Below are 72,089 nucleotides of genomic sequence, written 5' to 3'. Positions count from 1 at the left end.
AGTAGGGGGCTTATTGTGATGGGGTTAACACACAAGTGTAGGTGTTTTTTAACATTGCTGCTCCATTTAATTCAATGGAGTTACTGTGATAACAAAAAGATAACTTCTAGCAATGTTAATGCATGAGTGGGAGTGGTAATAACCACTCCACTTGTAATATAGCCCATAATCCTTTAATGTTCCAAACAAATACAGGCACATGTCACTGGTTGTTTGTGTGAGGAGTAGGCAGTGGCAGAGATTAATCTGTGTAACTCTCTCCTAGTACCTTGGACCATGGCATAATCAACTAATAACACTGAACATTATATTAACAGTATATATATATATATATATATAGATATGTGTGTGTAGGTTTTCTTTTGTTCAGATAAATAGCATTCAGTTTCCATTTCATTTTTCCATTATATTTGAGGATAAAGGCGTTCTTCAGACCCCCAATTTTTTTATTCTGGTTTTCGTGGCCCCTAAAATAATGTGGGAAATAGGCAATGTGACAGTTTGGTCTTTTATAATTGTCAACAAGTCCCTAGCTCCCAAGACTATAGAGATGTCAATATAATTCTTAACCAGTTAAACAGCAAAATTATGTGCTATGATGGACATTATGATAATGTGAAGGTCTCAAGTAAAGAATGGCAGGTGTGCCATTATCCTTTATTTATTAATTGGGAGAATAAATTAAGTAATAGGCAATATGGTGCACATGACCCCTAAAATATAGTTTGTTAAGAATAGTCAACAATGATGTATGAAGAAATGTGTGTTACTGAATTAACCATTGGGAATAAAAAAAAAATAAGGATCTTTTTGATTGGTTAACAGAATATTTACATATTTGGTTAATATGGAATGTTTTGTAAGGCTTGTCAGAGGAATGGGTAAATTGGGTGTATATTAGTGCACCCGCTTGAGTGATAATTGCGCTAGAAGGAAGATTTTTGGGCTCATCCTGTTGCACTTGTATTATGAGTTGAAAGTAAACTGTTTTCCATCTAGCAATAACTCGACTAGCACAAATATCCAAAGCAAAGTGTTCACATATTCCCCCATGGGAGTCAATAGTGAAAAAAGTGGAAAAAAAACCCACTCTTGCGCAAACACATATTCTTATTTGTGCTAACCCAACATGAAAATAGGAATATTTCACATTCCAATGTTCTGCACAATTCATAAATAAATATTTCTAAATATATCTGATGGTATTTTGGTACAATATATATCTATACCTTTTTCTCCCTTTTCTCTCTCCTTATTGTAAACAATCAGGTATACGGAGCAAGAACGTTTTTATTCAGAAATAAAAATTAAATACACAAGAGTTAATATTTTAAATTTGCCTAAGGCCTCACTAACTCTAGAGCCGCTTCTCTTTACGAGATTGTAAAATTTTTGTGATTTTAATTTTACCCATCAATCTATATTGATATAATCATCTGTCATTAAAAACAAATGTTTTAATGTGTTTTGTACATATATTGTATGTATTTTCTGCATCATAATTGTGATGTCTAGTAGGAAATGTGTTTTGTATGGGTAAGTACTGATCTGGAAAAAGTACATTAAAGGGACAATAAACCCCAATTTTTTATTTCGTGATTCAGATAGAGCATGGAATTTTAAGCAACTTTCTAATTTACTCCTATTATCAAATTGTCTTCATTCTCTTGGTATCTTTATTTGAAATGCAAGAATGTAAGTTTAGATGCCAGCTCATTTTTGGTGAACAACCTGGCTTGTCCTTGCTGATTGGTGGATAAATTCATCCACCAATAAAAAAGTGCTGTCCAGGGTCTGAACCAAAAAAGCTTAGATGTCCCTTTAAACATTTTCCTTGCACTATGCACAAACTTTCCTCCCAACTATCCCTTGTGTTGTTACTGGTTGAGATCTATGTACCTCTCACATCTTCCCCTTCATGATAAGTGTTCCCGTTTTCTCTATACTATCACATTCCCAAACTCTGCCTGGACCCACTTAAACAGTGGGGTAACTTTGCAAATATGTAGATCAAAAACGTTTGTTAACTCCCAATGGACATTATATTGTATTACCTGTATTTATCTAGTAGCTGTTGACAATGAAAACTATTAGAAATTGTAATCTGTAAATATATAAGAGATTTTATTCACATTTCCTCCATTATTGTGATGTCAATTTAGAAGATAATGTATAAAAATTACAATAGTTCTCATTAGGATACTTTTAACTGGTTCACTCATTGGGGTAGATTTATCATAGTGTGAGCAGACATGATACGATGTAGCGTATCATGTCCGCTGCACATCGATAAATACTGGTGCAATGCCACCCCATGTAGATTTGCGGCCAATCGGCCGCTAGTAGGGGGTGTCAATCAACCCGATCGTATTAGATTGGGTTGATTTCTGTCCGCGGCCTCAGAGCAGGCAAACAAGTTATGGAGCAGCGGTCTTCTGTTTACGGTGAGTCTGAAGGCTCGCGCGGAAACAGGGGCATCAAGCTCCATATGATAATGTGAGCCCAAATCAGCATAAATTTATTTTAGAAAAGTACTTTCATAGTCAATGCTATGTTTGTCTCATGTACAAGATGACCTTTTAATATCACATTTTAAATTAACAGATAAACACATTTTATTTTTAGACTTTTATTATAATTATTTTTTATTTATAAAGCTCCAAACGAATTCTGCAGCACTGTCCATAAGTACTAAAGATAAAAGTACAATGATGATACAATCGCCTAGATTACGAGTTCTGTGTTAGCTTTAAAAAGCAGAGTTAAGGGGTCCTAACGCTGCTTTTTAATGCCCGCTGGTATTACGAGTCAGTTAGGTACAGGTGTACTGCTCACTTTTATTCCGCAACTTTTAGCAACCGCAAATCCCCTTACGTCAATTGCGTATCCTATGTTTTTAATGGGATTTGCCTAACGCTGGTATTACGAGTCTTGGAAAAAGTGAGCGGTACAGCCTCTGCCTCCAAGACTCCTACCGCATCAAAAAGTCAGTAGTTAAGAGTTTTATGGGCTAACGCCGGAAACATAAAGCTCTTAACTACAGTGCTACAAAGTACACTAACACCCATAAACTACCTATGAACCCCTAAACCGAGGCCCCCCCACATCGCAAACACTATAATAAAATTATTTAACCCCTAATCTGCCGACCACACATCGCCGCCACCTACTTTATACCTATGAACCCCTAATCTGCTGTCCCTAACATCGCCGACACCTATATTATATTTATTACCCCTAATCTGCCGCCCCCAATGTCGCCGCTACCTAAACTGCAATTATTAATCCCTAATCTGCCGACCGGGACATCGCCGCCACTATAATAAATGTGTTAACCCCTAAACCGCCGCGCCTCACCGCCCCCCTCGCAAACACTATAATACATTTTATTAACCCCTAATCTGCCCCCCCAACGTCGCCGCCACCTACCTACAATTATTAAAACCCTAATCTCCCGCCCCCAACGTCGCCGCTACTATAATAAAGTTATTAACCCCTAAACCTAAGTCTAACCCTAACACCCCCCTAAGTTAAATATAATTTAAATAAAACAAAATAAAATTACTATAATTAAATAAATTATTCATATTTAAAACTAAATACTTACCTATCAAATAAACCCTAATATAGCTACAATATAACTAATAGTTACATTGTAGCTATTTTAGGATTTATATTTATTTTACAGGCAACTTTGTATTTATTTTAACTAGGTACAATAGCTATTAAATAGTTAATAACTAGTTAAAATAATTACAAAATGACCTGTAAAATAAATCCTAACCTAAGTTACAAATACACCTACCACTACACTATCAATAAATTAATTAAATAAATTACCTACAATTATCTAAACTAAAATACAATTAAATAAACTAAACTATAGTACAAAAACAAACAAACACTAAATTTCAAAAAATAAAAAAAAATTACAAGAATTTTAATCTAATTACACCTAATCTAAGCGCCCCAAAATAAGAAAATTATCTACCCTATACTAAATTACAAAAGTAATCAGCTCTTTTACCTGTAAAAAGAAATACAAGACCCCCCCCAACATTAAAACCCACACACCCCTACTCTAAAACCCACCCGATCCCCCCTTAAAAAAACCTAACACTACCCCATTGAAGATCACCCTACCTTGAGCCGTGTTCACCCAGCCGGGCACCGATGGTCATCCGATGGGGCAGAAGAGCACATTCGGACCGGCATAAATCTTCATCCTATCCAGGCAGAAGAGGACATCCGGACCGGCAGACATCTTCATCCAGGCTGCATCTACTATCTTCATCCTTCCTGAGCGGAGAGGAGCCATCTTCTATCCAGCCGATGCGGAGCCATCCTCTTCAAAGTCCTAACGAAGAATAAAGGTTCCTTTAAATGACGTCATCCAAGATGGCGTCCCTCAAATTCCGATTGGCTGATAGGATTCTATCAGCCAATCGGAATTAAGGTAGGAAAAATGCGATTGGTTGATTTAATCAGCCAATCAGATTGAAGTTCAATCCGATTGGCTGATTGGATCAGCCAATAGAATGCAAGGTCATTTAAAGGAACCTTCATTCTTCGTTCAGACTTCGATTGAAGAGGATAACTCTGCGTCGGCTGGATAGAAGATGACTCCGCTCTGCTCCGGAAGGATGAAGATAGAAGATGCCGCCTGGATGAAGATGTCTGCCGGTCCGGATGTCCTCTTCTGCCCGGATAGGATGAAGACTTCTGCCGGTCCGGATGTCCTCTTCTGCCCCATCGGATGACCATCGATACCCGGCTGGGTGAACACGGCTCAAGGATGGTAAAAGATGCAAGGAGCAGGTCATTGTTGAAACTTAATAGGTGGTGTCATGAGATGCAAGACACAGCAAAGAGGGTACAACACTATTTTATTGAAGAGCATGGAAATATACATCTGGTAGCATTGATCTCACTTAGTATCTGTGACATAGACTAACGGACCTAAGCCCCACCCCATCTGGTGACGTCACTTCTCATCACATCTTCCCCCTTTTCAAAGGACAAAGCATACAATTTTTTTTCCATTTGGAATCAACAAATAACAAGGTATACAAGAAGCATACAACAACAGTTTCGTATAGTATATAACAAATAACAGGTTAAAGAGAATATCTGCATAAATAACATGAATTACATCCTGACTTGAACATCAGGGTAGACTACCCTAGTCCACAGTGACCATGGAATTATTCTGCTTATACTTCCGGTCACTGTTCTAACTAATGTTAATCCCGATATCGGGCTGGAAGTTTCACCACTCTTCCGCTTGATGTAACTCTACATGAACTGTCCTCTGATACAGAAGAAGGTGATTGAGAGTCTGCCGGAGGTAAAGACATATCCCCGCTGTGATTCTGCTGAGGGGAAGGCACCCCTTTTAAAACAGGGGATCCCACCGGCGGTGGTACTGAGGCATACAGTTCCAAAATTTCAGGTACAGGCTGAAGATGTTCGACGTGTAACTGTCCCTCCATCAGTAAGGACTACATAAGACCTTGGTTCTGGAGAGCGTCCACGTGGTCTCTTAGGAGAGAAATCATTTCTCTTTGAAAGATTTCCGGAGCAGAGGATATCCCAAAGGGGAGTCTGCAGTTTGTTCTCATTCAACTGCAGGAGGGCGGCCCCTAACCCATAACTGCTCGCATCAGCACTAACCACAATTTTTTTGGAAGGGTCGTAGAATCCCAACACTGGGGCAGACCCAAGCAGGGACTTGACCTGCATAAAATATTCTTCCTGTGAATGTCCCCAGACCCAGCCAACATCTTTCTTTAGCAACTGTGATAGGGTGTAGTATTATGGATAAATCTGGAAGGAACCTGCCCACATAATTTACAAGGCCCAATATTTGTCTCAGCTCATGAACATCAGAAGGACTTTTCATCTGTTCAATAGCACAACTTTTATCTGGGTCTGGCTTGATGCCATCCCCATTGATATGTCCAAAGTAACATAACTCAGCTTTCCTAAAATGGCATTTCTCTTTATTTAGCTTCAGCCCAGACTCTCTAATAGTCTGCAGCGCCCAGCTCAATCGCTGATCATGTTCCTCCAATGTAGACCCATACACTAAGATGTCGTCCATGACGACTGCCATGCCCACGTGGTCTCTTAGGAGAGAAATAATTTCTCTTTGAAAGATTTCCGGAGCAGAGGATATCCCGAAGGGGAGTCTGCAGAAGCAAAACTGACCTACTGGTGTAATAAAGGTAGTCAGTTTGCGACACTTTGGATCTAGGGGTATCTGCCAGAAGCCGCTGGAAGCATCCAGTGTTGAGAAGAACTTCGCCCCAGCCAATTTCTGAGCTATGTCTTCAAGGGTCGGCAGCACATATCTCTATCTCTTCACCGCCTCTTTCAGCCTTTTCAAGTCTACGCAGATGCGTACTTTCCCATTTTTCTTCGCAACAGGCACAATGGGTGCACACCAGTCAGTTGCTTCAACAACCTCTTCAATAACTCCCATATTCTTCATACGCAGAAGCTCCTTCTCCACTTGAGGCATGAGCGGGAATGGAATTATACGTGGAGTGGAAATGCTGTATGGGACTGCGTCACTTTTAAGTGATATTCGGACTGGGTTGCAATTCAGTATGCCCAATTCACCAAACATATCTTCTGAAATCTCATTCACTCTGGCGACTAGGCCCAAACCACAGGCTGCTTTTCTGCTAAATAGGTTGTTAACACACTGACCTCTAATCACATGCATCCATATGGTGAATTTCCTCTGCTTGTATTCGCAGCTGGCAAGAAATTTCCCCACACAATCAATGTGGTCACCAGGACTATGGACTTTTGTTGTAACTTTCACCAGCTGAGGCTGTCGAGACAGTTTTATGAACGCTGCAAGGTATATAACAGTGATTTCTGCTCCTGTGTCAATCTTAAAGGCAACTTTGGCTCCCATTACAATAAGAGTAACCATCCAATCTTCATCTGAACCAGGCCGTTCAACAACAGACCCTACAAAGGACACTTCTTGACCCTCCTGGTCGCTATCCACCTGCATCTTCTTAATATATTCAGTTTTACACACCACTTCAAAATGGCCCATTTGGTTAAATTTTCTACATCTTTTGTCTTTAGCAGGACATATGACACTCTGATCATGGGTACGGTTGCACTATGTGCAGCGGGCATGCTGCACCCATCCGCTTCTGGAACTATCTGTTGCCCTTGGTCTACCGCTCACACTGTGCCTTTCACTAGCAGCCCTCCTAAACTGCTGCACTTAATCCACAATACTCTCAGACCTCAGATCAGCACTTTGTTTTTTCACCAGTTCACTCTGGCAGGCCATCCTAATAGCCCCATCCAATGTTAAATCATCCTCCAACTGTAGCTTCAGTGAGACTTCAGCATCTGCAATTCCTATAACTATTCTGTGTCTGATTTGCTCCTCTTTAGCAACACCAAACTCACAGAATTCAGCTAGTTCATACAGGCTGTGCACAAGTGACTCAACAGATTCTCCCCCACGCTGGGCACGTTTGTAAAAACAAGCCCTCTCATGAATCACATTTCTTTTGGGCACAAAGTGGGCACTGAGTTTTTTCATAACTATTTCAAAGTCAAATTCTTCCCCTTCTTGGAAAGTAAAGGCATTGAAAACTGGCTCCACATCTTTCCCCATAGAGTATAAAAGAGAATTAACTTGTACTTCACCACTTTCCTTGTCCAGCTTGGAAGCAATCCTGAAGCGCTGAAACCGCTGACACCATGTGGGCCAAGCTGCAGGCTGAGAGAAATCAAAAGGCTCAGGTGGGGTAAATTTCGACATCGTCATCAATCAGGAAACAGAAGCAAAGGCCAGGACTTCTGACACCATGTCATGAGATGCAGGACACAGCAAAGAGGGTACAACACTATTTTATTGAAGAGCATGGAAATATACATCTGGTAGCATTGATCTCATTTAGTAACTGTGACATAGATTAACTGACCTAAGCCCCGCCCCATTCGGTGATGTCACTTTCCACTCTCATCACGGGCGGGCTGGAGTATATTTGTTGATTAGCGAGGACAGACAGTGGGGAGCAGCATTTGTAAGGGCTTTGCAGGTCAGGGTGAGAATTTTGAATTTAATTCTGCTGTGAATGGGGAGCCAGTAAAGGGACTTGCAGAGAGGTGCAGCAGATACAGAGCATCAGGAAAGGTGTATTAACTGGAATCTGTGATGTTATAAAACAAACACACAGAAGGGCGCCTCCTAGTGTAATAAAGTACAGATGGTGTACACATATGTGATAAAAGATGTTCAGGTACTCACAAGTGCCTGAGGAAACAGCAAGCTAGCTGAGAAACTAGTTGCATTTTAATACACAATGATATATGTATACACTGTGCCTTTAAAGACCATTGTTTTAATAAAAGTGATTTTAAAACTTATCACTTGACTGAGAGCCTGTCCATGTTTGTTTGAGGTTGGAGACTACAGCCTAGACTGAGACCTGTGGGGAAAAGAACAGTGAGCTGGGACACTGTGAGATTCCAGTATGCACTACTAAGCACGAGTGAGTGCTGCCACACTTGTGAGTACCTGAACATCTGTTATCACATATTTGTACACCATCTGTACTTTATTACAATAGGAGGCGCCCTTCTTTGTATTTGTTTTTTACCATCACAGATTCCAGTTAACCTCTTCTATTTGGGAAGGAGCTGCCGTGAACTCAAGAATAAAAGACCATTGGAAGCAAGTCCAAATGGACAACACTTTTTTCAGTGATTGATTCACCTATGGACTGATAAATTATATAATTTTGTATATTTTATCACACTATATATACACTATATTTTTGTTGTATTTTGTAATCTGTTGACATTATAGGAGTGATCTAGCACTATATATATATTCTGTGTATATTAGCGCCCCCTTGAGTGGTGACAGAGTATTGTCATCAGGTTGGTTACAAGGAAAGGTGTATTATCCTGGCAGAGGTATTTAGGATGGATTGAAAGAGGGAAAGGCAGGAGAGAGAAATGCCCGTTAGTAGGCTATTACAGTAGTCAAGTCAGGAAATTAACATTGAGGGGATTAGCTGCTTGTGTGAAGGAACGTCCCCCTTCACCACTGATACAACAAAAATATTCCCCATTAGCCAGTGACAAGTAAATTACATTTTATGGAGTTTTCAGTTGAAATAAACACAACTTTGGCTTACTTTTTTTTTTTTTAAATAGTTTTTATTGAGGTTGTAAGAAATGATACAAACAAGAATCATCCATAAACAATAATAACATTGTATTATAGTATTAAGCCATAAAGATAGCAGAGGATCTGAGGGGTAACAGCACTGGACATAGATTCTGAGCATTCCTGGAGGGACTTAAGCACTATAACCATGAAGTATATAGCCATGTCTAGCGTTCCAACTGCCTGTGCGGAAATAAAGAAATCTGCAACATAAAGATGGAAATGATATTTCAAAACATGGTTAACTAGTATGTCAATAAGAAGCTGATTCAAATTATAATGAAACCTCGGTTTTGTATTATATAAATAGGAAAAATGACCCCCACATTGCCAGAGAGAGCTTTCATGAAATTATCTATGCTAATAAGATTGGGGCAATAGGGGAGTTAGCTTTTTGATTTTGGACACTCTTGGACCAAAATATACAAGGAAGGGGAGGGGAAGTTCAACGGGCAGAAGCCGCTCTGAATGAAGTAAGGGGGTGGGGTGGGGGGCGGAGCTATTTAGAATGCCAGAGTGGTAAAGTGGAGGGAATAAATGCAAATCATATTACATGGCTAGAAAAGTGGACCCCAGAAAGGGTACTTTACTATGTATATGGCTGAAAAAGGAAGGACAGAGTTAACATAAACAATATAATAGAGCTTATTTGTTACGTATGAAAGGGATAGAAGGGCCCAAGTCATAGTAGTGGAATTCTATCTTCAATTAGGTATTGTGAGTAATGCTCTATGCAATATGCAGCGATTAAAACATTCCACTGTTAATGGTGTCTAACATCAAATTATATATGATAGATAATATTACTCCGGGGTCCCGGCCGCAGACCCAGCAGTATATCACTGTGAATGTTGGGTATGACAAATATAAGGAATTATCTGTTACAGTAAAAGATGTCTTGAGCATATATAACACTTTATACTACTGTCACGGTAGATCACACCACCTATAGTTTCATTCTAGAGCCCAACTTCCTGCAGGTAGGGGGAGTATGCCTATCTGACCAAGCAAATCCTATAAAGATTAGAACAAGAAGATGCATATGTCTATGTACCTCAATACCAGTGACGTGTACTCATAGAAGGCAGGTGAGGCACTGCAGTACCTGCCATTTGGGGCAAATTGAAATTAAAAATAAAATATTATTAAAAAAAAAGTCCCCTCTCTCTCTCTCCCCCTCTGTCTCTCTCTCTTCCCTCTGTCTCTCTCCCCCCTCTCTCTCTCTCACCCCTCTCTCTCTACCTTTCTACCTCCCCCTCTGTCTCTCTCTCTCTCTCTCCTCTGTCTCTCTCTCTCTCTCCCCTCTGTCTCTCTCTCTCTCCCTCCCCCTCTGTCTCTCTCTCTCCCTCCCCCTCTGTCTCTCCCTTTCTCCCTCCCCCCCTCTGTCTCTCCCTTTCTCCCTCCCCCTCTGTCTCTCTCTCTTTCTCTCCCCTCTGTCTGTCTCTCCTCTCTCTCCCCTCTGTGTCTCTCTTTTTCTCTCTCTCTCTCCCCTCTGTCTATCTCTCCTCTCTCTCCCCTCTGTGTCTCTCTTTCTCTCTCTCTCTCTCCCCCCTCTGTCTCTCTCTCCCCCCTCTGTCTCTCTCTCTGTCCATTGCTCTCTCCCTGTCTCTCCCACCCCCTCTGTCTCTCTCCTTACGTGTCTCATTATTCCCCATGGTCTCTTTCTCTGTCTCTCTCCCCTCTGTCTCTCTTTGTCTCTCTCTGCCCCTCTGTCTCTCTATCTCTCTCCCTGTCTCTCCCACCCCCTCTGTCCAATTTACATCCAATATCGAATTTCCTTCATTCTCTTGATATCCTTTGTTGAAAATCATATCTAAATATGCTCATTAGCTGCTGATTGGTTGCTGCACAATAGATACCTCATATGATTGGCTCACCAATGTACATTGCTATTTCTTCAACAAAGAATAAAGAATGAAGGCATAGCCTAGCCAGTGTTCCCAATGTAAAGAAATAGAGGCACCTCCACGATTATGCAGTTTAAAAGTCTTTTATTCAGCAGATGGTAAATACTGTTGTTACAGATCAAACAGCTTGGGTTGAAAGATCATGGGTGATTCCCAGGGACCCACTGACGCGTTTCGGCTCGCTGGCCGTAATCGTAGTGTGGTCATTTAGCCTACCTCGGCTCATTTTAAATGTACAGGCTGTCGCCCATTGGTTAAAACCAAAACCTGGGAATTAACCCTTGACTCTCAATGTGCTTAACTTATTATTATTGTGCTTATCATATCAATTGTTCTGCACCGAGCAATACTTCCTATTATTCCCTTCATAGGACCAAGTTATGTTACATGATATATACATTTATAATATACATTCGTGTTTACCATTGTTCATGACAATTATTTAGGTTAAATTCCTATTTGTCTATTAAAGGATTCCTCATATAAAGGACACTTTCGCAAACTAATTCCCAAAATTATAGCAAATAATAAAGAAAAAAGAGATGATATTAACTTATATAAGACCTTTTATCAAGTTCGTTTTTATATATATAGTTGACCACTAAATATTTTATGTGTGAATTATAGCTGTATTGATATCATTGTATACAGAATTTATTTCTTAACAACAATATATTTCCCAAAAAGGTTTTCTCATTCTATAGACATAGGTACCTTTCTGGATGCACAGACCCAGGACTACTGCCAAAAATTGATTAAATCATATTCAGAATTGAGTCCTTGTGGCATCCTGGTCCTTAGTCTGTGCATCCAGAAAACCTCTCTCTTTTCTAAGATTGAATCTCTATCACCTCCTCGTGTACCTGTTTTTACAGATTCAATGATGGTCCATCTTAAGGTGTTACTACTCTTATTGTGATGGTTTTTAAAATGAAGTACCAATGGTGTCGTTAATTTCCCTAACTTAATGTTAGATAAGTGTTCTCTTATTCTGTATCTTACTTCACGTGTAGTGAGCCCAGTGTATTGTACCTCACATTCAATACACGTTAATAGATATATAGAGTACGTAGCCCTACAATTAGTGCAGCCTCTAAATTCAAAAGTTTCTCCTGTTACACTACTTCTAAAACCTTGTCTCCTCTCCAATTTCTCACATGCCTTACAGTGTAGATTACTACATCTAAAAACTCCTGTGTGTTCTAACCAATAACTTCTTCTGTTGGATTCTGATTTTATTTGGGTGGGGGCTAATCGATTCCCTATTGATAGTCCTTTTCTGAAGGAAAATCTACACTTTTTTGGGTTTATATCCTCCAGGCCATCATCTGCCTTAAGTAAAAAAAGATTGTCTCTTATAATCTGACAAATCTGTTCATATTGATTGCTATATTGAGTAACAAATGTTACTATTTTGTCTTTTCCTTCTTTTTCAATCTTTTTACTATAGTTCAGGAATTTTGACCTATCTTGATCATCAATTGATTTTCTTACCAAATCTATATCACTTTGATTATAACCTCTAGATCTCAACCTTTTACTGAGTTCCTCAGCTTGTTTGAGATAATTTTCCTTTTGTGTACAATTCCTCTTTAATCTTATGTACTGACCTCTTATTACTGACTTAAAAACCCTTTGCGGGTGACTGCTATGGGCATGTAGAATAGTGTTGCCCGATATGGGCTTTCTATATATTTCTACATCAATTTTGCCCAAATTTCCCCCCTTAAGGGTGACATCCAAATAATTTATATTTCTATTACCTATCTCAAAGGTGAATTTAATACCTGCATTATTGATATTTAGTCTTTCTACAAAATCCTCTGCCTCTTTGATACTGCCACACCAGATCAATATCAAATCATCTATGAAACGTCTGTAATAGATTATGTGGCCTCTATTTGTATTTTCTCCTCCAAAGATGTGGGACAACTCCCACCATCCCATGAATAAATTTGCATAGGATGGTGCAAATTTGGCTCCCATGGCCGTCCCACATCTTTGGAGGAAAAAATCTCCTTCAAAGGAGAAAAAGTTATGGGTTAGTAGAAACTGGGTTACTCGTAGAATATATTTACAAAAATCTTCACTGAAATTTTTATTCCTGTATAGAAAGAATTTAAGTGCCTCCAGTCCTCTGTTATGTTTAATGGAAGAATACAGAGAGACTACATCTATGGTTAGCCACACATAGTGATCTTTCCACTCAATAGATTCTACTTCCAATAATAACTGCTTTGTGTCTTTTAAGAAACTTGGTAATTGTTTCACTAGTGGTTGGAGTATTTCATCCAACCACTGTGAAAGATGCTCAAATACAGAATTAATGCCACTTATTATGGGTCTGCCTACTACATTTTCAAGCGATTTGTGAACTTTAGGCAAAAAGTTGAAGATGGGGGTCACAGGATGGTCTATCAACAAAAAATCTTTAGTATCATTATCTAGGAAACCTCCTTCCACACCATCGTCAACTAAGTGCCTAAGTTCTTTTTGAAAACGTATAGTCGGATTAAATGACAATTTCGTGTACTGATTTGGGTCATCTAATTGTCTATGGGCTTCATTGACAAAAAAGGATCTGTCCATCACCACGACCGATCCCCCCTTGTCTGCCCCTCTGATCACCAAATCTCTTCTTTCACTCAAATTATTTAAAGCTATAGTTTCTTCCTTTGTCAAATTTCTTCTTTTGTTTCTTTCCACACTATACGCTAATTGTGTAAGGTCTCTTTCAACTCTTTTTTGGAATTTCTCCAATATTTCTCCCCTTGATTGTATCGGATAGAAAGAGGAGGATTTCTTTAGAACTGGACCTTTGTTTACTTGTCTAATATTCTGTTCAGTATTACTCTCTTCATGTAATTGTTCTAATATTTCTAAGTCACACTCTTCCTGATAATTTAAATTTCTCTCTTTAGGATGTTCTCCTCTTTCAGACCTCAAAATATTATCAAACTCCAAATTATCTTCATTCTTGAAATGTTTTTTTAAAGTTAAATTTCTAATCAGTTTATTGGTGTCTATTAAGGTCTGAAAGAGGTTAAAATCCTCACTAGGGACAAAGTTTAGGCCTAAACTTAACACATTAATTTCTGTTTGACTCAGATCTACTGAAGAAAGATTTATAACTGTATTTATTTGTATTTCGTTTGGGACCTCCCCCTTCGCGGTGGGAGTTGATCTTCTCTTCTTTTTTTGCCATCCCTTCCCCCCCCCTTCTGATTCTCTTGTTTCTATCTGAAAAACCTGGGCTGCCTCTCTTCTTTCAGTCTCTCTTGATAGATCAGACCCTAATGCCCCTGATGTTATTGGTTCATCTGACTGATATTTTGAAGACTCTTGGGGTTTGAGGATGGAGCTTATCTTAGGCTTTGCTCCCATGTCTATGCTTTGTGTAACATTTTGTATACTTTCATCTCCTGAGTTTGACCCTTCTGATGTATGGCCCTCTTCCTGTGAATCCCCCTCACTATCAGAAAAAGTGACTTTTTTGTGTCTTCTATTCTTATTTTTATTTTTGTTTTTATTTTTTCTTTGCATTCTATCTTTATTATAGGCATCATTTTCTCTCCTATAATTAAACCTTTGTTTCCTGTTCCATATATAAACCTTATTTGTCTCATAATCTGCGGTATCCCTTATAAATTTGTCATGCTTAATTTCCATAATTATACGTTTTGTATCAGCAATAGTATCATGTAAAATTTTATCAAATTTTGAAAATTGTGGTTCCTCCTTTCTGTAACTACATTCAATTTGTAAAGCATCAATTTCACTAGAGACATTCTTTAAGGCTTTCCGTTTAAACTCTAATAACATATTCATCAATTTTATGGAACATTCTGACAATATTTCATTCCAATTTTTCACAAAATCCACATCCTCCACCACAAAAGTGGGGAATTTATTGATTCGTAAACCTCTTGGTATTAAACCTGTACTCAAGTATTTTTCTAATGTCCATATGTCCCATTTTAGCCTGGTCTCTTTGCTTAACAAATCTTCCAACGTATCAAATAATTTACTTAAAGAGAACATAGAACAGTCTGTAGAAAAAACACATTCCAAATCAGTTATGTCTCTATCTCTGTCCACTGTCGGTTTCAAAGAATAGTATTGCAAACTTCCTTCGCTGTTATCATGTAATTCCATCTTTTGTATGTATTTCTTTTTCACAATGCTGTTAAATACTCGTACTTCAGACCACCACTTTCGCCGCCACCTCTTTCAGGCAAATCTCAGTGCTCTGGCTAAACGCGGGTAATCCTCCGCTTATTAAATCACAAACATACAATGCCCTGCACCTGTAGAGTCCTGCAAATATGTTGCGACCTTTCAAACTCTCCCCACTGTTCAGTGACCCTTGTTATAATCATCAATACATTCGCCTTTAAACACTTCGTTTACTTAAGTTCGTAAATTTTGGGATAAACACACAACTGAGCTTACCATCTGGGACCCATCCCCATCGCTAGACAACCTGAATATCACCTGTGGTTTGTCTCGGGGACTCCACTCACTCGTGGATGCCCAGCTCTCTCAGCGTCCTGTGTCTCGAATCCCTCTTCCGTGTCGGCGGTTGCGTCCCAGTGCGTGCTTCAGTCACATGGCTAACAGTGGGGGCGTGGTGGCCAGGTATCCTTGCTCTCCGTGAGTGCTCTCTTCCGATCACTTCCTGTGATCACTCAGGAAGTGATCGGAAGAGAGCACTCACGGAGAGCAAGGATACCTGGCCACCACGCCCCCACTGTTAGCCATGTGACTGAAGCACGCACTGGGACGCAACCGCCGACACGGAAGAGGGATTCGAGACACAGGACGCTGAGAGAGCTGGGCATCCGCGAGTGAGTGGAGTCCCCGAGACAAACCACAGGTGATATTCAGGTTGTCTAGCGATGGGGATGGGTCCCAGATGGTAAGCTCAGTTGTGTGTTTATCCCAAAATTTACGAACTTAAGTAAACGAAGTGTTTAAAGGCAAATGTATTGATGATTATAACAAGGGTCACTGAACAGTGGGGAGAGTTTGAAAGGTCGCAACATATTTGCAGGACTCTACAGGTGCAGGGCATTGTATGTTTGTGATAGCCTAGCCAGTGCCTCACCTGCCTCTGACCTCACTGCACGTCACTGCTCAATACGTATGGGAACATGTGGGAGGGACAGGTCAATCCCTGGAGTAGCAGTAGGGGTCCTCCAGTATAAACAGTCTTATGAATATTATCCTTAGGAAAACCCTGAACAGTGGTAACCAAACCAATAGTGGGGTATTTAACCCTCCTAGTACAGGAGATATATTATGTGGGGAGTAAGTTGGGATTCGGGTATGTTAGGAATCTGATATTTAGTCTCAGGAGTAAAAGAGGGAAGATTATATTACAAGGATACTGTAGTGAGAATCCCACCTATCTTACAAGTATATATAAATCCTTTAGTGCCATCTCTAGCTCTAACATGTACAACTTTGGCTTACTTTAATGTTTAATATTCATGACAGAAGTTTTTACCTGCAATGTTCTTTGAGAATTTATATTATGCACTTGGTATACTGCTATAATATCAGACCTATTATAGTAAAACCTCATTTAAATCAGAGTCAATTGATGAAACTACATCTGCTCAAATTAAGTTTTATGCAGTGAAAATTAAAGTTTACACAAACAGTATATTTTATTTTCAAGTTTTAATTGTAACTCTATGAAAATCCCATAAACAACTATTCTTGCATCTGTCATTGATTAAATTACACTATATATGAAAAGAAAGATGAATCGAACCATTTTTGTTGCTGTCAAAAACAATTTCATTGTCATAAAATGCTTAATTTTTCACATTGTTTTTTTTTTTAAAACGATTTAAAAGCATTTAGAATCCATTTAATCGAGAACTTCAAAGAAGAAGATACAAATTTCAAATTGCTCTAAAATACCAGGTTTAATATCTAATCGGTCTGATGTGTCTAAAAGCAAAATCATTCTAAATAATGAAGTGAGTGAGTAATGCAAAAAGGAAAACATATGAAACAAAAATATTTTGTCTTCATATTGTCTACAGATTCCAGGTGTGAACATATTGTACATAGAAACTTAAATACAAAAACAATAGTTTAAATACAGGGGCATAATTTACACTAGTACAATAAGGTATGTGCCTAGGGAAGCAGTATTTGGGGAGGGAAGAAAATCTATGATTGTCTAGTTGGGGTGCATGACCCCTCCATGCATCATAGTCTTCTGGTTTTGTGAAATATGAATAAAAATGAATAGAATTTGTAGCCTATGACAGAATGAGCATTCAGTAAGCCACTAATGTAATGCATTTGTTAGAAATTTTATTTCAAATGTTTGCTCTGTATAATGTGCTGTTTTGGGGGGCATTAATGCAGCCCTAGGCACTGATGAATGTGCTGCCCTCCCCAGCATTACTTAAATTGTATTTTATATTTGCCTCATATGTTTTTCATAAGTATACTGAGCAGTTAATGTTTGGTTACTTCCTGCTAAGCACACAGAAATAGTGATGTTGCGAACCTAAAATTTTGCGTTCGTGAATGGCGGACGCGAACTTCCACAACTGTTCGCGAACGGGCGAACCGGGCGAACCGCCATAGACTTCAATAGGCAGGCGAATTTTAAAACCCACAGGGACTCTTTCTGGCCACAATAGTGATGGAAAAGTTGTTTCAAGAGGACTAACACCTGGACTGTGGCATGCCGGAGGGGGATCCATGGCAAAACTCCCATGGAAAATTACATAGTTGATGCAGAGTCTGGTTTTAATACATAAAGAGCATAAATCACCTAACATTCCTAAATTGTTTGGAATAACGTGCTTTAAAACATCAGGTATGATGTTGTATCGATCAGGTAGTGTAAGGGTTACGCCCACTTCACAGTAACAGACCAAACTCCCGGTTTAAAGGGACAGTCTACACCAGAATTTTTATTGTTTTAAAAGATAGATAATCCCTTTATTACCCATTTCCCAGTTTTGCATAACTAACACATTTATAATATGTTTTTTTTAAATGTACACTACTGTTACACCACATATGAGTTGCACTGAGGTGACACTGTGCCCTGGCAGGCACTGAAACGCACATGTGTGAAGGAAACTGACTGCTATTATTTAACACAGTCAAAAAAGTGTTTTGTTTTTTTAAATCTACACTACTGTTACACCAGATATGAGTTGCACTGGGGTGACACTGTGCCCTGGCAGGCCCTAAAACGCACACGTGTGAAGGAAACTGACTGCTATTATTTAACACAGTCAAAAAAGTGTTGTTTTTTTTTAAATCTACACTACTGTTACACCAGATATGAGTTGCACTGGGGTGACACTGTGCCCTGGCAGGCACTTAAACGGACACGTGTGAAGGAAACTGACTGCTATTATTTAACACAGTCAAAAAAGTGTTGGTTTTTTTTTTAAATATACACTACTGTTATACCAGATATGAGTTGCACTGGGGTGACACTGTGCCCTGGCAGGCACTTAAATGGACACGTGTGAAGGAAACTGACTGCTATTATTTAACACAGTCAAAAAAGTGTTTTTTTTTTTAAATCTACACTACTGTTACACCAGATATGAGTGATGGCACTGGGCAAGTGGGCACAGTATACGCTGTGAGCCTGACACACGCTGGCAGGCAGACAACTGCAATTAGATTACACAGGGAAAAAAAAAAGCAGCCCTAAAAAGGGCTTTTTGGGGTGCTGTCCTTACAGCAGAGATCAGATGAGTCCTTCAGGACTGTAGTGGACACTGAATACACTAGCCTAGCTATCGATTTCCCTATTAAATCAGCAGCAGCTACACTGTCCCTCCTCTCACTAACAATGCAGCTTCCGAATGAATCTAAAATGGATGCTGTCCTGGAGGTAGGAGAGTCTGGGAGGGAGGGTCTGCTGCTGATTGGCTGGAATGTGCCTGCTGACTGTGAGGTACAGGGTCAAAGTATTACTCAATGATGACGAATAGGGGGCGGATCGAACATTGCATATGTTCGCCTGCCGCGGCGAACGCGAACATGCTATGTTCGCCGGGAACTATTCGCCGGCGAACAATTCGCAACATCACTACACAGAAACACTAACAAAAGTGATTATGACCTTCTGTAGAGTCCTAGTTGGGCTAGGTTAAAATTCATCCCTGTTTAATTTGGTATGTTTACTATACAATGAACCAATGACAATGATGAATGTACTCACCCTTCTCAATAGGAGGTGATCCAATGTGGGTTCAGTCCTCCATACTCTGCTTTAAATGGTCCCTTTTATTAAAACATTTTCTAAATATTTTTTAAAGTCATATTACACAAACAGGGAGTATCTGCAGCATTTTAATACATTCTTACATATGCTCACTTTCTTCATCACAGACAAAGTCGTAAATGTCTGAGAGGAAAAATTGTAAAAATTTAAGTTTTATTATTACTTGGTTAAAAACATAAAAAACCCTCTTGAATTCAATATACTATGTCATTGCACTTTCTCAAAGATAGTAAGTGACTAGTTCTTACACTTTAATTTAAAAGTCATTCAAAGTTGATGCCAATCTATTAGCCAATCAAAATTGGGCTCCTCACTCCTTAACCAGCTGATGTTAAATTACTCTTCAGTCCAAGGTGAGGATTCGATCTTCACCACAGTGTCCCATAATTTAGTATGTTCGTCTTCTTTTTTTTATGATGTCCACTGCAGGCAATCAAGAGAAGCAGATGACATTCCTGGAAGTTAACAAAGTGAAAATTCTGTTTTATACAGATTAACTGTAAAACTTTTAATATAACTTAGGTCCAGTGAGCTGTTTTCAACACAAGGACAGTAAAGACTATGGGGCCGATTTATCATTGCCTGAATCAGCCCCAATGCAGCTGTTTCCGCCCGAGCCTTCAGGCCCGCCGGAAACATGAGTTAAGAAGCAGCAGTCTTAAGACTCCTCTGAGACTGAGGTCTGCAATCTGCCTAATAGTGTATGGTCGGGTTGATTGACACCCCCTGCTAGCTGCCGATTGGCCGCACAATCTGCAGGGGGCAGCATTGCACAAGCAGTTCACCAGAACTGCTAGTGCAATGTTAAATGCCAACAGCGTATGCTGTCGGCATTCAGCGATGTCTAGTGGACATGATCAACTACAGAGGATCATGTTCGCCAGACATTGATAAATGGGCACCTATAAGTAATTGCTGCTGTGTTACCTCAGGTGCCAGATGTTTGCTATAGCAATGGTTAATCTATCGCACTGGTATTACTGCAGGGAGGTAAAGACCCTAGAGAGTTTTATCTGAAAGCCTAACAACTGCAATAAGTGCATTCATAGACCTATATTGCCATGATCATAATAGTAATACTAATCAATCGGAATAAACCACTTTTGGTTTCTTTTAAAAATCATCACAGATCAAGACATCCTTTTATTGTGATATTATACCTTCAAATGCACATCCAATAAGTCCACTTTGGATATCCTTGGGAAAAATTTTTGGTATTCTGTAATAAATATCATTTTTCTATGTCATATATTAAATGATATAACAAAATATTTATAACCATCTTCAGATAAAGCTTGTATACACATGTAGTGACACTTAAGCTACCTCCCAATTACTTTAACTAGTTTACCGTAATTCCAGGCTACAACAAGTTAACAGAAAATCCATTGTTTTACCAGGGGCAGAGATTTTATAATATTTACTTACCAATCTGTCTAAGGCCCAAATTGCAAGTGTTGCATTAATGTTCACATATGTGAGTTATAATCTTTCTGTTCTTTAAATTTGGTTAAAATTATATTACATTAAAACAGTGTTCCTTCTAGTTAGGGCTAGATTACAAGTGGAGCGCTTGTATTACGAGTGAGGTGCAATGCAAAAGTGGTCTTGCGTTCGCATTACATGGAAGCTTAGTGCTCACAAGAGTGCGCTTCCATGGCATGAGAACTAGTGCAGCGATGGGCATCTAATATATATATATATATATAAAAGCATAAAAATATATATTTACAGGGAAAACTTAGTCCTTATAGACCAAAATGTAAAGGAACCTTTCAGTGGCGTATTTTTTCTAACACCTCACAGCCGCCAACTTTAGCCCTTTATAACTGCTTTTAGCAGTTCATTTAAAAAAAAAAAAAATTAAGATGCTTATTTTTTTTTTGTTTTATTGAAAAACACACCACTTTATTTGGAGGAAATTGGGGGACATTTAGAAAATTAACCAGAGATCTAATTAATTTTCTGAGCGCTAATTGCTACCATGAGCTCACGGTAGCAATAACCAGCAACTTGTAATTGCTGGCTATTTATTGCATGCCCGCAAACGGGGGAATTCGCCAGTTTGCGGATGCGCAATAAATTAGCACTCCAATTAATAAGGTAACCCCACCTTGCAGTCTGCATTGTATAGTGTTTGCTAATTGCTCTAATTAACTGTTTCACTGCAGGGCAGCTCACGAAACTGGCCACATTGCTTATAAGGTGTCTTTTGTCTTGCTTTCATTTGCAGATTATACTTTTTGGTGAGACACCTACCACTACTAGGAGAAAAGACCAGCAAGTTTATAGACCACCATTTGCACGTTTTTTTGTAGACTGAATTTGCAATACATAATTATCTTCTAAACATATTATTTTTAACAGCAGTTAATAAACATTTTGGCTAGATTACAAGTTTTTTTTCGGTAATGGTGTGTGGTGCTAACGAGCCTTTTTTTCTCCCCGCTCACTTAAGACAACGCTGGTATTACGAGCTTTCTGCAAGCCGGCGTTAGCGTCAGAAAAGTGAGCGTTGAGCAAAATTTAGCTCTACATCTCACCTCAATACCAGCGTTGCTTAAGTCAGCGGTGAGCTGGCTGAACGTGCTCGTGCACGATTTCCCCCTAGGAAACAATGGGGCTGAGCTAGCTGAAAAAAAAACCTAACACCTGCAAAAAAGCAGCGTTCAGCTCCTAACGCAGCCCCATTGTTTCCTATGGGGAAATAAAAGTTATGTCTACACCGAACACCCTAATATGAACCCCGAGTCTAAACACCCCTAATCTTACTCTTATTCACCCCTAATCTGCCGCCCCGACATCGTCGCCACCTACATAATATTATTAACCCCTAATCTGCCGCTCCAGACACCGCCGCCACCTATATTATACTTATGAACCCCTAATCTGATGCCCCCAACATTGCCGAACCCTACATTATATTTATTAACCCCTAATCTGCCCCCAACGTCGCTGCAACTATATTAAATTTATTAACCCCTAATCTGCCGCCGCCAATGTCGCCGCCACTATAATAAATTTATTAACCCCTAAACCTAAGTCTAACCCTAAACCTAACACCCCCCTAACTTAAATATAATTTAAATAAATCTAAATAACTATAATTAACTAAATTAACTAAAGTATTTAAAACTAAATACTTACCTGTAAAATAAACCCTAAGCTAGCTACAATATAACTAATAGTTACATTTGTATCTAGCTTAGGATTTATATTTATTTTACAGGCAACTTTGTAATTACTTTAACTAGGTAGAATAGTTATTAAATAGTTATTAACTATTTAATAACTACCTAGCTAAAATAAGGACAGGTGGCCCTCGGTTTACATCGGATCAATTTGCGCCGTTTCAGAATAACAACCTTTTTTTTTAGTCATGTGACTGCTATTCAAAAGCATTGAGAAAGCAGTGCATTGATTAAAATAGCCAGTAGGTGGAGCTGCCCGCTTGTGTTGCAGCAAAGATACACACAAGCAGACTGAAATGAATCAGTGTAGCTAGCTAGACATGAGCTATCGAGCAGTTTTTATAGGAAAAAGATCTTCCTGTCTATAAATCAGTCCAGATTGGAATACATAAAAGGAACTGTTTGCAGTTGTGTTGTGTGATTATTTCATTAGGTTTATAATGCATGTTTTTGTTCATTTAACTTAGTTTCATTATATATTCTGTGTTATGTGATTATTTGATACTGTTTATAATGCTGTTTAGCATTTAAAGTCTTCATTTCAAAGCTTTAAAAATAATGTATTAGGTGTTATTTATGACAATTTTGAGAGGGGCCTGGAATCTAACTCCCTCACTTCCCATTGACTTCTATTATAAACTGGGTTTCCCATTACAACGGTTTCGATTTACAACCATTCCTTCTGGAACCTAACCCCGGCGTAAACTGAGGGCTACCTGTACAAATTTACCTGTAAAATAAACCCTAACCTAAGTTACAATTACACCTAAAACTACACTATAATTAAATTAATTACCTAAACTTACTACAAATAATTACAATTAAATTAAATAAACTACATTACGAAAACCCTCCACTAAATTACAGAAAATATAAAAGAAATTACAAATGTTTAAACTAATTACACCTAATCTAATCCCCTAATAAAATAAAAAAGCCTCCCAAAATAAAAAAATTCCCTACCCTATACTAAATTACAAATAGCCCTTACAAAAGGGCTTTCTGCGGGGCATTGCCTCAAAGTAATCAGCTCTTTTACCTGTAAAAAAATACAATACCCCCCAACATTAAAACCCACCACCCACATACGCAACCCTACTCTAAAACCCACCCAATCCCCCCTTAAAAAACCTAACACTACCCCCTTGAAGATCACCCTACCTTGAGAGGTCTTCACCCAGCCGAGCACAAGTAGACCTCCAGAGGGGCAGAAGTCTTCATCCGATACGGCCAGGCGGCATCTTCTATCTTCTTCCATCCGGAGCGGAGCGGGTCCATCTTGAAGACATCCGACGTGGAGCATCCTCTTCCATCCGACGGCGACTGAAGAATGAAGGTTCCTTTAAGTGATGTCATCCAAGATGGTGTCCCTTCAATTCCGATTGGCTGATAGAATCCTATAAGCCAATCGCAATTAAGGTAGGAAAAATCATATTGGCTGATGCAATCAGTCAATAGAATTGAGCTTGCATTCTATTGGCTGATTGGAACAGCCAATAGAATGCAAGCTCAATCCTATTGGCTGATTGGATCAGCCAATAGGATTGAACTTCAATTCTGTTGGCTGATTGCATCAGCCAATAGGATTTTTCCTACCTTAATTCAGATTGGCTGATAGGATTCTATCAGTCAATTGGAATTGAAGGGACCCCATCTTGGATGACGTCACTTAAAGGAACCTTCATTCTTCAGTCGCCGTCGGATGGAAGAGGATGCTCCACGTCGGATGTCTTCAAGATGGACCCGCTCCGCTCCGGATGGAAGAAGATAGAAGATGCTTCCTGGATGAAGACTTCTGTCTGTCTGGATGTCCTCTTCTGGCCGGATCGGATGAAGACTTCTGTCCCTCTGGAGGTCCACTTGTCGCCGGCTGGGTGAAGACGTCTCAAGGTAGGGTGATCTTCAAGGGGGTAGTGTTAGGTTTTTTTAAGGGGGGATTGGGTGGGTTTTAGAGTAGGGTTGGGTGTGTGGGTGGTGGGTTTTAATGTTGGGGGGTATTTTATTTTTTTTTACAGGTAAAAGAGCTGATTACTTTGGGGCAATGCCCCGCAAAAGGCCCTTTTAAGGGCTATTTGTAATTTAATATAGGGTAGGGAATTTTGTTATTTTCGGGGTCTTTTTTATTTTATTAGAGGTATTAGATTAGGTGTAATTAGTTAAAAAATTTGTAATTTCTTTTTTATTTTCTGTAATTTAGTGTTTTTTTTTCGTAATGTAGTTTATTTAATTTAATTGTAATTAATTGTAGTTAGTTTAGGTAATTAATTTGATTATAGTGTAGTGTTAGGTGTAATTGTAACTTAGGTTAGGATTTATTTTACAGGTAAATTTGTATTTATTTTAACTAGGTAGTTATTAAATAGTTAATAACTATTTAATAACTATTCTACCTAGTTAAAATAAATACAAAGTTGCCTGTAAAATAAATATAAACCCTAAGCTAGATGCAATGTAACTATTAGTTATATTGTAGCTATCTTAGGGTTTATTTTATAGGTAAGTATTTAGTTTTAAATAGGATTAATGTATTTAATTGTAGTAATTTTATTTATATTTTTTTTAAATTATATTTAAGTTAGGGGGGTGTTAGGGTTATGGTTGGATTTAGATTTAGGGGTTAATACATTTAATATAGTAGCGGCGACATTGGGGGAAGCAGATTAGGAGTTAATAAATGTAGGTAGGTGTCGGCTATGTTAGGGATGGAAGTTTAGGTGTTAATAAAATTTAACTAGTGTTTGTGAGGCGGTAGTGCGGCAGATTAGGGGTTAAACATTTTAGTTAAGTGTTTGTGATGGGGGGCTCGGTTTAGGGGTTAATAGGTAGTTTATGGGTGTTAGTGTACTTTTAGCACTTTAGTTAATAGTTTCATGTTACGGCGTTAGCCCATAAAACTCTTAACTACTGAATTTTAAATGCGGTAGGAGTCTTGACAGGAGAGGGTGTGCCGCTCACTTTTTCCAGCAATCGTAGTACCGGCATTAGGAAAATCCCATTAAAAAGATAGGATACGCAATTGATGTTTAAGGGGATTTGCGGTATGCTAAAATCGCGGAAAAAAGTGAGCGGTACACCTGTACCTGCCTGACTCGTAAAACCAGCGGGCGTTAAAAAACAGCATTGGGACCCCTCAACGCTGTTTTTTAAGGCTAACGCAAGACTCGTAATCTTGCCGTTTGTATCTACTGTGTCCCCTTCACATCATCTTAAGTTTTATTTTAATGTTTGTGTAGATTTATGTGTTTGTCAGTTCAGGGGTCTTAAGTGTGAGAAAGTGTGTATACTTAATACTAGTTATTCTGAGGTGTAATCGCTACATTCTGTTAAAGGGACAGTTTACTCAAAAATGTTCTCCTCTTTAATTTGTTCCCAATGATCCACTTTACCTACTGGAGTGTATTAAATTGTTTACAATTAGCTCCTTTACCCTTATATTGGCATTTGAAATAGTTGCTTTAGCATGTGGTATCCTCACCTATTTTGAATGTATGTGGCTGCAGGTCCAAGCTATAGATAAGCTTTGTAAACACAGCCAGCAGAAGAAATTACACTCCCAGTAGGATATAGCAGAGATAAGGTAATAAAATGTTGATTTTCCATTGTTCTCTCCAAGTACTGGTGATTGTTTTATGGACAGATATAAGATAAAGAAACATGTATATGTACACATGGTGATAAAGTAATGGGATCTGATTATACATACAAGCTCAACCCATTTCATTAGGTTGTGGCTTCAAAACACAAAATCAGAGCTTTAATATACGCAAATAAACCTTAAAGGAACCCTAAACACCTTCTGTCTCCATGTAATTAACATTTTTTTAAACTTTTTTTTTAGATTTTAAAGTTATTTGTTTTTTCATGTTTTTATCTAGCCTCTGCTCAAATATTTTTAGCTCTCAATGTTACCCCTAAACTACCGCCTACTGAATGTGGTGGTAGCCGCCATGTTGTAACGCACGTTGCATGCGATAACATATAGACTTGATGTGCACTCCCTTCTTCACTTCCGCGCATGCGCATACTAAGTAAAGTCTTTGCCGCATCTATGAAGCTCATTCTCAGTAACTTCGTGAACGAGCTTCATAGATTTAGTGGTTTCAGTTTTAGCCATTTTCACTGAATGACAGCTGTGTGAGACGACCGGCTTGTCAGTGCTCAGCGATTATTGTTAGCCAATTGGTCTCTCTGGATGTAAGTTAGCTCTCTCTGGATGTCTTAGATTTTGTACTAATAAGTATTCATATGCTATTTTCCTGTATAGCTTGAGCGGGACTTCGGGAGCTTGGAGAGAAAGGAGAGGGGTAGAAGGGTGACACAGCTTAGTGTTGAAGATAACAGAATATATTTATGAGAGTAAATATTATATTTTTTTTAATTGATAACAAATGATTAGCTTACAAGGGTATTAGCTATATAGCAAACAGTAGAAGAGGCCAGTTCAAAAGATATTCTTTAGCAAAAAATAAAGATAATCCCTGCAAACTTTATAGCAGCAGTAGTGTTTTAGTTATGCTGTGAGCACAATGTCTACATGCATGCGCGCTCACAGCAATAAGCACAGACTTCCGGTTTTGCCAACATAACTTTCAGCCATGTTGGAACGGAACGGTCAGAAAGCAAATGTTAAAAAAAAAGTAACACCTATAATAAAAAGAAAAAGGGATTTGCATTTAAAAAAAAAAAAAAAAAAAAAAAATTTTGAATAAAAAACAAACAAAACCCTAATGACAAGTGTTTAAAGTCCCTTTAAAAAGCTAATATTCATACATTTTTTACTCTGCAGTTGTAAAAAAAGCAATTGTAAACACATTAAGAAAACAACTATTTTACAGTATACTGTCCCTTTAAGAGTATTCATTTTGAATACTGACTCCATTTTGCAATTCCAGTGAGATTTAGGCTTACCTGTTTTGCAAGGAGAGGAGCAACCTCACCTTGGATTTCATACAATTTCTCTTCTATTCATTAGGAATAGTAATGTCGCAAATAGTTCGCCGGCAAATAGTTCCCGGCGAACATAGCTTGTTCGCTTTCGCCGCGGCGGGCGAACATATGCGATGTTCGATCCGCCCCCTATTCGTCATCATTGAGTAAACTTTGACCCTGTACCTCACAGTCAGCGGACACATTCTAGCCAATCAGCAGCAGACCCTCCCTCCCAGACCCGCCCACCTCCTGGACAGCATCCATTTTAGATTCATTCGGAAGCTGCATTCTTAGTGAGAGGAGGGACAGTGTAGCTGCTGCTGATTTAATAGGGAAATCAATAGCTAGGCTAGTGTATTCAGTGTCCACTACAGTCCTGAAGGACTCATCTGATTTCTGCTGTAAGGACAGCACCCCAAAAAGCCCTTTTTAGGGCTAGAACATCAGTCTGCTTTTTTTTTTTTTTTCCTGTGTAATCTAATTGCAGTTGTCTGCCTGCCAGGGTGTGTGTCAGGCTCACAGCGTATACTGTGCCCACTTGCCCAGTGCCACCACTCATATCTGGTGTGGCAGGTGGTGGGGGTTGGTCTGTGGGGGGGGGGGGAAGCTACACTACAGAAAAAAAAAAAAACTGAAAAAAATACTTTTTTTTGCAAACTGGGTACTGGCAGACAGCCGCCAGTACCCAAGATGGCCACCAATAAGGCAGTTGGGGAGGGTTAGAGAGCTGTTTTAGGGGGGATCAGGGAGGCCGGGGGCTAAGGGGGGATGCTACACCACAGCATATGTAAATATGCTAAAAAAATAAAATATTTTTTTTTAAAAAAACCTTTTATTTTAGTACTGGCAGACTTTCTGCCAGTACTTAACATGGCGGGGACAATTGTGGGGTGGGTGAGGGAAGCGAGCTGTTTGGGAGGGATCAGGGGGTCTGATGTGTCAGGTGGGAGGCTGATCTCTACACTAAAGCTAAAATTATCCCTGCAAGCTCCCTACAAACTACCTAATTAACCCCTTCACTGCTAGCCATAATACACGTGTGATGCGCAGCAGCATTTAGCGGCCTTCTAATTACCAGAAAGCAATGCCAAAGTCATATATGTCTGCTATTTCTGAACAAAGGGGATCCCAGAGAAGCATTTACAACTATTTGTGCCATAATTGCACAAGCTGTTTGTAAATAATTTTAAATTTGATCGCATTTGGCGGTGAAATGGTGGCATGAAATACACCAAAATGGGCCTAGATCAATACTTTGGGTTGTCTACTACACTACACTTAAGCTAAAATTAACTCTACAAGCTCCCTACATGCTCCCTAATTAACCCCTTCACTGCTGGGCATAAAACACGTGTGGTGCGCAGTGGCATTTAGCAGCCTTCTAATTACCAAAAAGCAACGCCAAAGCCATATAAGTCTGCTATTTCTGAACAAAGGGGATCCCAGAGAAGCATTTACAACCATTTATGCCATAATTGCATAAGTTGTTTGTAAATAATTTCTGTGAGAAACCTAAAGTTTGTGAAAAAGTGAACAATTTTTTTTTATTTGATTGCATTTGGCGGTGAAATGGTGGCATGAAATATACCAAAATGGGCCTAGATCAATACTTTGGGATGTCTTCTAAAAAAAATATATATATACATGTCAAGGGATATTCAGGTATTCCTGACAGATATCAGGGTTCCTATGTAACTAGCGCTCATTTTGAAAAAAAGTGGTTTTGAAATAGCAAAGTGCTTCTTGTATTTATTTCCATATAACTTGCAAAAAAAGCAAAGAACATGTTAATATTGGGTATTTCTAAACTCAGGACAAAATTTAGAAACTATTTAGATGTTGTACCCGCTGCGGGAATTTGGTCTGTCACTGTGAAGCGGGCGTAACCCTTACACTACCTGATCGATACAACATCATACCTGATGTTTTAAAGCACGTTATTCCAAACAATTTGGGAATGTTAGGTGATTTATGCACTTTATGGCTTAAAACCAGACTCTGCATCAACTATGTAATTTTCCATGGGAGTTTTGCCATTGATCCCCCTCCGGCACGCCACAGTCCAGGTGTTAGTCCCCTTGAAACAACTTTTCCATCACTATTGTGGTCAGAAAGAGTCCCTGTGGGTTTTAAAATTCGCCTGCCTATTGAAGTCTATGGCGGTTCGCCCGGTTCGCGAACATTTGCGGAAGTTTGCGTTCGCCGTTCGCGAACCGAAAATTTTATGTTCGCGACATCACTAATTAGGAACCAAAAAATGGAAACTCCCAGCTCAGTTATCCTCAAAATTGACAAGTCACTTCTGACTTCTTATATTTTCTGGCTCCCATTGTGCATCATGGCTGAGTGACTGAGAATTTATGGTTCACTGAACAGCCTATGTTCATTCCCAGTATGCAGAACCACATACTTCTAAACTCATCAAGTGCTCCATGTTGAATTCACACAGTGTCCCAGCTGGAAAGCAAGTAAATGTAAAACACAAAGTCAAATTTAAAACTGAAATTTGTATTTCATTTTGTAGTAACATTTCAGATTCTCCACTGTGTAAGCAGCCACTGACATATTTCACATGTTTAATGTATGCCTCATTACAGAAGCTTTTTTAAGCTATATTGTATATAACTCAGTTTATGAGTTAATTGATCCCCAGTGGTAATTACAATGTCAACGTCAAATCCTAACACTAAACCCCAAAGTTGTGTCAAATGCATTCAGATAAGAGCCGACCTTTAAGGGCTTAGAGATTAGCATATGAGCCTAACTAGGTTTACCGTTCAACTAAGACTACCAAGAGAGCAAAGCAAATTTGATAATAAATGTAAAATGGAAAGCTGTTTAAAATTGCAAGCCCTACCTGAATCATGAAAGTTTAATTTTGACTTGACTGTCCTTTTAAATAATAACAATAACTATCAAATATTAGTTGACACAGGTTTATTAATTAATCATAAATACTAATAAGTATAAACACATAAGGCCAGATTACAAGTGGAGCATTATTTAACGCTCTCACACAAGCGTTAACTGCACTAGATGTAATCTTTTTGGGAATATTAGGTTGTGCTCATATTACAAGTTGAAAGCAAAAAGTTTTCGCTTGCACACTAACCCAACAAGCATAAGAAGCTAAACTTACAATATTGTGCGCTCCATAGAAGTTAATGGAGCTAAAAACACCCAACTAGCGTGCAAACACAATTGCATATTCTCAAGTGCGTAAACCTGACATAGAACCTTCACATAGAAGAATATGTTCTATTAATTAATAAATACATATATATATATTCTCAAAGATAAACACAAAAATAGCCTGGATGGTGCTCACATATAAATGTAATGTGCAGATAGATGAAAAAGGTAGCAACTTCAATGCATATGTAAAAACCTGAAAGCATATATACAAGTAGTATTATAGCAACAAAATGAACAATTACATATAAAAGAGGAATCAGAATAGAGGCAAATAATAAAAGTTCATAAATAATCTTTGATAATGTTGGCTGATATAGGATCTCTTCATATAACACTCCCACTCAGATGTGCACTTACTTCAAAAACCCTCAATCATATGAGGTAAGGATGATTCGTGTCAGTAAACTGCTTGGCACCTCCCAGAGTATGGAACCGGACCACCGTAACTGTATATCCCCTTGATATCAGTTGTGATGATCCCTGTTTGACACTCAGTCGTTTGTATTAATTTGAACTTGCACACTTGTTCCCATGAAACTCCCAATCACAAATCTGCAATGCAGACAAGGGAGGAAAAGAGCAATAACCCTGTGAGTTTCATAGTCTCTACCTTTTTCATCTATCTGCACATTACATTTATATGTGAGCGCCATCCAGGCTATTTTTGTGTTTATCTTTGAGAATAAGTTTGAGGGACTTGTTTGTTCTTTATTTTTTGGAGTGGCAGCTATATATAAGTATTGTACCACCTTTTAGGGAGAAATCTGTGAGAGTGTTCATTTCAGGTGGTTTGTGGTTTCTTCCTTTTGAGATAGAGCTGGTAGGTCTTTCAGTTGATTCTTTTCTCTGATTGACCATAAACACATATTTTTGTATATATATATATATATATATATATATATATATATATATATATAATTTCTTTTGTAAAGTAGCGGATTCACCTTTAAATGTGTCAGTGTGATTAAAAATTGGGGGTAAGAGGAACCCACATTGTTTTCTTGTGTTTTGTATTTTACCCTTAAGTGATCTAGGCGCCTATTTACTATGAAGCGAGCGGATATGATCCGATATTACGGATCATGTCCGCTGCACATTGATAAATGCCGACATCATACGCTCTTGGCATTTATCATTGCACCAGCAGTTCTGGTGAAATAGTGGTGCAATACTGCCCCCTGCAGATTTGCGGCCAATCGGCCGCTAACAGGAGGTGTCAATCAACCCGATTGTATCGAGTTGATTTTCAGCGATGTCTGTCCGCAACCTCAGAGTAGGCGGACAGGTTATGGAGCAGCGGTCTTTAGGCTCACCAGAAACACGGGGCATAGATAGGCCCCTAGTGTTTTACATTTTAAATGAAGTATGTGACCTTTATTAGGTTCTTATTACCTTCTTTAATGAATAAGTATAAAACTAAAATGTATAAATCAGTGATTTTTAAGATAAGAATACCATACCACTATCTTTTGTACATAGGTATCTATTTTATCTTGTTTAAGTAGTATATTTCTTCTAAATGTAACAAAACTGTTACTCTGTTTCCACATTTCCCTAGTTATTGGCTCTTTAGTTTTCCAGTTTTTGGCTTTCAAAAACTTTTTACTGTTAGACATAATATAAAATAGTTTGGAAAATGGTTTATATTTTATGTTCAGAGGTTTGTTTAATAACCAAATCAATGAGTCTAGTGGGATCTAAGATTCCAATATACCCTCTATTTAATTTATAATAGATCTCCATAGGTTTTGAAATGAGGTACACCACCACCACATGTGAGCCATACCACTATTTTCATGACCACTTCGCCAACATATGTTTTTCACATTATGAAATAATCTGTGTAAATTGCGGAGTGTAATACCATCTGTAAAGAATCTTTAGATTTATTTCTAGAGCAGCGGTTGATATAGAAATTTTAAGAGTAGATTGTATAAGTTTTGTCCTTGTTTGTAGTAGAATAATTATCCCTAGGTCTTTTTGCAGCTCTCCATATAAAAGAGGGTGTGTCCTGTTTATTGAGTATTGAGCATTTTAAAGACAAGTTACAATATGTGACGTATTGGAGGAGATCTAGCACATAGCTGTTCAAATTTTGTGAGTGGTCTGATCATATTTCTGGCCTGTGGGTGTCTCTTTATGTAATCATATACTATTCTATAAAAGTTATTAAAACAATTAAAACCCTGTTGAACTAAATTTTTCCTGTGTTTTTATTTGTTCATTGTCTATAAGCCCAACAATTGGAAAATCCATGGGACATATGTTGTGTTGTGGGACATAGCCCTATTTTTAATTCATCGTTTGAGATCAAAGATGTTTATGGGGCGGTCTAGAGGTGAGGTGCGGATGATAAATCATTACTTTATCCCAAGTCTTAAAAGTTTCTAGTAGCATTGGATTTTTAGTAAGTGTTTGATAATTTGTTTTTTAATGGTCCAGCACAATTTACTTAGGTTTATAAATTGAGAAATGTTGTGTTCTAAAATTACCCATCGTTTGAACTGTCCATGGGCGTTCCAGTCTATGATCCAGTGGAGAAATATTGCATGTCACTTGTCAGTACATGGTTAAATCGGGTAGACCTAGTCCTCCCTGTGTTTTAGGTATAGTCATAATTTTTTTATTTATTCTAGGATGTTTTTTATTCCAAGTTAAGTCACTTAGTGCCTGTTGTAGTGTAGGTAGGAATTTGTCTGGCAGTACTATTGGTAGAGTGTGAAGGATATACAAAATTCTTGGGAGTATGTTCATATTAATTAAATTTATGCGCCCTTACCAGGATAGTTTTTTAGATTTGCTTTGAAATGTTAATGGGTGGGTAGCCTTTGCTGCCATCCATATATTTTCTCTGACCTTAAAGTGACGTTATCTAACAACGACATCCCTTGGCAAGGCTGCTGAGTTTGGGCGAGGTCTTAGCACTCTCACCTAGAGTACGAGTTTTGCGTTCCGGTGTTAACGCTGAAAAAATTGTAATTTCAGCATAAAAAATGAAACACAGCCATTACGATTCTTGTCGCTATAGCTATACCGCAAGCATTTTAGCTTGTAACGCAACGTCAATCCCGCACTCAAAAAATGATCGACTAGATTCCGAGTTTTCGTCGGTAAGGTTTGCGGTGCTAACGCTTAGTTTCTGCTCACCGCTCACCTACAAGCAACGCTGGTATTACAGGTTTTTTTAAACCTGGCGTTAGCCGCAAAAAAGTGAGCGGACAGCAAAATTTAGCTCCACATCTCACCTCAATACCAGCGCTGCTTACGGTAGTGGTGAGCTGGCTAAACGTGCTTGTGCACGATTTCCCCATAGGAATCAATGGGGCAGAAAAAAAACTAACACCTGCAAAAAAGCAGCGTTCAGCTCCTAACGCAGCCCCATTGATTCCTATGGGGAAATACATTTTACGTTTACACCCTAACATGAACCCCGAGTCTAAACACCCCTAATCTTACACTTATTAACCCCTAATCTGCCGTCCCCAACATCGTCGCCACCTGCATAATATTATTAACCCCTAATCTGCCGATCCGGACACCACCGCCACCTACATTATACTAATAAACCCCTAATCTGCTGCCCCCAACATCGTCGAACCCTACATTATATTTATTAACCCCTAATCTGCCACCCCCAATGTCACCGCCACCTAATTACACTTATTAACCTAATCTGCTGCCCCACGTCGCTGCCACTATGATAAATATATTAACCCCTAAACCTAAGTCTAACCCTAACCCCCCTAACTTAAATATAATTTTAAATAATCTAAATAAAATTACTACAATTAACTAACGCCTAGATTTAGAGTTTTGTCGGTAACGACCCGCGTAGCTAACGCATGCTTTTTTTCCCCCGCACCTTTTAAATACCGCTGGTATTTAGAGTTCACAGAATGGCTGCGTTAGGCTCCAAAAAGGGAGCGTAGAGCATAATTTACCGCCACTGCAACTCTCAATACCAGCGGGTGCTTACGGACGCGGCCAGCTTCAAAAACGTGCTCGTGCACGATTCCCCCATAGAAAACAATGGGACAGTTTAAGCTGAAAAAAAACCTAACACCTGCAAAAAGCAGCGTTAAGCTCCTAACGCAGCCCCATTGTTTCCTATGGGGAAACACTTCCTAAGTCTGCACCTAACACTCTAACATGTACCCTGAGTCTAAACACCCCTAGCATTACACTTATTAACCCCTAATCTGCCGCCCCCGCTATCGCTGACACCTGCATATTTTTTTTAACCCCTAATCTTCTGCCCCTAACACCGCCGACCCCTATATTATATTTATTAACCCCTAATCTGCCGCCCCCAACGTCGCCTCCACCTACCTACAATAATTAACCCCTAATCTGCCGACCGGACCTCACCGCTACTATAATAAATGTATTAACCCCTAAAGCTAAGTCTAACCCTAACACTAACACCCCCCTAAGTTAAATATAATTTAAATCTAACGAAATAAATTAACTCTTATTAAATAAATTATTCCTATTTAAAGCTAAATACTTACCTGTAAAATAAACCCTAATATAGCTACAATATAAATTATAATTATATTGTAGCTATTTTAGGATTAATATTTATTTTACAGGCAACTTTGTAATTTTAACCAGGTACAATAGCTATTAAATAGTTAATAACTATTTAATAGTTACCTAGTTAAAATAATTACAAAATTGGGGGGGGCGGAGCCAACTTCCAAAGCGGCAGGTCGCGTCTAAGTGAAGCTCCTGATCTTAAACTTGTTTAGTTCAAGAAGTGATATATCTGTTCGACCATTTGTGTTCTTTTTCACTGAAGGATATTGGTGGTTTTATCCTGGTAAGATTCCTGAGCTGATTTCCGACCACAACCCTGACCTATGTTCTTTGGAAAGCCACATGGCCCTACATCTGCCTAGTGACTAGAGAATTGAACTCTGCCTACAGACTACCGCGTGGCTGGGGCTACCGCATCTATACCCCCCCAGATTCTGGGTTACAAGGTAGTTCATAACTACCACATTTGAGATTCCTGTGCTGGGCGTAATTTCTACATACATATACATTTGAGCCTAACCGGGTGGAGGAGATTGTAATGGAGACGGTCGAAAAATGGGAGGCATCAATGACGGAGGCTGTGACCAGACATTTCAGAGTACTGGAGTGTAGTTTAATGGCTCTTTTATCACGGCATGGGACCACAGCCATTCCACCCCCTGGAGGGATGATAAAAGGGACCGAGATAGCCACTGACCCTGCAATGGACTGTAACAATAAGACTGATCCATGCACGCGATCGTCTTCGCAACCAAGGGCAGCATGCATTTGCGCCATTGCTTCTATCCCCACTGATGTTACGGAGGGTCACACTTATAAACAACATGCCTTCCATCAAGGCACCTCAGTAATAGAGGCAGGCTGTCCATGGGGTGAGTGTCTTTTTCCGGACGTTAGTAATGGAACTCAGACTTGTGACGATCCTGCAGTGTTGTCTGACCAAGATCATCAGATTGGAGATACAGGGATGATGGGGACTGTTTTGCTGACTAAGTGGAGCTTATTTGGTGACAGGCTATTATCTACACAATGCGACCATGCTGGAATCCTTGCCGGTCTCTCTCAAGATGGGAACTTTCACGGATCTGATCTACAAGGATCGCACTTGCTAGTTTTGGATAGCGAGCCAGATTGTGTTTACATTTCTTCAGATACAGTCAAATTGAGAATCGGCGTGGGCTAAATGTGAGACTGTTAGAGATGTCCTGACAGTTCTTTTTTTTGTTTTTTCTTTCTCTTGCTTCAGGAGACCTAAGTATATTACGCAGATTCACTTTTCTTGCTCTTAATCTGTATTGAACCGTTTATGCTTATGTTTACATAATAATAGACTCTATAGTGGCACCCCATGGGACGTTGAATATCTATTTACATAGAAGAGACTGTGTGAAGTAATAGGTGCTGGCGATCTCCTATGAGTGTAAATGGCTGAGTGCTACACTTATATGTTAAGTGCCCATTTCTTTATTTATTAATAGTAATAAGCAGACAACATGTACTTTTGTGGTCCACTGAATGATTGTTTGTGAGTGTATTATGCACCCTATATATCGGTATCCTTTAAAGTTATTATATCATAGTCATTACACTATTTAATATAGTTAGAACAGTATGAGATACTCAGAGATGTCCTAGGCAGCTGACTTTTCAGACTATTAGGTTATAGTGCAGATAACTCATATATAGTCAATACATTAGCCACAATGCTCCTGTTTTAAACTGGTACTGCAATGTTTATGCTTATTTTTGACCATACTAATAGCTTATGTTCATTTAGTTGCGATTCACAGCAATTTTTTCCCCATGGAAATGTTCTCTAATTGTAGACTTCTCTTACATAATAATTTATACCAGACGTTACTATACTAAATGCTAAAATTCCCAACAGTTCTAGTTTTAGTAGATTATACCCCAAATTTCATAACATTCTCCAGGAGACTAGCGATTAAGGTCTGAAGATCAGCCGTGCGGTCTGCGGCCGGGAAAGCATGACTCATTCTCTATATATTTTATATATATAACAGACCCCCCTGTATAACAGTTATTTATGAATATTTAAGGGAAGAAAAAAGAGAGGAAAAGGGAATAAAAAGAGGGGAAAAAAGGGGAGTCTTGAGAGTTATTATTATGAATACCTATATGTCCTACCAATGAGTCATTCTAAAAGCCAAAAGATACTCACAAACCTTTAAGCTAATTTTTTGTGTCAGATCCACTGCTACTACCTGAGAAAATATATAAGCTACTCATAAATAGTTAACTAGATCTTAGCTTACCACTATTACTGATTCTTCAGCTCCCTTCATAGTCACTAAATAACAATAGTATCTGAATATCTATTCTTCTTGTAAACATGTTTTATTGGAGCTGCAGCCTAGCCTCATTAAGTTCTTTGGATTGTTAATATGTTAATATGTATGATAAGTTTTATAAGTGAGTTCTGTGTTTATACCCAATGACCCATTGATAGCCCCTAACCTTACTCTAAATCCTCCACCGTTTGGGGTTATCCCCAGTATATATAAATATAAGAATAACCAATTTAGCTTCTTAGCTGTCCTAACATCCTAGCCCCCTAAGTAATTCATCATTAAATAATGACAATATTAGGCTATGTATAATGCTTATATTAATGTATTGTTGAAGTTGCAACCTTAGCCTTAATGGATAACCGCTTATTTCTATGTTTAGTTTTACAAAGGCCCAAAAGTGGTCTTATATTTCCCACCTTCTGTAGCATACTCTTACAAGCGACCAGGGGTCCAAGAGTGGCCCAGCTAGTCCTGAACAGAAGGTTAGTGTCAAAAAGAAGGAAAATGAGGTTCAAGATGATATTGTGTGTCATTTTTTTTTGAATACCATAAAGCTAGTTTATCTATACTGGTCTATACCTATATTGCATGAATATGTTATTATTTTCTAGTTCTTACTTGTAGTTGATCAGAAGTACGACATTGGTATGTAACTTTACCATTTCTGTATGTTTGCTTTTTGTCTTTTACTTTGTACGATTATAAACCTCAATAAAAAATTAAAATAAAAAAAAACAAAAAAAACACCTCAGGAAAGGCTAAACATCAATGTATAGTTCAAACTTTATTAGCTATACAACAACAAAAAAATGTTTTAGGATTTATGCTTTCCTTTAAATCTACTGTCTACACTGTGCGCTCTTTCATTTTTTCAATTTCTAATAAATATATTTCTTCTCTTAAAAAAAATAAATAAATAAATAATTACAAAATTACCTGTAAAATAAATCCTAACCTAAGTTACAATTAAACCTAACACTACACTATCAATAAATAAATTAAATAAAATACCTACAATTACCTACAATTAAACCTAACACTACACTATCAATAAATTAACTAAATACAATACCTACAAATAAATACAATTAAATAAACTAACTAAAGTACAAAAAATAAAAAAGAACTAAGTTACAAAAAATAAAAAAATATTTACAAACATTAGAAAAATATTACAACAATTTTAAACTAATTACACCTACTCTAAGCCCCCTAATAAAATAACAAAGCCCCCCCAAAATAAAAAAATGTCCTACCCTATTCTAAAATTAAAATAGAAAATCTCTTTTACCTTACCAGCCCTTAAAAGGGCCCTTTGCGGGGCATGCCCCAAAGAATTCAGCTCTTTTGCCTGTAAGAAAACATACAATACTCCCCCCACATTACAACCCACCACCCACATACCCCTAATCTAACCCAAACCCCCCTTAAATAAACCTAACACTAAGCCCCTGAAGATCTCCCTACCTTGTCTTCACCACACCGGCTCCCGATCGGTCCAGAAGAGCCTCCGAAGTCTTCATCCAAGCCCAAGCGGGGGCTGAAGAGTGACGTCCATCCTCCGGCTGAAGTCTGGATCCAAGCGGCGGCTAAAGAATTCCATCTTCGGGCAGAAGTCTTCATCCTATCCGGGCAGAAGAGTCGATCCGGACCGGCAAACATCTTCATCCAAGCCGCATCTTCTATGTTCTTCCATCCGATGACGACTGGCTCCATCTTGAAGACCTCCAGCACGGATCCATCCTCTTCTTCCGACGACTAGACGACGAATGAAGGTTCCTTTAAGGGACGTTATCCAAGATGGCGTCCCTCGAATTCCGATTGGCTGATAGGATTCTATCAGCCAATCGGAATTAAGGTAGGAATATTCTGGAGTCAGCCAATCAGAATCTAATTCATCCAATCAGAATCTAGTTCAATCCGATTGGCTGATCCGATCAGCCAATCAGATTGAGCTTGCATTCTATTGGCTGATCGGAACAGCCAATAGAATGCGAGCTCAATCTGATTGGCTGTCGGCGGGATGAACATGGATCCGGAAGAAAGAAGATTGAAGATGCCGCTTGATAGAAGACTTCAGCCGGATCATGGACCTCTTCAGCTCCCGATTGGATAAAGACTTCAGTCGGATCATGGACCTCTTCAGCTCCCGCTTGGATGAAGACTTCAGCCGGATCATGGACATCTTCAGCCCCCCGCTTGGGCTTGGATCAAGACATCGGAGGCTCTTCTGGACCGATCGGTGAACCCGGTGTGGTGAAGACAAGGTAGGAAGATCTTCAGGGGCTTAGTGTTAGGTTTATTTAAGGGGGGGTTTGGGTTAGATTAGGGGTATGTGGGTGGTGGGTTGTAATGTTTGGGGGGGTATTGTATGTTTTTTTTTTACAGGCAAAAGAGCTGAATTCTTTGGGGCATGCCCCGCAAAGGGCCCTTTTCAGGGCTGGTAAGGTAAAAGAGCTTTTCTATTTTCATTTTAGAATAGGGTAGGGCATTTTTTTATTTTGGGGGTCTTTGTTATTTTATTAGGGGGCTTAGAGTAGGTGTAATTAGTTTAAAATTGTTGTAATATTTTTCTAATGTTTGTAAATATTTTTTTTATTTTTTGTAACTTAGTTCTTTTTTATTTTTTGTACTTTAGTTAGTTTATTTAATTGTATTTATTCGTAGGTATTGTATTTAATTAATTTATTGATAGTGTAGTGTTAGGTTTAATTGTAGATAATTGTAGGTATTTTATTTAATTAATTAATTAATTGATAGTGTAGTGTTAGGTTTAATTTTAACTTAGGTTAGGATTTATTTTACAGGTAATTTTGTAATTATTTTAACTAGGTAGCCATTAAATAGTTATTAACTATTTAATAGCTATTGTACCTGGTTAAAATAATTACAAAGTTGCCTGTAAAATAAATATTAATCCTAAAATAGCTACAATATAATTATAATTTATATTGTAGCTATATTAGGGTTTATTTTACAGGTAAGTATTTAGCTTTAAATAGGAATAATTTATTTAATAAGAGTTAATTTATTTTGTTAGATTTAAATTATATTTAACTTAGGGGGGTGTTAGTGTTAGGGTTAGAATTAGCTTTAGGGGTTAAAAAATTTATTAGAGTAGCGGTGAGGTCCGGTCGGCAGATTAGGGGTTAATACTTGAAGTTAGGTGGCGGCGATGTTAGGGAGGGCAGATTAGGGGTTAATACTATTTATTATAGGGTTATTGAGGCGGGAGTGAGGCGGTTTAGGGGGTAATACATTTATTATAGTGGTGGTGAGGTCCGGTCGGCAGATTAGGGGTTAATAATTGTAGGTAGGTGGAGGCGACGTTGGGGGCGGCAGATTAGGGGTTAATAAATATAATTTAGGGGTCGGCAATGTTAGGGGCAGCAGATTAGGGGTACATAGGGATAATGTAAGTGGCGGCGGTGTGCGGTCGGCAGATTAGGGGTTAAAAAATTTTAATAGAGTGGCGGCAATGTGGGGGGACCTCGGTTTAGGGGTACATAGGTAGTTTATGGGTGTTAGTGTACTTTAGAGCACAGTAGTTAAGAGCTTTATGAACCGGCGTTAGCCCAGAAAGCTCTTAACTCCTGGCTTTTTGCTGCGGCTGGAGTTTTGTCGTTAGATTTCTAACGCTCACTTCAGCCACGACTCTAAATACCGGCATTAGAAAGATCCCATTGAAAAGATAGGATACGCAAATGGCGTAGGGGGATCTGCGGTATGGAAAAGTCGCGGCTGGAAAGTTAGCGTTAGACCCTTACCTACACGACTCTAAATACCAGCTGTAGCCCAAAACCAACGTTAGGAGCCTCTAACGCTGGTTTTGACGGCTACCGCCAAACTCTAAATCTAGGCCTAAGATAGCTACAATATAACTAATAGTTACATTGTAGCTATTTTAGGATTTATTTTTATTTTACAGGCAACTTTGTATTTATTTTAACTAGGTACAATAGCTTTAATAACTATAAATACAATTAAATTAAATAAAGTACGAAAAAAACAAACACTAAATTACAAAAAATAATAAAATAATTACAAGAATTTTAAACTAATTACACCTACTCTAAACCCCCTAATAAAATAAAAAGCCCCCCAAAATAAAAAAATCCCTACCCTATACTAAATTACAAATAGCCCTTAAAAAGGCCTTTTGTGGGGCATTGCCCCAAAGTAATCAGCTCTTTTACCTGTAAAAAAAAATACAATACCCCCAACATTAAAACCCACCACCCACACACCCAACCCTACTCTAAAACCCACCCAATTCCACCCTTAATAAAACCTAACACTAACCCCTTGAAGATCACCCTACCTTGAGACGTCTTCACCCAACCTGGCAGAAGTGTTCCTCCAGAGAAGTCTTCATCCGATCCGGGCTGAAGAGGACCTCCAGATGGGCAAAAGTCTTCATCCAGGCGGCATCTTCTATCTTCATCCATCCGGAGCCGAGTAGGTCCATCTTCAAGCCAGCCGACGCGAAGCATCCTCTTCCAACGACATCCAACTGAAGAATGAAGGTTCCTTTAAATGATGTCATCCAAAATGGCGTCCCTTGAATTCCGATTGGCTGATAGGATTCTATCAGCCAATCGGAATTAAGGTATGAAAAATCCTATTGGCTGATGCAATTGAGCTCGCATTCTTTTGGCTGTTCCCATTTTATTAGGGGAATTAGAGTAGGTGTAATTAGTTTAAAATTCTTGTAATTATTTTATTATTTTTTGCAATTTAGTGTTTTTATTTCCCGTACATTAGTTTATTTATTTAATTGTAGTAATTTTATTTTGATTATTTAAAATTATATTTAAGTTAGGGGGGTTAGACTTAGGGTTAGACTTAGGTTTAGGGGTTAATACATTTAATATAGTGGCGGCGACGTTGGGGTCAACAGATTAGGGGTTAATAAATGTAGGTAGGGGGAACTTCCCGGCAGCGTCCATGATAGGACACATCACTGCATGCTGCTCCAGCTTTTCAACTATAACCTATACAATATGCCTACCACCAGCCTTATTCAGAGGAATAACCCATAGAATTGAACTCTCCTGTTGTTGGTGTACATAACAAGACTACTATTTGTCTGAACTGCTGTTGGCATCAGCGCTCGGAACGGCTATAACACCTAGGCACTAACTATACCCCCGGCGGGGCTCTCTGGGCCCTGTCGTTAAGCGGCACTCTATGTGCCTATTGTTTATTCCCTATACTTCATTTAGGAGATTGCTTGCCTAAGGACATTATACATTATTGGCATTATTTGATAATCTATTTGGTTGCGGCTCTGGACCTGTGTCAAGTTGCGCTTTTGATGTGAATGCAAAGATGGCGACTGCATGGGTAGAGGAACTGTTTTTACTTATCGATGATCACTTTTCTAAATTGGAGCACCTACTGACCACAGCTTTCCAACACACCCCATGTGGATACCTGCACGATGATATTGAACACTACATTTTGGCTGAGTTCTCTGAGCTAGAAGGAGAAGCACTTGGGGATTCCTGCAGTGAAGCTGTATGCTCATACTTACCAAGAGACACCGATGTAGCGCAGATCCTTTTGCCTCTCACAACGGATGTTCATTTATGTGAAAAAGCACTGCTAATTGACGGGCAGACACTCAAACCCACTCTCAGTTCTTTGCAGGCTAATTGGCCAGTGTGGGAAGATTTCGGCTCGGTTATATCATGGGGCTTACCTCCAGACAATCATTGGAGCCTGTCTTCATTTTACAGTTGTGAACATGATGATATTGGGTCCCCCACGCAGCTTTTGATGTTTATTCTGCCTAGTGGGTCATACAGACCGGACTCCCTCTCAACTCCAGGCACTACATATCGGCTTCGAGTGGCACCCAAAAACTCTCAGTACCTGCTCTTCACTGTACTTACCTTCAAAGCAGGCATAGGTTAAACACCCCACACAGATGGATTATCCACAAGGATAGGAAAAGAGTGCAGGGGTTAGTAAACATCGCAAAGATATTGTTATTTATTATGAGCCATATACTTAGTTTTTACAATACGCTACAGTGAGAGGTGATTGGCCTCAACACTATCTTTATTCATATGTTGTAAGTCAGTCACTCTACCCACAGAACTCACACAGTTAACCAGTAAATGACTGAATTTCTATTCAACCATATCTTGGGACTATTCTTGGAGACTTTGTGACTACTGGGGCACCTGGATGTTTAGTAATGATGCCAATAGGATAACACATATGTATCTTCCATATGGACAAGTCCTACCTTGTGAGAGAGAATCTGTAATTTTGGACTAACCTCCTAGTCTAGACCTATAGTATTCATATTTACTGCATGCATCTAGGTTGTATTATAAAGTCTTGCTAGATCTGTGTTTTGCTTTGAAGGTTTCTCTGTCTGTTTTTTTTTACCTATTATTTTAGCATGTCATTGGTAAATATTAGCTTAAATGTTTCATGCAACAGTTATGTTATGCCCACCAACAGCAGCTATCCAGTTATTGTATTCTCTCTGCTAAGAAGGCTGCCCCATTGTCTGCGGCCGAGATGATGGAGCGCAGTATGCTTCTATGTTAAAGTTTACCCTTATAGAATAGCTGCTTGTCACTATGCTACTACTCTCTTATATACTTGTTGTTTTCTCGTGGAAGGGCTTATGTCATGTTAGTACTAATGTTGTGAATCTGTAGATTCTCCTTTGTTTTCTTTTCCCCAGGGTGTGGAGGTGGGGATGTGTTTGATGTGTATTGATTATTAGTGGATAAAACCTATACCAGCCCTGATGTTAGTAGGGGAATTAGTTTATGACTTTTGCAAACCTCACTTATAATCTTGAGAGGATAATCTTAGTTCACTTATGATTAGACTCTATTTGTTTACCTTTCTCTACTAGTCCTTAAAAGTCCTGGTACAGTTTGAATCAAGTTAGCCACTTGGTCTCAAGAACTGATCCCTATACATGCCAAGTCTCTTCCTTTTTTTTTAATGTCGATTCATATCCTTACATCACAGATCAATCCTAACAGCCAATATATTTGAGATTTTTATTTTTTTATTTTATCTAATACCCCCAATTTAATGCCACTGTTTCTTATAGAGCAAGCTCAATCTTCTTCCACATTAAGCAAACAGGTTTTCCTTTCCCATTATTATTATTTTATATCCCTTATCAAGTTCCCCTCTTAGCAATTACTAAAGATTTAGGCCCAAGAGTGGCCATTTCTTTTCCTCCTTGGGGATTATCGATCTGTTAACATATAATGGCTATAAATAAGGGTATACCCCATGTTTTTTACCATGAAAAACTAAAATATGAGGTTATCATAGTGAGATCCAAGAGTGGTCTCGACATTCCATCATATCTTTCCTTACTGTTTGATATGTTTCCTTATTTAAAGTCCAAAAGTGACTTTTTAGATTATTATGGAAGGTTTCCTTATGAATAGGTGCCAAACATTTAAGTTTGCCATCTATAGTTGTTTATTATTTCACTGATGAGCAGTACAGAAGGTTTCACATATTATTATAGATTTCACTTGGAATGTACATTTTACTTTTGTTCTGAATGGCATTTTCCTTTGTTTGTTTATACTGTTTGTATTCCTATTTTAAGTACCTCAACAGTTTATAATTCAAAGTATATTATTCAAATGTAATTATTGTATTAAGGGTCCAGATGTAGCCCTCTCTGTCCTATTATCATTTTATATCCCTTATCAAGTTCCCCTCTTAGCAATTACTACAGATTTAGGTCCAAGAGTGGCCATTGCTTTTACTCCTTGAGGATTATAGATCTGTTAACATATACTGGCTATATATAAGGGTATACCCCATGTTTTTGCCATGAAAAACTAAACTATGAGGTTAACATAGTGAGATCCAAGAGTGGTCTCGACATTCCATCATACCTTTCCTTACTGTTTGATATGTTTCCTTATTTAAAGTCCAAAAGTGACTTTTTAGATTTATTATGGAAGGTTTCCTTATGAATAGGCACTGAGTATTTAAGTTTGCCATCTATAATTGTTTATTATTTTGCTGATGAGCAGTACAGAAGGTTTCACATACCATTATAGATTTCACTTGGAATGTACATTTTACTTTTGTTCTGAATGGCATTTTCCTTTGTATGTTTATACTGTTTGCATGCCTATTTTAAGTACCTCAATAAAAAATACTAAAAAAAATAAATAAAAAAAATAAATAAATGTAGGTAGGTGTGGGTGATGTTATGGACAGCAGATTAGGGGTTAATAAAATGTAACTAGCGTTTGCGAGGTGGAAGTGCGGCGGTTTAAGGGTTAATATATTTATTACATTGGCGGTGATGTCCGGTAGGGGTTTAAAAATGTATTTAAGTGTTTGCGATGTGGGGGGGGGGGGGGCTCGGTTTAGGGGTTAATAGGTAGTTTATGGGTGTTAGTGTACTTTTTAGCACTTTAGTCAAGAGTTTTATGTTACGGCGTTAGCCCATAAAACTCTTAACCACTGACTTATAAATGCGGTAGGAGTCTTGACAGGAGAGGGTGTACCACTCACTTTTTCCAAGACTCATAATACCAGCGTTAGAAAAATCCCATTGAAAATATAGGATACGCAATTGATGTAAGGGGATTTGCGGTATGCTCGAATCACCGAAAAAAAGTGAGCAGTACACATGTACCTGCCAGACTCGTAATACAAGCGGGCGTTAAAAAGCAGCGTTGGGACCTCTCAACGCTGCTTTTTAAGGCTAACGCAAGACTCGTAATCTAGGCGGATGTTTTTGCATGGGATTTTCATAGTGCTAATATTACAGGTTGTGCGGTGAGATTAAAATGCTTGTGTTACAGCCTATACCGACACAATTCGTTCCGTTATCTAAGACCAGTAGTTATGGGTTTTACGCAACAAAACTGTTACACAAACTCATAACTAAAATGGTACAAAGTACACTAACACCCATAAACTACCTATTAACCCCTATTTTGCCGCCCTCCGCATCGCAAACACTATGTTAGACCTATTAACCCCTAATCTGCCGCTCCAGACATCGTTGCCACTAATAAAATGTATTAACCCCAATTCCGCCGACCCCCGACTTCGCCGCCACTACAATAAAGTTATTAACCCCTATTCCCCCACACCCCAACATCGCCCACACTATAATAAAGCTATTAACCCCTATTCCGCCGCTTCCCGACATTGCCGCCACTACAATAGTTATCAACCCCTAAACCTCTGGCCTCCCACATCCCCGCCACTAAGTAAACCTATTAACCCCTAAACCACCAGCCCCCCACATTGCAAAAAACAAAATTAAACTATTAACCCCTAAACCTAACAACCCCCTAACTTAAATTTAAATTACAATATCCCTATCTTAAAATAAATAAAAACTTACTTTGGAAATTAAAAAAAAACTAAGATTGAACTATAAATTAACCTAACAACTATTATTATACTAAAATTAAAATAACTATCAATAAAAGTACAGAAAATAACAAATACTAAATTATGAAAAATAACAAACGAGTAATCCAAAATAAAAATAATTATACCTAGTCTAATAGCCCTATAAAAATAAAAAAGCCCACCCAAAATAAAAAAAAAAAACTAGCCTACAATAAGCTACCAATAGCCCTTAAAAGGACCTTTTATAAGGCATTACTCTAAAGAAATCAGCTCTTTTCCCTGTAAAAAAATACAAAGACCCCCAACAGGAAAACCAGCCACCCAACCAATGCCCCAAAATAAAAAACATACACAAAACCTAAGCTACCCATTTTGTATGGACATTGCCCTTAAAATGGCATTTAGCTCTTTTACATTGCCCTGAAAAGTGCATTTAGCTCTTTTAAAATAGCCCAAACCCTAATCTAAAAAAAAACCCACCCAAAAAAAGTTTAAAAAACGTAACACTAACCCCCGACGATCCACTTTTAGTTTTTGAAGTCCGGACATCCAAGGCAGCGAGAAGTCTTCATCCAGGCGGCGAGGTCTTCATCTGTCCAGGCGGCATCTTCTATCTCCATCCCGGCGGTGCGGAGCGGGCCCATCCATCAAGACATCTGGCGCGGAGCGCCCTCTTCATACGGTCCTCGCCGTACACTAAATCTTCAATGCAAGGGAGCCTTTTCAAAATGGCGTCTCTTGCATTCCTATTAGCTGATTTGATTTTTGAAATTCAAATCAGCCAATAGGATGAGAGCTACTGAAATTCTATTGGCTGATTTAAATAGCCAAAAGAATTTCAGTAGCTTTCATCCTATTCGCTGATTTTAACAGTGAATAGGATTTCAGTAGCTCTCATCCTACTGGCTGATTCGAATTTCAAAAATCAAATTAGCCAATAGGAATGAATGAAGAGGACGCTGCGTTCGGGATGTCTTGAAGGATGGACCCGCTCCGTGCCGCTGGGATGAAGATACAAGATGCCACCTGGATGGATGAAGACCTTGTCACCTGGATGAAGACTCCTTGACGCCTGGATGTCCAAACTTCAGAAACTGTAAGTGGATTGTGGGGGGTTAGTGTTAGGTTTTTTTTTTTACTTTTTTGGGGTGTTTTTTTTAGATTAGGGTTTGGGCTATTTTAAAAGAGCTAAATGCACTTTTCAGGGCAATGTAAAAGAGCTAAATACCCTTTTAAAGGGCATATCCATACAAATGCCTTTTTAAGGGCAATGGGTAGCTTAGGTTTTTTTTAGAGTTAGGTTTTTTTATTTGGGGGGGTTGGTTGGGTGGTGGATTTTTCTGTCGGGGGGTATTTATATTTTTACAGGGAAGAGAGCTGATTTTTTTAGGGCAATGCCCTACAAAAGGCCCTTTTAAGGGCTATTGGTAGTTTATCATAGGCTAGGGTTTTTATATTTATATGGCTATTTGATTAGGTGTAATTGTTTTTATTTTGGATAATTCCGTTTGTTATTTTTCATAATTTAGTGTTTGTTATTTTTTGTAATTTAGTATTTTTTATTTTTTGTAATTTTAGAAAAAAATTTTTTATAGTGTTAGTTTTTTTTTATGTGGAATTTAGTTAACTTAATTGATAGTCATTTTAATTTTAGTATAATAGTTGTTATGTTAATTTATAGTTTAAACTTAGTTTTTTTTAATTTCCCAGGTAAGTTTTTATTTATTTTAAGACTAGTCCTAAAGCCCGTGTACACGGGCCATTTTTTGCAGTACAGCGGTTCAACCCCTTGCTCTCTCTCCCCCCTCTCTTTTGCTCTCTCTCTCCCCCTCTTCTGCTCTCTATCTCCCCCCCTCTCTTTTTTGCTCTCTCTCTCTCCCCTCTCTCTTTTGTGCTATCCCCCCTCTCTTTTGCTCTCGCTCTCTCCCTCTCTTTTGCTCTCTCTCCCCCTCTTTCTTTTGTTCTCTCCCCTCTCTTTTGTTATATCCCCCTCTCTTTTGCTATCTCTCTATCCCCCCTCTTTTGCTCTCTCTCTCTCTCTCTCTCTCTCTCTCCCCTCTCTTTTGCCCTCTCTCCCCCCTCTTTTTTGCTCTCTCTCTCTCTCTCTCCTTTCTTTTGCTCTCTTTCCCCCTCTCTTTTGCTGCCTCTCTCCCCCTCGCTTTTGCTCTTTCTCCCCCCTCTCTTTTGCTCTTTCTCTCTCCCTCTCTTTTCCTCTTTTTCTCCCCCTCTCTTTTGCTCTTTCTCTCCCCCTCTCTTATGCTCTCTCTCTCCCCCTCACTTTTGCTCTCTCTCCCCCTCTCTTTTGCTCTCTCTCCCCCTCTCTTTTGTGCTCTCTCCTTTCTCTTTTGCTCTCTCCCCTCTCTTTCCCCACCCTCTCTATTGCGCTCTCTATCTCTCCCCTCTCTTTTGCTCTCTCTCCCCTTCTTTTGCTGTCTCCCTCCCTCTCTTTTGCTCTCATTCTCCCTTTCTTTTGCTCTCTCTCTCCCTTTCTTTTGCTCTCCCCCTCTCTTTTGTTGTCTCTCTCCCTGTCTTTTGCTCTCTCTACCCCCCTCTTTTGCTCTCTCTATCCCCCCTCTCTTTTGCTGTCTCTCTCTCCCATCTCTTTTGCTCTCTCTCCTCCCTCTCTCCCCACCTCTTCTGCGCTCTCTTTCTCTCCCCTCTTTTACTCTTTCTTCCCTCTCTTTTGCTCTCTCTCCTTTCTCCCCCTCTCTTATGCTCTCTTTCCCCCCTCTCTTTTGCACTCTCTCTCCCTTGTCTTTTGTGCTCTCCCCCCTCTCTTTTGCTCTCTCTCTCTCCCATCTCTTTTGCTCTCTTTCTCCTCCCTCTCTCCCCCCTCTTTTGTGCTCTCTTTCTCTCCCCTCTTTTGCTCTCTCTCCCCTTTCTCCCCCTCTCTTATGCTCTCTCACCCTCTCTTTTTCTCTCCCTCTCTCTCTTTCTCTCTCCCCTCTCTACCCCCCTCTCTTTTGCTCTCTCTCTCTCCCATCTCTTTTGCTCTCTCTCTCCTCCCTCTCCCCCCTCTTTTGCGCTCTCTTTCTCTCCCCTCTTTTGCTCTCTCTCCCCTTTCTCCCCCTCTCTTATGCTCTCTCTCACCCTCTCTTTTACTCTCTCCACTCTCTTTTTCTCTCCCTCTCTCTCTCCCCTCTCTTTCCCCCCTCTTTCCCCCCTCTGTTTTGCACTCTCTTTCCCCTGTCTTTTGTGCTCTCTCCCCTCTCTTTTGCTCTCTCTCCCTTTCATCTCTTTTGCTCGCTCTCTCCTCCCTCTCTCCCCCCTCTTTTGTGCTCTCTTTCTCTCCCCTCTTTTGCTCTCTCTCCCCTTTCGCCCCCTCTCTTTTTCTGTGTCTCTCTCTCTCTCTCTCTCTTTTGCTCTCTCTATCTCCCTTCTTTTGCTCTTTCCCCTTTCTTTTGCTCTCCCTCCCCTATCTCTTTTGTTCACCCTCTACCCCCCCTCTTTTGCTCCCTCTATGCCCCCTCTTTTTTGAGCTCTCTATGCCCCCTCTATTTTTGAGCTCTTTTTCTCTCTGACAACCACATGGCCCTCTCCAGCCCCACCCATGTCATGCCCGGTCCCACCCATGTCACGCTCGTCCCACCTAGTCCCACCCACTCATGCCTGGACCGCCCAGCCCCGTCCACATCATGCCTGGCTGGCCCCGCCCCATCACACACGGTCGTCCTCATGCCAGCCAGGTCAGTCTTCTTGAAGGCCAGGTTGAGTTTGTCCTCACGCAGTTTCTACTGCGCATGACAGCTTCGGACAAACACACTTGGCCTTTTATAGAATAGGATAGGGATATTGTAATTTTAATATAAAGTTAGAGGGTTGTCAGGTTTAGAGGATAATAGTTTAATTAATTTTTTTGCGATGTGGGGGCTGGCGGTTTAGGGGTTTATAGGTTTATTTAGTGGGAGGCCAGAGGTTTAGGGGTTAATAACTTTAGTAGCGGCGATGCCGGGAAGTGGCAGAATAGGGGTTAATATCATTATTATAGTGTAGGCGATGTTGGGGTGCTGGGGAAAAGGGGTTAATAACTTAATTATAGCGGCAGCGATATCGGGAGCGGCAGATTAGGGGTTAATAAGTTTATTTGGGTGTCGGCAATGTTGGGAGCAGCAGATTAAGGGTTTATAACTTTATTTAGGTGGCTGTGATGTCGGGGGCAGCAGTATAGGGGTGTTTAGACTTGTTAGGCTGTTAGGTTTAAATTTAACTTTTTTTCCCCCATAGACATCAATGGGGTTGCGTTAAGGTGATCATCATTCTGCGCTTCAGGTGTTAATTTTTTTCCTAATACGCTCTCCCCATTTATGTCTTTTGGGAAGGCGTGCACGAGCATGTCAAAGCAGCCCTTAGATTTTGTGCGGTATTGAGCTCATCGCAATTCTATCGCACGCACAAGGCGGCTTTTCAAAAACTTATAATGGCAGCACTATTGGGGTGAAATAATGCACATTTTGTTGCATTTGTTTCGCACCCTCTATAGTGCTAAACTTGTAATCTAGCAGTTTCTGCTGCTATGTCTGTTTTAGATGGCATTCTCTCTATTGAGGCCTGTAACAACGTTGTTTGCTGTTGCATAGTTTGATGTTCAGGTGTTAAAGTCTGAGGAGATCTCTGAGACTTCTCTTTTGTTATATCCACTGTTTCAGGTTTATTATTTTCTTGTGATCCAGAAAATGTAGTTAGGGAATCAGAGTTTGTAGAAAGTCTAGCATTTGTGTCTGTTTTCTTTCTTGTGGCCATTGCCAGCTTACTTTAGGTCTATATGAATATAAAGTATTGTGTTATCCCAATGACAATTCTGCATTACTTTGGGGAATATGATGGCGTTTTTTTTTTTTTTTTTTGTTTCCCCCCCTTCTTTTTCTTTTCCCTTTTTTCTTTTCAACTTCCTTCCTATTTCCTCCTTTTCTTTTCTTTCTTTTCCACTTTTTTTTTTTTTTTTTTTAGGACCTGTATTAGTTAGAATTTTGCAAGTCTCTTGTAGATTAGAAATCAGTGTGTATTCCCTCTGTCGCTCTTATATATTTTAGCTGGTATTATTAGGTGGCCATGCAACGAAGTTGCAGGACAACCTATTGTTATTGTTAGGATTATTAGGTGGCCAGCAACAAAGTTGCAGGACAACCTATTGTTATTGTTCGGATTATTATTATTATTATTATTATTATTATTATTATTATTATTATTATTATTCTTTTTATTCCGCCAAGCTTTGTATTCAATTGCCCATAACTGCTTAACTGTTTTTGCAAAGCTCTTGAAATCAGGTATGCTGGTACAGCTTATTGCTGTGCTACATCTCATGCAAAATTGAACTCATAGGTCACATGCTCTGGCAGCCATATTGCTTTTTGCGACAAATTTCGACAAACGCTTCAAAATCTTTAGCTCTGGAACTGCTTATGTTACAACTTTGAAACTCGCTGTGCTTAGTGCTACTATCACCTGAAATTGCTATTGCTCAAGAGAAGTGCCTTGGTCACATGATGTGGCAGCCATCTTGCATTTTGCGAAAATATTCAAACATCTTCTTCTCCTAAACCGCTTAGTACAATGACACACAATTTTGCACATATGCTCCTAGCAAGGTCCTCTACCAAGTTTGTTCAAACTGCGATTTTTCCATAATCAACATGGCTGCTGTGAGACATTAACCTTTTTATCGCCATTTAATTGCGTAATTTTGCACTTTATACATTAGTTTTACAATATTTAACAATATTACAGTGTAATAGACACATGATTACACATAGTCATAACCCTTAAAGACAATATTGCAGTTAAAATTCGCATTGCGCAATCGCCTTCGTGAAATAAAACATTTGCAAATTTTCATGAAACTTCTGCAAATTGTAGAGGTCTATAGTGAGCATTAGTATGTGCAATTTGAAAGCCATACATTGCATAGCTTGGCAGCCATTTTGTTTCGTATGCGCCATTTTTAAAAACTATAAAAATCTTCTTCTCCGAAACCGCTTATGGGACAGACTTGAAATTTTGTTTATAGAGTTATCTTATGACTAACATTCAGATTTGTTCAAGAGAAGTTGATACGTCATGTGGTTTGGCAGCCATTTTGAATTGTTCAAAATTGCTTAACGATATATTTAAATTAATAATAAAACAAAAAACGTTTTACAAAAATGCTTTATTTTTGCCATGTTTATTGACATCTATAGTGAGCACTATTGTGCATAATATGGAGGCTGTATATCTTACGAATGGGCAGCCATCTTGGTTTACGCGAAAATACCGAAAGTCTATTTTCTCTGCAACCGCTTATGTAAGAACTGTGAAATTTGCTATACAGTCTTATATTGTTACCTATGTTGATAATTGCTCATTAGGAGAAAATCAGTCACATGATGCGGCAGCAATATCGGTTTTATGTTTATCGTAATTATTTGTAATTCAATACTTCCTCTTTTGAGTCAATTGCTCACAAAACACAAATTACTTATGCTAAACTCTTGAAATCAGGTATGCTGGTACAGCCTATTGCAATGCTTTATCTCATGCAATATTGAACTCATAGGTCATAAGGTTACGCAGCCATATTGTTTTTTGCGACAAATTTCGAGAACTGCTTACTAATCTTTAGGTCTGGAACTGCTTATGTTGCAACTTTGAAACTTGCTGTGCTTAGTGCTGCTATGACCTAGATTTTCCATTGCTCAACAGAAGTGACTTGGTCACATGATGTAGCAACCATCTTGCATTTTGTGAAAATCTTTAAACATTTTCTTCTCCTAAACCGCTTAGTGCAATAAAGCGCAATTTTGCACGTATGCTCCATGCAAGGTCCTCTACCAAGATTGGTAAAATTGCAATTTTTCCATAATCAACATGGCTGCTTTGAGACATTAACCTTTTTATCGCCATTTAATTGCGTAATTTTGCACTTTATACATTAGTTTTACAATATTTAACAATATTACAGTGTAATAGAAACATGATTACACATAGTCATAACCCTTAAAGACAATATTGCAGTTAAAATTGGCATTGCGCGGTCGCCTTCGTGAAATAAAACATTTGCAAATTTTCATGAAACTTCTGCAAATTGTAGAGGTCTATAGAGAGCATTAGTATGTGCAATTTGAAAGCCATACATTGCATAGCTTGGTGGCCATTTTGTTTCGTATGCGCCATTTTTAAAAACTATAAAAATCTTCTTCTCCGAAACCGCTTATGGGACAGACTTGAAATTTTGTTTATAGAGTTATCTTATGACTAACATTCAGATTTGTTCAAGAGAAGTTGATACATCATGTGGTTTGGCAGCCATTTTGAATTGTTCAAAATGGCTTAACAATATATTTAAATTAATAATAAAACAAAAACCGTTTTACAAAAATGCTTTATTTTTGCCATGTTTATTGACATCTATAGTGAGCACTATTGTGCATAATATAGAGGCTGTATATCTTACGATCGGGCAGCCATCTTGGTTTACGCAAACATTTCGAAAGTCTATTTTCTCTGCAACCGCTTATGTAAGAACTGTGAAATGTGCTGTACAGTCTTATATTGTGACCTAGAGTCACAGTTGTTCATGTTGAAGGAATTAGTCACAAGCTGTGGCAGCCATATTGGTTTACGCAAAAATTTTAAAACTGTTTTCTTTCCAACCGCTTATGTTAAAACTGTGAAATTTGCTGTATAACCATATATATTGTCACCTAGAGTTACATTTGTTCATGTTGAAAGTATAGGTCATATGGTGTGGCAGCCATTTTAAAAAAACACAAACATTTCGAAAATGTTTTTTTTTTTTCCGAAATGCTTATGTTAGAACTGTAAACAGTTGTTATATCACTTTATTTTGTGACATAACTACTTATATGGCATTGCAAAAATAAAGCGCTGGCCACCTCTATTGCTGCTTGCAGCTATATCTATTATTATTATTCTTTTTATTCCGCCAAGCTTTTTATTCAATTGCCCATAACTGCTTAACTGCTTGTGCAAAGCTCTTGAAATCAGGTATGCTGGTACATCCTATTGCTCTGCTACATCTCATGCAAAATTGAACTCATAGGTCACATGCTCTGGCAGCCATATTGCTTTTTGCAACAAATTTCGACAAACACTTAAAAATCTTTAGCTCTGGAACTGCTTATGTTACAACTTTGAAACTTGCTGTGCTTAGTGCTACTATGACCTAGATTTGCTGTTGCTCAAGAGAAGTGCCTCGGTCACATGATGTGGCAGCCATCTTGCATTTTGCGAAAATCTTCAAACATCTTCTTCTCTTAAACCGCTTAGTGCAATGATGCACAATTTTGCACAAATGCTCCTTGCAAGGTCCTCTACCAAGTTTGTTCAAATTGCGATTTTTCCATAATCAACATGGCTGCCGTGAGACATTAACCTTTTTATCACCATTTAATTGCGTAATTTTGCACTTTATACATTAGTTTTACAATATTTAACAATATTACAGTGTAAGACACATGATTACACATAGTCATAACCCTTAAAGACAATATTGCAGTTAAAATTTGCACTGCGCAGTCGCCATCGTGAAATAAAACATTCGCAAATTTTCATGAAACTTCTGCAAATTGTAGAGGTCTATGGTGAGCATTAGTGTGTGCAATTTGAAAGCCATACATTGCACAGTGTGGCGGCCATTTTGTTTCATATGCGCTGTTTTTAAAAACTACAAAAATCTTCTTCTCCGAAACCGCTTATTAGACAGACGTGAAACTTGGTTTGTAGAGTTATCTTATGACCAATATTCAGATTTGTTCAAGAGAAGTCAATTGGTCATGTGGTTTGGCAGCCATTTTGAATTGTTCAAAATTGCTTAACGATATATTTAAATCAATAATAAAACAAAAACCGTTTCACAAAAATGCTTTATTTTTGCCATGTTTATTGACATCTATAGTGAGCACTATTGTGCGTAATATGGAGGCTGTATATCTTACGATCGGGCAGCCATATTGGTTTACGCGAAAATACTGAAAGTCTATTACCTTTGCAACCGCTTATGTAAGAACTGTGAAATTTGCTGTACACTCTTATATTGCGACCTGGATTCACAATTGCTCATTAGGAGAGAATCAGTCACATGATGCGGCAGCAATATCGGTTTTAAGTTTATGGTAATTATTTGTAATTCAATACTTTCTCTTTTGAGTCAATTGCTCACAAAACACAAATTACTTATGCTAAACTCTTGAAATCAGGTATGCTGGTACAGCCTATTGCTCTGCTACATCTCATGCAATATTGAACTCATAGGTCATAAGGTTACGCAGCCATATTGTTTTTTGCGACAAATTTCGAGAACTGCTTAATAATCTTTAGTTCTGGAACTGCTTATGTTGCAACTTTGAAACTTGCTGTGCTTAGTGCTGCTATGACCTAGATTTGCCATTGCTCAACAGAAGTGCCTTGGTCACATGATGTAGCAACCATCTTGCATTTTGCGAAAATCTTTAAACATCTTCTTCTCTTAAATCGCTTAGTGCAAAAAAATGCAATTTTGCACGTATGCTCCTTGCAAGGTCCTCTACCAAGATTGTTAAAATTGTGATTTTTCCATAATCAACATGGCTGCTGTGAGACATTAACCTTTTTATCGCCATTTAATTGCGTAATTTTGCAATTTATACATTAGTTTTACAGTATTTAACAATATTACAGTGTAATAGACACATGATTACACATAGTCATAACCCTTAAAGACAATATTGCAGTTAAAATTCGCATTGCGCAGTCGCCTTCGTGAAATAAAACATTTGCAAATTTTCATGAAACTACTGCAAATTGTAGAGGTCTATAGTGAGCATTAGTATGTGCAATTTGAAAGCCATACATTGCATAGCTTGGCGGCCATTTTGTTTCGTATGCGCCATTTTTAAAAACTATAAAAATCTTCTTCTCCGAAACCGCTTATGGAACAGACTTGAAATTTTGTTTATAGAGTTATCTTATGACTAACATTCAGATTTGTTCAAGAGAAGTTGATAGGTCATGTGGTTTGGCAGCCATTTTGAATTGTTCAAAAACGCTTAACGATATTTTTAAATTAATAATAAAACAAAAACCGTTTTACAAAAATGCTTTATTTTTGCCATGTTTATTGAGATCTATGGTGACAATTATTGTGCATAATATGGAGGCTGTATATCATATGATCTGGCAGCCATTTTGTTTTATGCGAATATTTCGAAAATCTATTTTCTCTGCAACTGCTTATGTTAGAACTGTGAAACTTGCTGTATAAACTTATATTGTGACCTAGAGTCACATTTGTTCATGTTGAAGGAATTGGTCACAAGCTGTGGCAGCCATATTGGTTTACGAGAAAATTTCGAAAATTTGTTTTCTTTCCAACCGCTTATGTTAAAGCTGTGAAATTTGCTGTATAACCATATATTGTCACCTAGAGTTACATCTGATCGTGATGTAAGTATTGGTCATATAGTGGGGCAGCCATCTTGAAAAACGCAAACATTTCGAAAATGTGTTTTCTTTCCAACTGCTAATGTTAGAATTGTAAAAATTTCTATAAAGCTTTATAGTGTGACTTAGCTGCTTGTATGTCATTGCAATGTCGATGCGCATGGCCACCTCTATCGCTGCTTGCAGCTATATTATTATTTGTTATTGCTTGTACTATTAAAATTATTTTTCCGCTGTATTTTTCAAATGCTTATAATAACCACAGCATAACTCAAAAACTCATGAAACTTGGCACAATGCTAGAGATCTATGCTGTGCATAATCCTATGCAACATAAATCTCATAGGTCATGTGATCTAGCAGCCATATTGCTTTTTGCGACAAATTTCGAAAAACGCTTGAAAATCTTCTTCTCCAGAACTGCTTATGTTACAGCTGTGAAACTTGCTGTGTGTACTGCTGTACTGACCTAGAATAAAGTTTGTTCAACAGAAGGGATTTAGTCACATGATCTAGCTGCCATTTTGAAATGTGCGATAATCTTTAAACATCTTCTTCTCTGCAACCGCTAAGTGCAATGAAGCGCAATTTTGCACATGTGCTCCTTTCAAGGTCCTCTACCAAGTTTGTTCAAACTGTGAATTTTCCATAATCAAAATTGCTGCTATGAGCCATTCGCCTTTTTATCTCTGTTTAATTGCGTAAATTTGCACTTTATGCATTATGTTTACACTATTTAACTATATTACAGTGTAGCAGACACATGAGTACACATAGTCATGATCCCTAAAGGCAATATTGCAGTAAAAATTCGCACTGCGCAGTCGCCTTCGTGAAATAAAACATTTGCAAATTTTCATAAAACTTCTGCAAATTGTAGAGGTCTATAGTGAGCATTAGTATGTACAATTTGAAAGCCATACAATGCATAGCTTGGCGGCCATTTTGTTTCGTATGCGCTGTTTTTAAAAACTATAAAAATCTTCTTCTCTGAAACCGCTTAAGGCACACAATTGAAATTTTGTTTATAGAGTTATCTTATGACTAACATTCAGATTTGTTCAAGAGAAGTTGATAGGTCATGTGGTTTAGCAGCCATTTTGAATTGTTCAAAAACGCTTAACGATATTTTAAAAGTAATAATAAAACATAAACCGTTTTACAAAAATGCTTTATTTTTGCCATGTTTATTGACATCTATGGTGACAATTATTGTGCATAATATGGAGGCTGTATATCATATGATCTGGCAGCCATTTTGTTTTATGCGAGTATTTCGAAAATCTATTTTCTCTGCAACTGCTTATGTTAGAACTGTGAAACTTGCTGTATAACCTTGTATTGTGACCTAGAGTCACAGTTGTTCATGTTGAAGGAATTGGTCACAAGCTGTGGCAGCCATATTGGTGTACGCGAAAATTTTGAAAACGTGTTTTCTTTCCAACCGCTTATGTTAAAGCTGTGAAATTTGCTGTAAAACAAAATCTTGTGACCTAGAGTTACATCTGATCGTGATGAAAGTATTGGTCATATGGTGGGGCAGCCATCTTGAAAAACGCAAAAATGTTGAAAACGTGTTTTCTTTCCCTCTACTAATGTTAGAATTGTAAAAACTTCTATAAAGCTTTATATTGTGACTTAGCAGCTTGTATGCCATTGCAATGTCGATGTGCATGGCCACCTCTATCGCTGCTTGCAGCTATATTTATTATTATTTTTATTATTCCGCCACTTTTTCTATTGCCCATAACTTTTGAACTGCTAAAGCAAAGCTCTTGAAATCAGGTACACTGGTACAGCCTATTGCTCTGCTACATCTCATGCAATATTGAACTCATAGGTCATAAGGTTACGCAGCCATATTGCTTTTTGCGACAAATTTCGAGAAACGCTTAATATTCTTTATCTCTAGAACTGCTTGTGTTACAACTTTGAAACTTGCTGTGCTCAGTGCTGCTATGAACTAGATTTGCCACTGCTCAACAGAAGTGCCTTGGTCACATGATGTAGCAGCCATCTTCCATTTTGCGAAAATCTTTAAACATCTTCTTCTCTTAAACCGCTTAGTGCAATAAAGCAAAATTTTGCACATATGCTCCTTGCAAGGTCCTCTACCAAGTTTGTTAAAATTGCGATTTTTCCATAATCAACATGGCTGCTGTGAGACATTAACCTTTTAATCGCCATTTAATTGTGTAATTTTGCACTTGTTACATTAGTTTTACAATATTTAACAATATTACAGTGTAGCAGACACATGATTACACATAGTCATAACCCTTAAAGACAATATTGCAGTTAAAATTCGCATTGCGCAGTCGCCTTCGTGAAATAAAACATTTGCAAATTTTCATGAAACTTCTGCAAATTGTAGAGGTCTATAGTGAGCATTAGTATGTGCAATTTGAAAGCCATACATTGCATAGCTTGGCGCCCATTTTGTTTCGTATGCGCTGTTTTTAAAAACTATAAAAATCTTCTTCTCCGAAACCACTTAAGGCACACACTTGAAATTTTGTTTACAGAATTATCTTATGACTAACATTCAGATTTGTTCAAGAGAAGTTGATAGGTCATGTGGTTTGGCAGCCATTTTGAATTGTTCAAAAACTATTAACGATATTTTTAAATTAATAATAAAACAAAAACCGTTTTACAAAAATGCTTTATTTTTGCCATGTTTATTGACATCTAAGGTGACAATTACTATGCATAATATGGAGGCTGTATATCATTTGATCTGGCAGCCATTTTGTTTTATGCAAATATTTTGAAAATCTATTTTCTCTGCAACTGCTTATGTTAGAACTGAGAAACTTGCTGTATAACCTTATATTGTGACCTAGAGTCACAGTTGTCCATGTTGAAGGAATTGGTCACAAGCTGTGGCAGCCATATTGGTTTACGAGAAAATTTCGAAAACGTGTTTTCTTTCCAACCGCTTATGTTAAAGTTGTGAAATTTGATGTAACACAAAATCTTGTGACCTAGAGTTACATCTGATCGTGATGAAAGTATTGGTTATATGGTGGGGCAGCCATCTTGAAAAACGCAAAAATTTCGAAAATGTGTTTTCTTTCCAACTGCTAATGTTAGAGTTGTAAAAACTTCTATAAAGCTTTATATTGTGACTTAGCTGCTTGTATGCCATTGCAATGTCAATGCGCATGGCCACCTCTATCGCTGCTTGCAGCTATATTATTATTTGTTATTGCTTGTATTATTAAAATTATTTTTCCGCCGTTTTTTTCAAATGCTGATAATAACAACAGCATAACTCAAAAACTCATGAAACTTGGCACAATGCTAGAGATCTATGCTGTGCATAATCCTATGCAACACAAATCTTATAGGTCATGTGATCTAGCAGCCATACTGCTTTTTGCTACATATTTTGACAACCGCTTGAAAATCTTCTTCTCCAGAACCGCTTATGTTACAGCTGTGAAACTTGCTGTGTGTACTGCTGTACTGACCTAGAATAAAGTTTGTTCAAGAGAAGTGATCTAGTCATATGATCTAGCTGCCATTTTGAAATGTGCGAAAATCTTTAAACATCTTCTTCTCTGCAACCGCTAAGTGCAATGAAGCGCAATTTTGCACATGTGCTCCTTGCAACGTCCTCTACCAAGTTTGTTCAAACTGCGAATTTTCCATAATCAACATGGCTGTTATGAGCCATTCGCCTTTTTATCGCTGTTTAATTGCGTAAATTTGCACTTTAAGCATTATGTTTACACTATTTAACTATATTACAGTGTAGCAGACACATGAGTATACATAGTCATGACTCCTAAAGGCAATATTGCAGTAAAAATTCGCACTGCGCAGTCGCCTTCGTGAAATAAAACATTTGCAAATTTTCATAAAACTTCTGCAAATTGTAGAGGTCTATAGTGAGCATTAGTATGTGCAATTTGAAAGCCATACAATGCATAGCTTGGTGGCCATTTTGTTTCGTATGCGCTGTTTTTAAAAGCTACAAAAATCTTCTTCTCCGAAACCGCTTATGGCATAGACTTGAAATTTTGTTTATAGAGTTATCTTATGACTAACATTCAGATTTGTTCAAGAGAAGTTGATAGGTCATGTGGTTTGACAGCCATTTTGAATTGTTAAAAAATTCTTAACGATATTTTTAAATTAATAATAAATCAAAAACTGTTTGACAAAAATGCTTTATTTTTGCCATGTTTATTGACATCTATGGTAAGAACTATTGTGCATAATATGGAAGCTGTATGTCATATGATTAGGCAGCCATTTTGTTTTGCGCAAAAATTTTGAAAATCTATTTTCTCTGCAACTGCTTATGTTAGAACAGTGAAACTAGCTAAGTAACCTTATATTGTGACCTAAAATGACAGTTGTTCATGTTAAAGCAATTGGTCTCAAGCTGTGGCAGCCATATTGGTTTACGCAAAAATGTCGAAAATGTGTTTTCTTTGCAACCGCTTATGTTAAAGCTGTGAAATTTGCTGTAAAACAATATTTTGTGATCTAGAGTTACATCTGATCGTGATGAACGTATTGGTCATATAGCGGGGCAGCCATCTTGAAAAACGCAAAATTTTCGAAAATGTGTTTTTTTTCCAACTGCTAATGTTAGAATTTTAAAAATTTCTATAAAGCTTTATATTGTGACTTAGCTGCTTGTATGCAATTGCAAAGTCGATGCGCATGGCCACCTCTATCGCTGCTTGCAGCTATATTTATAACCTGTATTTGTTCAGCTGTTACTTGTAATGTTCTGGTTTAGAGGTTCAAAGTAGCTATCTCAACAAAGGTTGTACACTCAGAAGCAAAAGTGATATTCACAAGTGAGCCAAGTTTTTTTTTCTTTTCAGAGGCAAGATGGGCATACCCCAGTGTCACAGTAGAAGTATTCCTGGGATGAGGCAATCATATACAAGTTTTACAGCAAAAATGTATTACTTATCCAAAAAGCAAGTTAATTATACAAGTATAATGATAGGGATGCCAAAGCGCCAGAAAAGGCTGGGTCTGAGCTAGCAGAAACACAATTCAGCAATAAAATACATTTTAATCACACAAATATAGTTGAAGTTACAGGTGATAAACAACTGACAAATATTAAAACTGCGTTAAAAATACAAATATGAAATACTAGCCTTGATCAATGGCTAGTAAGAGAACACTTAAATTTCCTGGTTTCCCAGTTAACAATACTCCAAAAAATATTGGAATAAGGTGAACACTTGATCTAATGGTGTATTAAAGATAAGACACACCGATGTCCTATAGATGTATCTGAATTTTTTTTATTTTTTTTTGGCCTGTGTCTGCAAATGCTTAAATTGTTGATATGAATACTGAAATTAACCAAAATGAATTGAGTAAGGGTAGAAGTGTTCTGGTAGTTACAGCTGTGTCTGTAAGCTACAATGTGTGTCGATGGAGATATGCGTCCTCACAGTATAGTTAGATCTAGCTGTGTATGTAGATTGAGCACAGGAATAGTGTTGTACAATAAGTGGGTAAAAAGGTGTCCGTTAATGTGCTAACTAAGTGGTTAACCGTAAATATCAAAACAAGTGCGTGACCACAGATATAAACTTATACCTTCAAATAGTAATAACCAACCAAAATATAGGATATGATGAATCAAGTGGCGTGAAATAACAAAAATACAAACAAAATACAAAAAGTCCAAATTAACAATGTGAAGTGTTCAACAGTGATCAAAACATCACAATACTCATAACCAGAATTTAAAAAATAGAATCAAAAAATCAGTGGCCACTGTGAGAAAAAAGAAAAAAGAAAATTATCAGTGAACAGTCAATCCAGCATACAAAAGTGTAATCCTTAAACCCTTTGAAAATGAGAACGTTCCTGCAATGATCCTGCAACCGAAGCAGGACTGGGATTTAGAAACGAAAGTCCTGGTCCTCTCAAGCTTCAACGGTACCTAAAATAATAATAATAATAATTGTTATAAGATTAGGAAAACTATCTGCACTATTGTGTTTTTATTATTTTAGGTACCGTTGAAGCCTGAGAGGACCAGGACTTCCCACTTCGTTTCTAAATCCCACTCCTGCTTCGGTTGCAGGATCTTTGCAGAAACTTTATCATTTTCAAAGGGTTTAAGGATTACACTTTTGTATGCTGGATTGACTGTTCACTGATAATTTTCTTTTTTCTTTTTTCTCACAGTGGCCACTGATATTTTTATTCTATTTTTTAAATTCTGGTTATGAGTATTGTGATGTTTTGATCACCGTTGAACACTTCACATTGTTAATTTGGACTTTTTGTATTTTGTTTGTATTTTTGTTATTTCACGCCACTTGATTCATCATATCCTATATTTTGGTTGGTTATTACTATTTGAAGGTATAAGTTTATATCCGTGGTCATGCACTTGTTTTGACATTTACGGTTAACCACTTAGTTAGCACATTAACGGACACCTTTTTACCCACTTATTGTACAACACTATTTCTGTGCTCAATCTACATACACAGCTAGATCTAACTATACTGTGAGGACGCATATCTCCATCGACACACATTGTAGCTTACAGACACAGCTGTAACTACCAGAACACTTCTACCCTTACTCAATTCATTTTGGGTAATTTCAGTATTCATATCAACAATTTAAGCATTTGCAGACACAGGCCAAAAAAAAAATAAAAAAATTCAGATACATCTATAGGACATCGGACAACGCAGTTTTAATATTTGTCAGTTGTTTATCACCTGTAACTTCAACTATATTTGTGTGATTAAAATGTATTTTATTGCTGAATTGTGTTTCTACTAGCTCAGACCCAGCCTTTTCTGGCGCTTTGGCACCCCTATCATTATACTTATATTTTTTGACTACTAGGAGTCAATTTCCAAAGCTAGGGTCATTTACAGGCAGGCGCTCAGTGTACCCCATTTAATACAAGTTAATTATACACACAGGTCATATCAGAAAAAGTTAGTTTCAGAAACAAAGTAAACATGTAAGGATAACACATCCCAGGTTATATCTACAGGAAGAAGTTGTGTAAATACTTTCCCTCCTTCTGCTCCTCACACCAAACTTCACAGAAGCATTATGTCATTAGATCAACAACAGCTTTCTAATTCCCTCAAACTTCTCCTCTCATCCTTATCCTCCTTTTCCTGCCCTGACCAATCTATCTGCCACTATAACTCCACCCTTACATCCGTCCTTGACAATCTCGCCCCTCTTACCATAGCTCGGAAATAAAACACTCATCCTCAGCCCTGGCATACTCCTCTGACACAATACCTATGCAGATGTTCCCATACTGCTGAGCGGCACTGGAGAAAATCTAGGAATTCAGCTGATTTTCAACATTACTAATTTATCTTGAACTCCTTCTATTCTGCCCTTAATTTCCATATGCAACATTACTTCTCTACTCTTATCTCTAATCTTTCTTCAAACCCAAAATGTTTGTTCTCCACTTTCAATACCCTTCTCCGCCCTCCCCCACCTCCTAATACAACTTCTCTTCTCAGCTCAAGACTTTGCCAGCCACTTCAATGACAAAATCGACTCCATCAGAAATTAAATCAGCTCTCAACATAATTCCTTTCCCTCACCCCCTCAAAAGCTCTCAATCAACCACAACCCACATAATCTTAAACTTAGCTCATTCTCCCCTGTCACTGAGGAAGAAGTTTCGGCACTTATACTGCGCTCTCACCTCACTACCTGTCCACTTGACCATATCCCCTCACAGCTACTCCCCTTCCTCTCTGCTCCCCTCACCCCTATACTCACACACACTTTCAACCTCTCCCTCAGCACCGGTATATTTCCCTCATCTCTGAAACATGCACTGGTCACACTTATCCTCAAAAAACCTTCCCTTGATCCTACCTCCCCATCCAACTACCACCCTATTTTCCTCCTCCCTCTTTCATCAAAGCTTCTCGAAAAACTAGTTTATGCATGCCTATCCCATTTCCTTTCAATAAACTCCCTCCTTGACCCACTGCAATCTGGATTTTGTCCCCATCACTCCACAGAGACAGCAATTATTAAGGTTACCAACGACCTACTTACAGCAAAATCAAAAGGCCACTTCTCTCTGCTTATCATCCTTGATCTGTCCGCAGCCTTTGACACTGTTGACCACCCTCTTTTGCTCCAAACCCTCCAATCCTTCGGCATCTGTGACACAGACCTCTTGTGGCTCTCTTCCTACCTGTCAAACTGTACCTTTAGTGTAGCCTTCTCTGGGGTCTCCTCTGCCCCATCACCACTTTCTGTCAGAGTACCGCAAGGCTCGGTCCCCTTCTCTTCTCAATCTACACGTCATCACTAGGTTCCCTAAAAAAGTCCCACGGTTTACAATATCATTTGTATGCCGACGACACCCAAATCTACTTCTCTGCACCAGACCTATCTCCTTCCTTGCTAACCCGTGTCACTAACTGTCTTTCTCACATCTCTAACTGGATGTCCTCTCACTACGTCAAGCTAAATCTCTCCAAAAGTGAGCTCCGTATTTTCCCCCCTTCCTCAAAACTCTCCACCCCCAATCTCTCTATAACTGTCGACAACTCCATCATTACCCCTACCCCACGCGCCCGATGTCTCGGGGTCACATTTGACTCAGATCTTTCTTTCACTCCTCACATTCAGTCTTTGGCTAAAGCCTGCCGCTTACACCTTAAAAACATCTCGAAAATTAGACACTTCCTTACACAAGACACAACTAAGATTTTAATCCACTCTCTCATTCTTTCCCGCCTTGATTACTGCAACTCTGTCCTCTCTGGTCTCCTTACCTGCTGCCTAGCTCCTTTACAATCCATAATGAATGCCTCTGCCAGACTCATCTTCCTTACACGTCACTCTTCATCTACTGCACCTCTCTGCCAATCCCTTCACTGGCTTCCTCTTGCCTCTAGGATCAAACAAAAAATTCTCATTCTGACATACAAAGCCCTCAACTGCACTGCTCCCCCCTATATCTCAGACCTTGTCTTCAGATACTCTCCCTCCCGTCCCCTTCGCTCTGCTCATGACCTCCTACTCTCCTACTCTCCTCCTCTCTTGTCACCTCATCACAATCTCATTTACAGGACTTCTCCAGACTGGCTCCCATCTTGTGGAACTCTCTGCCTCATTCCACAAAACTCTTTTCTAGTTTTAAAAGCTTCAAGTGCTCCCTAAAGACTCTACTGTTCAGGGATGCATACAACCTACACTAACCTTTCCTAATACCAATTCCTCTCCTCCCTTGCTATCCCCTGAACCCCCTTAGCATGTAAGCCTAAGAGTCCAGCTGTTTGTAGATCACCTTCTTGAGAGCTGACTACAACAGTGCAACTCTTGGCAGGGCCCTCTACACATTTGATCCCTATAATTGTTTTGTCATACTCCCCCTTTGTTTATAGCGCTGTGGAATCTGTTGGCGCTCTACAAATAACCGATAATATTAATAATTATAATAATAAATACAGATTTCACATCCAGGGGACTTAACTTCAATAATAAAGAAGTCATACACATTTTTATATTAGCACAAATACTTTATTACAGCCACAAAGCAAGGGTCCTCAAGTGTCATTACACTTGAAAATGCCCAATATCAGAGATCCATCCTAGTTCCACAGTCAAGAAAAATGTATTCCAATGAGCTTTGATACCGCCTTTAAAGATTTTATTTCTATATGGATGTATCTTATCTCCATTTGTTAAGGCAATTTAATATGTGTATCCTCTTACAATCCTATGTATTTTTTTTTCCTGTTCCAATATTTCTACTTTTCAGGTTTAAGTTTATTTATCAATTATTGGACCTTCTTTTGGTATAGGAGCTTTACCGACCTAGATCATTGTTTTTACAATAATTTTCCTTTTATAGTATACACTTATATACATAGTTCAACAGCTTAATGTTAGGAGCCCTGCAGAGATACAGCCCTCCAATATTCAATAATAAAGCTTCTATGGCTATTCACTTTTTGATTGTCTCTCTGACAGTCTATGGGCTTATTTTATTCCAAAATGTCTGTTGTGTCTTTTTTAAATATATAAAATGTCTTACCCTTAGTCTCTGTGAGGAATTTCAATGATTCTTACCCAGCATTAGGGTCAAATTGTGGTCTCCTTTACACTCACATATTTTCATCAGCCCACCAAGTGAAAATCGTTTGCTAGGCTGTTTGTTTTCAGCAATTTCTACTTTCCTAGGTAAGATATCCCTTCCGTCACGGCCTCGGCTTCTCCTTGTGTATAGCCAGCTCACGCTGCCTCATTCTTGGGCAGCTGCATCTTGCAGCTGTCAATTTAACTAAGTCTTGATCCGGAAAAAGCCGTGTGGTACTCTGTTTAGCCAAGTCTGCTCCAAGCTTCCTGCTGGAGTAGTGGACGACCTCCTCCACAGATTATGTCTGCTTCTGTCCTCTGGTTTCACAGTTCTGCCAAGAGTAGTGGCTAGTGTCTCATACCCGTTTTTCTAGCACTAGCTATGGTTTAGTCAAGTCTTTGGGAAAGAAGAGCTCCGGAGCCTCAGCGTCTCTCGGCCATGTTTCTGCACGACCAGGCTCCTCCCCCGAGTGTAACTGTACGTTGTAATGAATTTTTGATGTGTTTTGTGACACCTTTTTGTTTTGCAAAACAATTAACCAGATCTCTGAGGTTGCGCTTACTTGATACGCGTTAACTTCAATTGCGCTTAAGCGATCACATTTACTTTCAACTTGTAATACGAGTGAAAAACCTGATGTGCGCAAACACCTGTGATAACCCCTTATCACTCGTACGCAACTGTTAGCGCTGCACTCGTAATCTAGCCCTTAATATGATTCTATATCTCAAGATCCAGCAAGTATCCAGTAACAATCTTAGCTGACGTTTTACCGAATTTATACAAATCCTAGACATTCAGCTTTTTCCATACCATAAATGCAAAGGCAAATCTACTTATGACCTTCAGTACATTTGCATGATGTATAGTAAATTCTATTTTATTTCTTCAAATGAGCAGTACTTTGTCCTATAGTATGATTTTTGTCAGGGTTTTTTCCCTGTTTTGTTTGTCATGTGCTGCTGGCAGCCATTTTACTCACCTCTGTTGCTGACTCTGGTGCATACTGTGTGATGCTGCTCATTTCATGGAATTCCTTTTATGGCCAGACTGTTGTACATCATCCGTGTGAGACAGGATGCAGTCTCAGAATTGTGATGTCATCACTTATTATTTAAAGAGCCTCTGTTCAGTATGCTTTGCCCTTGCATTGTCTCAGACCTGTTTGTGAGAGCTCCTGTTTATTACCTGGCTGTCTGACGTCCCTCCTGGTTCCTGATCTATGGCTTGTTCCTGACTCTGCTTTTCTCCTTGTTCCTGATTCTGGCTCATCTTACTACTTGCTTTGGCTCCTGACTGGGCTTGTCTGACTACCAGCTCTGGTTTTTTCATCTCAGTCTGATTCCTAGCACCCTGACAGATATGTAAAATTATCTTTAGTTTTCCTATTGCTTGGATTGGTATAGGCAACAATATATATATATATATATATATATATATATATATATTTATTTATTTATTTATATACACAGTCCCAATATGAATCCACCCTCCTGAGGCCAACTACCTGCTTACTCTGTATTAGTATAATATCATATAAAAATCAGAAATAAACCAGGGTTTTCTTCAAATATAATAGTCAAATTTATTGACGTTTCGGGGCATTGTCTCCCCTTCTTCAGAAAAATTATAACACATACAAACAGTGCTTAAATATAGTGCAAACAAAAATTGTTACCTCCCCCTTCCTGTGAAAAAAGCGCCAAACCTACATCATTTCCGGTATATATTAAACAGTGTGACCCTGGAAGTTTACAACAACTACTTCCGGGTAGTGTTCATTGCACTCATTCATAGCTCATCAATAGCTCATCAATCTAATACATTTAAAATGAACCCGGAATCCAACTCAAACAACTTCCAGGTAACGTGTAGCAAACATAAACACTGGGGCTACTTCACCCTTGCAAATCATATCATCAAATAACCTCAGAAAATGTTCTAGTGGCAAACATATCGTATGTGTGTCATATCATATCATAACCGCTCACTAAATAAATGCGGTGTGTGGTAATGTGTGTCCGCACATGCACCGGAAGTTACGTCACTTCCGGTTACGAGCGTGCAGGGAAAAACAACATTGTGACATCAATTCCAGGTGAAATCCCAAGCATAACGGACGCACATAGCTACAATGTATTACACCCAGTATCCAGGTGTTTAAAACAAACTAATATCAGTGATATATTCACCTAAATGATGTGGCAGGTATCTAAACACTACAACAGTGACCTCGGTAAAGAGTACATTCGGCGAGTAAAAGGGGAAAATATAAAGATTGAATGGAATAACAGCAATAATGTACTACAAAAAAAATTATACTACATTATAGAGTATATACAACTAACAAAGCATACTAGCACATGAATCTACTTGGTATACGGATCTTGCTTGGAAGCTTATTTCACAATATCACATATTAAATATTTCATAATTCGGGGGGCGGAGCTAACTGCCGACCAGAATGGTCGCAAGCCTTGGGAGCTCCGTACATAATGATACCAAAACTGCTTTTTAAGGAGATGAATGTTGGATTTTTGTACCAGAGCTGATTCTGCTGGCTGGCAAACATGGGGGGATAACCATAAATGACACCGATGGTCAGATTGAGACAGGAGCAGAGGATTATAGTGGAGCCAAGAGACGAAGGCTGAGCCCAGACACAGCGCGCCAGAATGCACTACACAAAGCAACCGGTAAACAACCTAAGCAATCCGCTTAGCATACACGTCAATGAGGCACTTGATACTTGGGAACGTTCTACCGCACAGCTAATAGATGTTCATTTTAGTAGCATTCGACTACTGTTGAGAGAAGTTGTTTCAAAAATGTTCCCAGGGGTTGATGACTGCTTTACAAGTAAAATAAAGCTCACCGGAGGTCCCTGTAATTCACATGATCCTAACGGGCCCATAGGAGGCTGTGCCGAAGCAGATGCCTGGTCAGTATCGGTAAAAGCAGCTACTAGTGACCTGGAGGAGGAACTTTATACACCTCAGAAACGAGATTCAATTGACATCTACGCATGGGCTGAGGGCCAATATGGCGGCTTAAGTGTAATTTCAGTATTGCTTACAATGGCAAATACTCTTTCGAACAGTGAGGAGTTTGTGCAGTGTATGGATTGTTTTACTGAACTGTATTCAAAACACCGATCACAGTGCATTGATTCATGGACTCAGAGCTCTATATATTCAGGGCTGTGCACTCCAGTAAATGTCTCTCATGGCGAAAGACATGGCGTGGGATGAGTTAGAATTGAGACTCTACACCTCAGACTCATAACCGGGACTGTTAAGCTGTGACATAAGATGTGAAACTATTATACTTTTGAAGTCTACTTGACGGATGCCTAAATAATAGTTAAAGGTTGTCAATATTCTTTCAGAAAATTTATTTTCCTGCATTACCTAAGTCTTTATGGCTCTACCGTATTTATTTTCTTTTGTTATTCTCTTGTCTTCTTTGTTTTCTAAATTGGTCAGTTGTACTTAACTAAAACTAAAATATATCTTCACAAGCCATATAATTATATACTCATGTAGACAGGCTTATAACTTGCTATATCAGGGTTCATTTGTGTTAGTTAAAAAAAATTTTGTAGTAGCTTTAGATTTGGTATTCATTATTGTCCTTTAAATGTACATTGCTAGATCACCTTAATATTTTTTTTTTTTATTTTTTTTTTGGAGAGCCATCTACCTAGGTTTGGTTTAGCACTCTACTGACCTTAGTTGAATTCCATGTAGCCTCAACACAACTTTCTCTATTTCACTATCTCACCCCTGTATATACCGCTAGCAAATTTTTGTAACATATATAAGCTTTGGCCATACACTTTAATACGCTTACCACCCTTTGCCCCTGTGTATGTTATTGACTACAAGTAGCTAACAAGTGTTGTGTTTTTTTGTTTTGTTTTTGTTTTTTCCTGCCCAAAACATGTCTATTGTATTGTGATCTCCTTGCATGACCATAGGTCTGATACTTTAACGGACTCCAAAAGGACTTATCTGGAATACTTGTATATGATTTATTAGTTTCTCTTGTAATGTTCTACTCACCTAAGCCTAAGCGAGCAAACAACCACCTATGACCTTAAAATATATATTTGAATTCATGTACATTATACTGAGCAGGTCTCTATGAGCGGTGCTATGACTTAGATTTCTCTCTTTGCTCACCACTCAACCCACGAAGCATGGTTTTACCCTGCATTATTCTATGACTAGGTCACATACAACACACTCTTTTTGAGAACATTGTCCTTGATACCCTCATGCATCAGGTACTACCTCAATAAAAAGTATCTCTAGTTTACTCCCGGTCCTACCTCTTTTGCTCTAGAGGCAGAATATCTGTTTCCTAACACTCTCACATTACCTTCTCCCCCCCACATAATATACCTCTGGTATTGGGAGGATTAACCACCCCACTGTTAGATGGGATATCATTGTTTAGGGCTCCCCTAGGGATAATATCCATAGGACTCTTCTTACTTAGAAACCTCTACAGCTACTCAAGGGTTTGACCTGTACCTCCCATATGGCCCTCTACGTGTCGAGGCAAATAGTTATAAGTACCTAGTATAATAATATGCATTTTATCGTACTAATTCTCATTAA

This window comes from Bombina bombina, chromosome 1 (genome assembly GCF_027579735.1).
Source record: "Bombina bombina isolate aBomBom1 chromosome 1, aBomBom1.pri, whole genome shotgun sequence".
Taxonomy (NCBI): Eukaryota; Metazoa; Chordata; class Amphibia; order Anura; family Bombinatoridae; genus Bombina; species Bombina bombina.
This window is presented reverse-complemented; position numbering follows the sequence as displayed.